The sequence below is a fragment of the Panulirus ornatus genome, chromosome 52 (genome assembly GCF_036320965.1).
Source record: "Panulirus ornatus isolate Po-2019 chromosome 52, ASM3632096v1, whole genome shotgun sequence".
NCBI lineage: Eukaryota > Metazoa > Arthropoda > Malacostraca > Decapoda > Palinuridae > Panulirus > Panulirus ornatus.
Genome location: NC_092275.1, coordinates 13,620,007 through 13,692,095, shown reverse-complemented (window position 1 = coordinate 13,692,095; position 72,089 = coordinate 13,620,007). Strand labels below are relative to the sequence as shown.

General features: G+C 40.9%; 2 protein-coding genes across 5 annotated transcripts in view; both read left to right on the top strand.

Moving 5' to 3' along the window:
- LOC139765085 (ubiquitin carboxyl-terminal hydrolase 24-like) overlaps positions 1-19,926 on the top strand; it is a 255,707-nt gene extending 235,781 nt beyond the window's left edge. For 2 of the 3 annotated variants that reach the window (XM_071692245.1, XM_071692246.1), the window contains 5 exons: positions 55-241; positions 3,386-3,606; positions 8,593-8,658; positions 12,590-12,680; positions 13,510-14,019. In XM_071692245.1, the coding sequence (XP_071548346.1) occupies positions 55-241; positions 3,386-3,606; positions 8,593-8,658; positions 12,590-12,680; positions 13,510-13,721 (777 nt within the window). In that variant the 3' untranslated portion in view covers positions 13,722-14,019. Of the gene's footprint in view, positions 1-54; positions 242-3,385; positions 3,607-8,592; positions 8,659-12,589; positions 12,681-13,509; positions 14,133-18,790 lie in introns of those variants that run through there. The other variant, XM_071692247.1, reaches the window with a different exon arrangement.
- An 8,899-nt stretch (positions 19,927-28,825) lies between these two features.
- LOC139765087 (uncharacterized) lies at positions 28,826-61,714 on the top strand. 2 transcript variants are annotated; one of them, XR_011716570.1, is made up of 6 exons: positions 28,826-29,602; positions 34,143-34,226; positions 37,947-38,078; positions 55,616-57,243; positions 59,316-61,367; positions 61,455-61,714. XR_011716570.1 is itself a non-coding variant. In XM_071692248.1 (5 exons), the coding sequence occupies exons 1-5, from the start codon at positions 29,563-29,565 to the stop codon at positions 60,852-60,854; spliced, it is 3,423 nt and encodes a 1,140-aa protein (XP_071548349.1). In that variant the 5' UTR covers positions 28,826-29,562; the 3' UTR covers positions 60,855-61,714. The 2 variants fall into 2 exon arrangements, 1 of the variants encoding a protein (XP_071548349.1); XM_071692248.1 differs by having other exon boundaries at positions 59,316-61,714.
- Positions 61,715-72,089: the final 10,375 nt, after the last annotated feature.

Sequence of the window (72,089 nt, the reverse complement as noted above, 5' to 3'; positions counted from 1 at the left end):
ACACTTTTTCCAGCTTGGAGAAATCCTGCATCTCACAGATTTTTTTTTTTCTAGGGCCAAGTCCAGTGTCAGCAGATCCTTGTCTTGGGTGGTTTCTCAAGCCTCCTCAGCTTCCTTCTTGGCCCGTCAGACTCAGACAAGCGGCGATGGTCATCCATGCACACCCAAGAGTTTGGTCCTCTTCACTCAGTAATTGCAACAATAATTACAGCATATGACATGGTTGCCCACCAGACCACAGGTAACAAATATGGTCTTGATAAATATTCAAAACAGATTGATGTCACTAGGTATCTACTCTGCTTTTAAAACTTTCTGTTCAAGTGGAAGCATATAGTCACTCCATACATTTGCATCTCTTTTAATTTTGATAACATTTTCACATATAATCCCATAACTTTGTCCTTCCAGTCTAATAAATTCTGATATTAGTTCATTCATAGACACCTCAGAATTATTTTGGTTTTGTTTTCTATTGTAGTAAATAACTGGGCATGAGAAGAAAGATCATGAGAGGCAAGTGTTTTGGGAGCAGCTGAATGAGTGTGTTTTGATGCACGAGACCGGGTTATAGTGATGGGTGATTTAAATGCAAAGGTGAGTAATGTGGCAATTGAGGGAATGATTGGTATACATGGGGTGCTCAGTGTTGTAAATGGAAATGGTGAAGAGCTTGTAGATTTATGTGCTGAAAAAGGACTGGTGATTGGGAATACCTGGTTTAAAAAGCAAGATATACATAAGTATACGTATGTAAGTAGGAGAGATGGCCAGAGAGCGTTATTGGATTACGTGTTAATTGACAGGCGCGTGAAAGAGAGACTTTTGGATGTTAATGTGCTGAGAGGTGCAACTGGAGGGATGTCTGATCATTATCTTGTGGAGGCTAAGGTGAAGATTTGTATGGGTTTTCAGAAAAGAAGAGTGAATGTTGGGGTGAAGAGGGTGGTGAGAGTAAATGAGCTTGGGAAGGAGACTTGTGTGAGGAAGTACCAGGAGAGACTGAGAACAGAATGGAAAAAGGTGAGAACAATGGAAGTAAGGGGAGTGGGGGAGGAATGGGATGTATTTAGGGAATCAGTGATGGATTGCGCAAAAGATGCTTGTGGCATAAGAAGAGTGGGAGTTGGGTTGATTAGAAAGGGTAGTGAGTGGTGGGATGAAGAAGTAAGAGTATTAGTGAAAGAGAAGAGAGAGGCATTTGGACGATTTTTGCAGGGAAAAAATGCAATTGAGTGGGAGATGTATAAAAGAAGAGACAGGAGGTCAAGAGAAAGGTGCAAGAGGTAAAAAAGAGGGCAAATGAGAGTTGGGGTGAGAGAGCATCATTAAATTTTAGGGAGAATAAAAAGATGTTCTGGAAGGAGGTAAATAAAGTGCGTAAGACAAGGGAGCAAATGGGAACTTCAGTGAAGGGCGCAAATGGCGAGGTGATAACAAGTAGTGGTGATGTGAGAAGGAGATGGAGTGAGTATTTTGAAGGTTTGTTGAATGTGTTTGATGATAGAGTGGCAGATATAGGGTGTTTTGGTCGAGGTGGTGTGCAAAGTGAGAGGGTTAGGGAAAATGATTTGGTAAACAGAGAAGAGGTAGTAAAAGCTTTGCGGAAGATGAAAGCCGGCAAGGCAGCAGATTTGGATGGTATTGCAGTGGAATTTATTAAAAAAGGGGGTGACTGTATTATTGACTGGTTGGTAAGGTTAAATTTAATGTATGTATGACTCATGGTGAGGTGCCTGAGGATTGGCGGAATGCGTGCATAGTGCCATTGTACAAAGGCAAAGGGGATAAGAGTGAGTGCTCAAATTAAAGAGGTATAAGTTTGTTGAGTATTCCTGGTAAATTATATGGGAGGGTATTGATTGAGAGGGTGAAGGCATGTACAGAGCATGAGATTGGGGAAGAGCAGTGTGGTTTCAGAAGTGGTAGAGGATGTGTGGATCAGGTGTTTGCTTTGAAGAATGTATGTGAGAAATACTTAGAAAAGCAAATGGATTTGTATGTAGCATTTATGGATCTGGAGAAGGCATATGATAGAGTTGATAGAGATGCTCTGTGGAAGGTATTAAGAATATATGGTGTGGGAGGCAAGTTGTTAGAAGCAGTGAAAAGTTTTTATCGAGGATGTAAGGCATGTGTACCTGTAGGAAGAGAGGAAAGTGATTGGTTCTCAGTGAATGTAGGTTTGCAGCAGGGGTGTGTGATGTCTCCATGGTTGTTTAATTTGTTTATGGATGGGGTTGTTAGGGAGGTGAATGCAAGAGTTTTGGAAAGAGGGGCAATTATGAAGTCTGTTGGGGATGATAGAGCTTGGGAAGTGAGTCAGTTGTTGTTCGCTGATGATACAGCGCTGGTGGCTGATTCATGTGAGTAACTGCAGAAGCTGGTGACTGAGTTTGGTAAAGTGTGTGAAAGAAGAAAGTTAAGAGTAAATGTGAATAAGAGCAAGGTTATTAAGTACAGTAGGGTTGAGGGTCAAGTCAATTGGGAGGTAAGTTTGAATGGAGAAAAACTGGAGGAAGTAAAGTGTTTTAGATATCTGGGAGTGGATCTGGCAGCGGATGGAACCATGCAAGCGGAAGTGGATCATAGGGTGGGGGAGGGGGCGAAAATTCTGGGAGCCTTGAAGAATGTGGAAGTCGAGAACATTATCTCAGAAAGCAAAAATGGGTATGTTTGAAGGAATAGTGGTTCCAACAATGTTGTATGGTTGCGAGGCGTGGGCTATGGGTAGAGTTGTGCGCAGGAGGATGGATGTGCTGGAAATGAGATATTTGAGGACAATGTGTGGTGTGAGGTGGTTTGATCGAGTAAGTAACGTAAGGGTAAGAGAGATGTGTAGAAATAAAAAGAGCGTGGTTGAGAGAGCAGAAGAGGGTGTTTTGAAATGGTTTGAGCACATGGAGAGAATGAGTGAGGAAAGATTGACCAAGAGGATATATGTGTCGGAGGTGGAGGGAACGAGGAGAAGTGGGAGACCAAATTGGAGGTGGAAAGATGGAGTGAAAAAGATTTTGTGTGATCGGGGCCTGAACATGCAGGAGGGTGAAAGGAGGGCAAGGAATAGAGTGAATTGGATCGATGTGGTATACCGGGGTTGATGTGCTGTCAGTGGATTGAATCAGGGCATGTGAAGCATCTGGGGTAACCCATGGAAAGCTGTGTAGGTATGTATATTTGCATGTGTGGACGTATGTATATACATGTGTATGGGGGTGGGTTGGGCCATTTCTTTCGTCTGTTTCCTTGCGCTACCTCGCAAACGCGGGAGACAGCGACAAAGCAAAAAAAAAAAAAAAAACTTAGTATTGTATATTTTTGAACTGTATTTAAGGTATCACTTTTCTTTATGTGTAAAACCAAGTTTTGTGACTTATTTGAACAGTTGCTGTACCAGGGAACAAGGCTGAAGGTGAACCTTTGAAATTGGTGATGCCAGCTGAGGTTGCACAAGTACTGTATGGTAGTGAGCAATCTCGTTGGCTTAAAGAGGCTGTTATGGCATACAAAGAAGTAACGGGTAACATCACACAGCTGACACAAGCACTGAAATTAGCCACAACTGAAAACTCCATATTCACTAGTGCACTATTAACTGCCGTGTTGGTAAGTAAACATTTGCATTAGCAAGTGATTTGGTCTTCATGATACTGAATCAACAGGATTAATCTTAGTATATCTGCAGGAATTCCCAGATTGATTAGGATTTTTTTCTATTGATAACATTGCAGTGAAACATTAAAAAGAGCTTAAAATTTTAGTTTAATGAAATATTCATTTTCATCTCTGAAAATTTTGTTTACACTATAATAATGCATTGTGGCAAAAAGATATCAGAGTGGTTTAGCAAACTAACAACCATTTCATTCTGATTTGAGGATCATTTCACTGAGACATCTTAAGCATGCTTTCCCAGGTGTGTTTAAAGAATAAAAACAAGATTAACAGTTTATATTATTACTATTTATTATAAGTACCTCTTGCTTCAGTTGGATACTTCTTGTGGTGTTGTTTCCATGATGTTGCACTCAGTATCAAAGTAACTGCCACCCATCAAGTCACATTCACTTCTTTCACTTTATTCTGTGATTTGACAGAGCCTATCAGTGAGTGCTTCATACCGACAGTATAGCCTGTCAACGATGCTACATACCAACAATATATCATTTTGTAAGGTTCATGGATGAAGCTGGCAAATTTAAGTGTTTCAGTTATATTTGAATGTATTGGTGAAAAGGTGACATGTGGTTCATTATAAATATTGTGGAATCAATTGTCTGTGGCTTATGAATTTGATATTGCAGATGGGTCATAATATTGCAGAAATTTGGTATCAAGAATGTTCGTGATAATTCGTTTCATATGTTATGACATTAGTTATTAAAAGGGGTTTTGGAGCAACTGACCAAAGGTTTAAAAAATGATACTTAAAACTTTATGTAAACAATGGAAATGATTTACCAAATAGTTCTTAAAGTGCTTTTTAAACAGAAGATATAATACAACACATACAGAGAATAATAGACAGCTGTCTACCCTCCTCTTCATGGACAGACTTATCAACATCTCTTCACTGGGCTTTGCCTCATCTTCTGATGCTGCCTCGACCTCTGCCTCCATAGTACATTTGGGTTGGGATATAGAACTAGATAGATAACAAATATGTTCTTGCAACATTAAATTGCCCTATATTTTTCAGGTTAATAAGGTATTAGGGACCATAGGCCATAAAAGGAAAAAACACAATATCTACTCAACACTGTATGTGACTAATGGAAATAATGTACCAAACAATCCTGAAAATGTTATTCAAACAATGAAGATGATATACAGTACATTCAGAAAATGATAGATATGTTTTGGTCGAGGTGGTGTGCAAAGTGAGAGGGTTAGGGAAAATGATTTGGTAAACAGAGAAGAGGTAGTGAAAGCTTTGCGGAAGATGAAAGCCGGCAAGGCAGCAGGTTTGGATGGTATTGCAGTGGAATTTATTAAAAAAGGGGGTGACTGTATTGTTGACTGGTTGGTAAGGTTATTTAATGTATGTATGACTCATGGTGAGGTGCCTGAGGATTGGCGGAATGCGTGCATAGTGCCATTGTACAAAGGCAAAGGGGATGATAAGAGTGAGTGTTCAAATTACAGAGGTATAAGTTTGTTGAGTATTCCTGGTAAATTATATGGGAGGGTATTGATTGAGAGGGTGAAGGCATGTACAGAGCATCAGATTGGGGAAGAGCAGTGTGGTTTCAGAAGTGGTAGAGGATGTGTGGATCAGGTGTTTGCTTTGAAGAATGTATGTGAGAAATACTTAGAAAAGCAAATGGATTTGTATGTAGCATTTATGGATCTGGAGAAGGCATATGATAGAGTTGATAGAGATGCTCTGTGGAAGGTATTAAGAATATATGGTGTGGGAGGCAAGTTGTTAGAAGCAGTGAAAAGTTTTTATCGAGGATGTAAGGCATGTGTGCGTGTAGGAAGAGAGGAAAGTGATTGGTTCTCAGTGAATGTAGGTTTGCGGCAGGGGTGTGTGATGTCTCCATGGTTGTTTAATTTGTTTATCGATGGGGTTGTTAGGGAGGTAAATGCAAGAGTTTTGGAAAGAGGGGCAAGTATGAAGTCTGTTGGGGATGAGAGAGCTTGGGAAGTGAGTCAGTTGTTGTTCGCTGATGATACAGCGCTGGTGGCTGATTCATGTGAGAAACTGCAGAAGCTGGTGACTGAGTTGGGAAAAGTGTGTGGAAGAAGAAAGTTAAGAGTAAATGTGAATAAGAGCAAGGTTATTAGGTACAGTAGGGTTGAGGGTCAAGTCAATTGGGAGGTGAGTTTGAATGGAGAAAAACTGGAGGAAGTGAAGTGTTTTAGATATCTGGGAGTGGATCTGGCAGCGGATGGAACCATGGAAGCGGAAGTGGATCATAGGGTGGGGGAGGGGGCGAAAATCCTGGGGGCCTTGAAAAATGTGTGGAAGTCGAGAACATTATCTCGGAAAGCAAAAATGGGTATGTTTGAAGGAATAGTGGTTCCAACAATGTTGTATGGTTGCGAGGCGTGGGCTATGGATAGAGTTGTGCGCAGGAGGATGGATGTGCTGGAAATGAGATGTTTGAGGACAATGTGTGGTGTGAGGTGGTTTGATCGAGTGAGTAACGTAAGGGTAAGAGAGATGTGTGGAAATAAAAAGAGCGTGGTTGAGAGAGCAGAAGAGGGTGTTTTGAAGTGGTTTGGGCACATGGAGAGGATGAGTGAGGAAAGATTGACCAAGAGGATATATGTGTCGGAGGTGGAGGGAACAAGGAGAAGAGGGAGACCAAATTGGAGGTGGAAAGATGGAGTGAAAAAGATTTTGTGTGATCGGGGCCTGAACATGCAGGAGGGTGAAAGGAGGGCAAGGAATAGAGTGAATTGGAGCGATGTGGTATACCGGGGTTGACGTGCTGTCAGTGGATTGAAGCAAGGCATGTGAAGCGTCTGGGGTAAACCATGGAAAGCTGTGTAGGTATGTATATTTGCGTGTGTGGAAGTATGTATATACATGTGTATGGGGGGGGGTTGGGCAATTTCTTTCGTCTGTTTCCTTGCGCTACCTCGCAAACGCGGGAGACAGCGACAAAGTATAATAAAAAAAAAAAATATATATGTACCTGTGTGTTTGTTTTGTTAGGTCTACATTTCTTCAGGACTGTGGGAAAGGCTATGTAAGGTTAGTTTTTTCTCCTGTATTCTTTTTGAACCTTACCATAGTTTCCTGCCCCAGGAGTCCCTTTCATCCATATGAGGCTCCTACAGCATTCAGGAACTGGCCATGTCCACCGTTTGGGGTCATAGGTTGTAAAGTATTGTGATGTGTGTGCATCTTTGTGCAAAAAGTGCAGGGCAGTTAAGTAGCCAGTGTTCAGTGTCTTCTTTAAGGTAGTTGCATCATGGAATATGTTGAAATGATGTTTGTAGTATTGTAGTGAAGGGTGAGGTTGAGAGTGAAAGCAGGAGAGTGTGATTCATATCTATATGGGAAGTGTAGTTTCTGATAGTTGTATGTCCATAGGGTTGGAGTTTGAGATTGAGTTGGGAAATGAGTTGATTAGTGTTTGCTGGCATATTTCATTGTCTATTTGTTTTGTTTGTGTTCCGTTTGTTGGGACTTTGGTGATCTGTGGACATATTAAAGAGAACTGTTTAAAGACAATATATATTTGTGTTGTAAAGTGTTAGTGGTGGATTGGATTGGATTATGAAATTTAGGCTTATAAGCCAAGTACTGGAGCATCTAAGGCTATTCAACATCCTTACTACAGATTAGAATATTTTATTAGAAATTCCTGTCCCAGTTTTGATAGACCAAGAAGGGAAGAACGAAAAGTATTGGAGAAGAAAAATAGCCTATGTGTGTTCATCTGAGAGCTCAAGCTTGACCTTTTCAGCATGGTTAGACTTACAACTTACCAGGGAAAAGTAAAGACCCACTGCCATAGCTCAAGCCGTCATTGCTCCACACAAACCCCACTACTATGTTAAGTTCCATGTAGATTGGGGGATGTTAGTGGTGGAGAGAATGTTTCTGTTTGTGGGTTGACCATGCAACCCATGTGTAACTGAAAAGAAAAATCAACCCACTTTGTTTATTTATATTACTTTTTCTTTCTTTCATACTATTCACCATTTCCCGCAATAGCGAGGTAGCGTTAAGAACAGAGGACTGGGCCTTTGGGGGAATATCCTCACCTGGCCTCCTTCTCTGTTCCCTCTTTTGGAAAATTAAAAAAAAAACGAGAGGGGAGGATTTCCAGCCCCCCGCTCCCTTCCCTTTTAGTCGCCTTCTACGACATGCAGGGAATACGTGGGAAGTATTCTTTCTCCCCTATCCCCAGGGATAATTTATATTACTAATAGTAAAATATATCACAGCAGCATTTTTGTATTTATCCTTAGTTTTTCCTGGTTAGGGTAGATAGGTAATGAGTAGTAGAGAGGGAAAACATTTAGAGTAGAGCTAGAATTTAAAGAAAAGCTAGAGTAAAGAATGAAAGGTTAGTTGCTTTGAATAAATCAAGTAAAGGATATATGGATGAGTTTTCTCAGGTGATAGAGCTATAAAGAATGTATGGCAGATGATAGACTGATCAAGATGATATATGGTAGTTTAGGTGAAGGGATAAAAAGAAAACATTGAATGTAAAAGAGATGGATAGATACAGATAGTGAACTGATTAGGTCTTGAGGTATTTCATTTGAGGATTCAGTGAGAATGATATTTGAGTATGTTCAATAATGTCATTTTGTGTAGAGATGTGAATTGAAACTGGGTTATACCAGATGAATCAGCCTAGTATCCAAAAGCATAGCAATGATATTGTAGCTGTTAGATTAGTGTGAAAGCCCAAATTACACTTTTAACATATGGGGCATGGGTTAAGAATGTGTGTAAGTGAGCTGAGAGGCAATACACCTTTTATCCATCCCTTGGTGATGGGAACAGTGTTAAGGGTAATAGACAGATAAGTGAATAAGATTCTTGACAGCATACAGTTGAAGATATTTAGGTAAATTCTTTAGATTAGAAAATAAATTGAATTTTGATTCTCATTTCAGACTGAGTATGGTAAACCACCTTCAAATATGCTGAAAAATCTTTCTCATCTGATCTTGGAGTTACTGGTAAGTTGAATATGTAAATTTACATGTTTTTAACTTTAGATATGTTGTTTGTATGGAATTCCCACATAGCATTTTTTGCAGAGTCCAAGCATACAGTCTTGATTCTCATATCATTGAAACTCAGTTCTTGTGTATTCTGTATATTATTTATTTTGCTTTGTCGCTGTCTCCCGCGTTTGCGAGGTAGCACAAGGAAACAGACGAAAGAAATGGCCCAACCCACCCCCATACACAATGTATATACATACACGTCCACGCGCGCAAATATACATACCTATACATCTCAATGTACACGTATATATACACACACAGACACATACATATATACCCATGCACACAATTCACACTGTCTGCCTTTATTCATTCCCATCGCCACCTCGCCACACATGGAATACCATCCCCCTCCCCCCTCATGTGTGTGAGGTAGCACTAGGAAAAGACAACAAAGGCCCCATTCGTTCACACTCAGTCTCTAGCTGTCATGCAATAATGCCCGAAACCACAGCTCCCTTTCCACATCCAGGCCCCACACAACTTTCCATGGTTTACCCCAGACACTTCACATGCCCTGATTCAATCCACTGACAGCACGTCAACCCCGGTATACCACATCGATCCAATTCACTCTATTCCTTGCCCGCCTTTCACCCTCCTGCATGTTCAGGCCCCGATCACACAAAATCTTTTTCACTCCATCTTTCCACCTCCAATTTGGTCTCCCACTTCTCCTCGTTCCCTCCACCTCCAACACATATATCCTCTTGGTCAATCTTTCCTCACTCATTCTCTCCATGTGCCCAAACCATTTCAAAACACCCTCTTCTGCTCTCTCAACCACGCTCTTTTTATTTCCACACATCTCTCTTACCCTTACATTACTTACTCGATCAAACCACCTCACACCACACATTGTCCTCAAACATCTCATTTCCAGCACGTCCACCCTCCTGCGCAAAACTCTATCCATAGCCCACGCCTTGCAACCATACAACATTGTTGGAACCACTATTCCTTCAAACATACCCATTTTTGCTTTCCGAGATAATGTTCTCGACTTCCACACATTCTTCAAGGCTCCCAGGATTTTCGCCCCCTCCCCCACCCTATGATTCACTTCCGCTTGCATGGTTCCATCCGCTGCCAGATCCACTCCCAGATAGCTAAAACACTTTACTTCCTCCAGTATTTCTCCATTCAAACTTACCTCCCAATTGACTTGACCCTCAACCCTACTGTACCTAATAACCTTGCTCTTATTCACATTTACTCTTAACTTTCTTCTTTCACACACTTTACCAAACTCAGTCACCAGCCTCTGCTGTTTCTCACATGAATCAGCCACCAGCGCTGTATCATCAGCGAACAACAACTGACTCACTTCCCAAGCTCTCTCATCCACAACAGACTTCATACTTGCCCCTCTTTCCAAAACTCTTGCATTCACCTCCCTAACAATCCCATCCATAAACAAATTAAACAACCATGGAGACATCACACACCCCTGCCGCAAACCTACATTCACTGAGAACCAATCACTTTCCTCTCTTCCTACACATACACATGCCTTACATCCTCGATAAAAACTTTTCACTGCTTCTAACAACTTGCCTCCCACACCATCTTAGTACCTTCCACAGAGCATCTCTATCAACTCTTATCATATGCCTTCTCCAGATCCATAAATGCTACATACAAATCCATTTGCTTTTCTAAGTATTTCTCACATACATTCTTCAAAGCAAACACCTGATCCTTACATTCTCTACCACTTCTGAAACCACACTGCTCTTCCCCAATCTTATGCTCTGTACATGCCTTCACCCTCTCAATCAGTACCCTCCCATACAATTTACCAGGAATACTCAACAAACTTATACCTCTGTAATTTGAGCACTCACTTTTATCCCCTTTGCCTTTGTACAATGGCACTATGCAAGCATTCTGCCTATCCTCAGGCACCTCACCATGAATCATACATACATTAAATAACCTTACCAACCAGTCAACAATACAGTCACCCCCTTTTTCAATAAATTCCACTGCAATACCATCCAAACCTGCTGCTTTGCCAGCTTTCATCTTCCGCAAAGCTTTTACTACCTCTCCTCTGTTTACCAAATCATTTTCCCCAACCCTCTCACTTTGCACACCACCTCGACCAAAACACCCTATATCTGCCACTCTTATCATCAAACACATTCAACAAACCTTCAAAATACTCACTCCATCTCCTCCTCACATCACCACTACTTGTTATCACCTCCCCATTAGCCCCCTTTGCTGAAGTTCCCCTTTGTTCCCTTGTCTTATGCACTTTATTTACCTCCTTCCAAAACATCTTTTTATTCTCCCTAGAATTTAATGATGCTCTCTCACCCCAACTCTCATTTGCCCTCTTTTTCACCTCTCGCACCTTTCTCTTGACCTTCTGCCTGTTTCTTTTTTACATCTACCAGTCATTTGCATTATTTCCCTGCAAAAATTGTCCAAATGCCTCTCTCTTCTCTTTCACTAATAATCTTACTTCTTCATCCCACCACTCACTACCCTTTCTAATCTGCCCACCTCCCACGCTTCTCATGCCACAAGCATCTTTTGCACTAGCCATCACTGCTTCCCTAAATACATCCCATTCCTCCCCCACTCCCCTTACGTCCTTTGTTCTCACCTTTTTCCATTCTGTACTCAATCTTGTCAAAAGCTTAGGATGTGCCAAGGGTAGCTGCATAGGATTCTTTAAAATCTTTTACAGTTGACGACCAGACATTATTAAGACAGGAAAGAATATCACCAGTGGATCTAGCCTTATGGAAGCCATGCTGGTGATCAGAGAGAAGATTAAGATTCAGGATGTTTAAGGATATAGGAGTTGAGGAGGGATTCGAAGACTGGAATTTGAGATGTCAAAGCAACAGGATGATAGTTAGAGGGTTAGGATGGTCACCCTTCTTAGGGATGGGATGTACTTCCAAAAAGGAAAAGTTCTGGTTTTTAAACAGAAACAGAATGGACGAGCAAGCACAGGTGCAAGTTCAGAGGCATACTTTTTGAGTAGATGGGGCTAGATATCATCAGAACCATAAGCCTTGCTTGTATTCAGAGAAAGAAGCACTTTTCAGACAGTTTGAAAAGAGATTACAGGAGGGGCATAGAGTTAGTCAGAGGAGCATCAAGAGGTCATCCAAGGTAGAGTTAGCAGAAACACAGGAATGAAAGAGACAAGTGTAGTGCTGTCAGGCAGGAAAGTGAAGGAAAGTCATAGATTTGCAGGGGTCATGGGAGGGGCTATTGTTGGACTACCTGAGCCCTCCCTCTTGCTGGCAGCAGAGTGAGGCAAGAAAGAACTTCTTGGATTTCACTAATGTGGATGCTGACAAGAAACTTTCAGCTAGAATACCTTATTAGCTTCAGCAGAAGGGTCAGTTATGTCCAGACCATTTCAGCACACCCACTTCATCTCTCAACCACACTCCTCCCACCACCGCACTTGTCTATGTTATGAATTATCACATAAGTTCCCAGTACTTTTTTTATCATTTAGAATTTTCTGTCATGTCTACAGCATACCTGTGATTTGAGTGCCTTGCTGAATGCATTTAGGCTATGACTATATTGTTTTCATTTATGATGTTATTCCAGCTTCTCTTGTCAAGAGTAATGCAAAGATCATTGAAATTTTCAGATGTAAAATCTTGTATTTTTCCTTGACTTGTGTGAAACATCTTTAAAATTTAAGCATTATAGAAAGCTACCTCAGATGTAAATGATGTCTTCAAGTTATTTTTTGTAACTCGATTCAGTAATTCCTATTTTGTAGAAATGATTAGTGGTGTTTTCACCTGTTGTATGTGTCACATAGTTATTTGCATTGTGTAGGTGTAAGAATGTTTAGCCTAGTGTTTTATCACTGATTTGAACTTTTCTGCTTCAGATGGTGGATGACTCCCTCCAATCTAATCGCACTACTGCTGTCCTTGAAGGCTTTTCAAGTTCAGAAGGGGAAAATGTCATGGGTCTTCTAGGTATGCATTGCTTATAGTAAGAGTATATGATGCTTAGTAAAGTTTTGACATGTTTCTTGTTTTTGAGTGTTGTGTTCAGTATATTCGTATCAGACACAGTAAAGATTGAATGATAACTGCATGTAGTATGTATTATTTACTCATTGAATATATATGCAGTTCCTTTGCAAGATAGAAACTTAAGAACACACTTCTTTTTTCTTTCTTTTTTTTGGGCTGAGACAGCAGAGGCAGCTAAGGCCCTAATCAAGGCTATCCCATTAAGTGAGGAAAGATTGACAAAGATGATATATGTGTCAGAGGTGGAAGGAACAAGGAGAAACATGAGACCAAACTGGAGGTGGAAGGATGGAGTGAAAAAGATTTTGTGCAATCAGGGCCTGAACATACAGGAGGGTGAAAGGCGTGCAAGGAATAAAGTGAATTGGAATGATGTGGTATAACGGGGTCGATGTACTGTCAGTGGACTGAACTGGGGCATGTGAAGTGTATGGGATAAACTATGGAAAGGTCTGTGGGGCCTGGATGTGGATAGGGAGATTTGGTTTTAATGCATTACACATGACATCTAGAGACAGTGTGAACAAATGTGGCCTTTTTTGTCGTTTCCTGCTCTACCTTGCTGGGGGAGGGGGGGGGGGGGTTATTTCATGTGTGGCAGGGTAGCAACAGGAATGGATGAAGGCATGCAAGTATGAATATGTACATGTGTATGCATGTATATGTCTGTCTTTAGCGATGAATGTACAGAGATCTGAGGTTATATATGTAAATTTTTTCTCTCATTGGGATGGATACTGATATATGCATTATTCCTTGTTTATGATAGACATGATAGGTACAAGCAAGGACTACGACAGTAGACGTGCATACCAGTGTATTAAGCTGGTAGTAACACTCTCAGCTCGCTGTTCGTTGGCTCGCGATCACTTAACGCGTACCCAAACTCGCTGGCAGTGGGCTGTAGAGTGGCTTCGTGAAAGAATGGATGACCATTCACTAACAATGGGGGGGAATGTTATTTCATGTGTGGCAGGGTAGCAACAGGAATGGATGAAGGCATGCAAGTATGAATATGTACATGTGTATGCATGTATATGTCTGTCTTTAGTGATGAATGTACAGAGATCTGAGGTTATATATGTAAATTTTTTCTCTCATTGGGATGGATACTGATATATGCATTATTCCTTGTTTATGATAGACATGATAGGTACAAGCAAGGACTACGACAGTAGACGTGCATACCAGTGTATTAAGCTGGTAGTAACACTCTCAGCTCGCTGTTCGTTGGCTCGCGATCACTTAACGCGTACCCAAACTCGCTGGCAGTGGGCTGTAGAGTGGCTTCGTGAAAGAATGGATGACCATTCACTAACAATTTTAGCTGCTGCTGGCTTGAGTAATGAGGATTCTAATACAAAGAATTTCCAGCGAACTACAAGTGCTCAGGTAAGTAAAGTATTTATTTCTGATTAGTTTGATACTGTTTATGTGACAAATATTTCGTTATTTTCAGTATTACAAGAATGGAAACGAATTGGTCATAGAATACCAGTTTGTATCAGTAGTTTAAGGAGATACTGAGATACATTAGATGATACGATTGATAAAATGGAAAGTGGTTATGGAGAAAATGGAGATGACACCATGGGAAGACCAGATAAATTTCTCCAAGTACTCTGAATGTTCTTAAACATCATGAAGGGGGAGACCAAATTTGAGGTGGAAGGATAGAGTGAAAAAAGATTTTGAGTGATCGGGGCCTGAACATGCAGGAGGGTGAGAGGCATGCAAGGAATAGAGTGAATTGGAACAATGTGGTGTACTGGGGTCGACGTGCTATCAGTGGACTAAACCAGGGCATGTGGAACATCTGGGATAAACCATGGAAACGTCTATAAGGCCTGGATGTGGATAGGGAGTTGTGGTTTTGGTGCGTTATTCATGACAGCTAGAGACTGAGTGTGAACGAATGTGGCCTTTTTTTTGTCTGTTTTCCTGGTGCTGCCTCGCTGAAGCAGGGGTAGCAACGCTGTTTCATGTGGGGCAGGGTAGTACCAGGAATGGATGAAGGCAAGCAAGTACAAATATGTACAAGTGTATATATGAATAATGTCAACCTTGGTATACCACATCGTTCCATTTCACTCTTATTCCTTGCCTGCCTCTCACCCTCCTGCATGTTCAGGCCCCAATCGTGCAAAATCTTTTTCACTCCATCCCTCCACCTCCAATTTGGTCTTCTGCTTCTCCTTGTTCCCTCCACCTCTGACACATATATCCTCTTTGTCAATCTTTTCTCACTCATTCTCTTCATATGTCCAAACCATTTCAACACACCCTCTTCTGCTCTCTCAACCACATTCATTTTGTTTTTACACATATCTCTTACCTTTTCATTACTTACTCGATCAAATCACATCACATTACATATTGTCCTCAAACATTTCATTTCCAACACATCCACCCTCCTTCGTACAACCCTGTCTATAGTCCATGCCTCTTAACCATATAACATTGTTGGAACTACTATTCCTTCAAATATACCCATTTTTGCTCTCCAAGATAACGTTCTCTCCTTCCACACATTCTTCATCACTCCCAGAATCTTCACCCCCTCCCCCACCATGTGATTCACTTCCACTTCCAAGGTTCCGTTCGCTGCTAAATCCACTCCCAGATATCTAAAACACTTCACTTCCTCCAATTTTCCTTCATTCAAAATTACTTCCTAATTAACTAGGCCCTCAACCCTACTGAACCTAATAAGCTTCAATTATTCACATTTACTCTCAACTTTCTCCTTTCACACACTTTTCCAAACTCAGTCACCAACTTCTGCTGTTTCTCACTCAAATCAACCACCAGAGCTGTATCATCATGAACAACAACTGACTCACTTACCAGGCCCTCTCATCCCCATCAGACTGCATACTTGCCCCCTCACCAAAACTCTTGCATTTACCTCGCTAACCACCCCATCCATAAACAAATTAAACAACTATGGTGACATCATACACCCCTGCCGCAGACCGACCTTCACTGGGAACCAATCACTCCTCCCTACTCGTACACATGCTTTACATCCTTGGTAAAAACTTTTCTCTGCTTCTAGCAACTTACCTCCCACACCATATACTCTTAAGACTTTCCACAAAGCATCTCTATCAGCCCTATGATATGCCTTCTCCAGATCCATAGATGCTGCATACAAATCCATCTGTTTTTCTATGAATTTCTCATACACATTCTTCAAAGTAAACATCTGATCCACACATCCTCTACCACTTCTGAAGCCACTCTGCTCTCCCCCAATCTGATGCTTTGTACATGCATTCACCCTCAGTCAGTATCCATAATTTCCCAGGAATACTCAACAAACCTATGCCTCTGTTGTTTGAACATTCACCTTATTCCCCTTTGCCTTTGTACAATGGCACTATGCATGCATTTTGCCAATCATCAGGCACTTCACCATGGTCCATACATACATTGAATATCCTTACCAACCAATCAGCAACACAGTCACCCCCTTTTTTGATAAATTCCACTGCAATGCCATCCAAACCCACCGCCTTGCCAGATTTCATCTGCAAAGCTTTCACCTCTTCTCTCTTGACCAAACCATATTCCCTGACCCTTTCACTTTGCACACCACCTCGATCAAAACTCCCTGTATCTAACCACTCTGTCATGAAACACATTCAACAAACCTTCAAAACATTCACTCCATCTTCTCATTTCATCACTGTTATTCCTTCCCCACTTGCCCCCTTCACTGATGTTCCCATTTGCTCTCTTCTCTTACACGCATAATTTACCTCCTTCCTAAACATCCTATTATTTTCTCAGCTCTCATTTGCCCCCTTTTTCAACCCTTGCACTTTTCTCTTGACATCCTGCTGCTTTCTTTTATACATTTCCCAGTCATTTGCACTACTTCCTTGCAAGTATCATCTAAATGCCTCTCTTTTCTCTTTCACTAATAACTTCTTCATCCAACCACTCACTACCCTTTCTAATCTGCCCACCTCATGCCAAATGCATCTTTTGTGCAAGCTATCACTAATTCCTTAAATACATCCCATTCCTCACCCATTCCACTCACATCATTTGCTCTCACCTTTTGCCATTCTACACTCAATCTCTCCTGGTACTTCCTCACACAAGTCTCCTTTCCTAGCTCACTTACTATCATCACTCTCCTTTCCCCAACATTTTCTCTTCTTTTTTGAAAACCTCTACACATCTTCACCTTTGCCTCCACAAGGTAGTGATCAGACATCCCTCCAGCTGCCCCTCTCAGCGTCAGTTAACACATAATCCAATAATGCCCTTTGACCATCTCTCCTACTCGCATACATAAACTTATATATATCTCTCTGTTTAAACTAGGTATTCCCAATCACCAGTCTTTTTTCAGCACACAAATCCACAAGCTCCTCACCATTTCCTTTTACAACACTGAATACCCCATGTACACCAGTTGTACCCTCAACTGCCACATTACTCACTTTTGCATTTAAATCACCCATCACTAAAACTCGTGCATCACAGCTACTGACACACTCACTCAGCTGCTCCCAAAACACTTGCCTCTCATGATCTTTCTTCTCATGACCAGGTGCATAAGCACCAATAATCACCCATCTCTCTTCATCCACTTTCAGTTTTACCGACATCAATCTAGAATTTACTTTTTAACACTCCATCACATACTCCCACAACTTCTGCTTCAGGAGTAGTGCTACTCCTTCTTTAGCTCTTGTCCTCTCACCAGCCCCTGACTTTACTCCCAAGACTTTCCAAATCACTCTTCCCCATTACCCTTGAGCTTCATTTCACTCAGAGCCAGAACATCCAGGTTTCTTTCTTCAAACATACTACCTATCTCTCCTTTCTTCTCCTCTTTGTTACATCCACACACATTCAGACACCCCAATCTGAGTCTTCAAGGAGGATGAACACTCCCTGCTTGACTCCTTCATCTGTTTCACCATTTACTGCATTTACTGCATCAGTAAAATTCTTCTCGTGGCCCTCTTCTTTGCTCCATCCTTTGGAAAAGTAAAACTGAAGGGGAGGATGGTTATATAGGTGGTAATGGTCAGACATTGACAGGTGTGCTGGAAGTGAGTGGTAGTACCAATTGCATGAATAAGTATTAGTGGTGTTGATAGATGACCCCAAAACCTTCCTTCTGTCTGCCTGTCTTCCTTCAAGGAGGAAAATGTGTAGAAACAAAATAATTCGCAAATGTGGCAGTGCCTTTCACATTTAAATTTTTGCCTTTGAAAGTAAAAGGAAGCCTTTTTTTACTTCATGAGAAATACACATGGCAGGTCTGAGTGAATTCCCTAACAAATGATTTTTCTGACTGGAAACAAAATTTTTTATAGTTTTACATGAATGTGAACCTTAAGCATCAAAATCATTAGGTAGCTTTCTTGAAACATATCAGGCCAAACCATAATACAGTCCATCCAGTGGAACTAATGTTAATGTACTGAAAAGAAATCATCTAAAAGTTTGACAATGATGTTAACCTTTTGACCTCATAATCTGTAAGAACCTTTCTTGTTGTAAGGAAAATACTCACACTAAGTGCTGATGAAGTACATCTTATTGAATAATGGAACAGAAACAAAATCATCTCCAAAGTCAACACAAAGTGCACCAGCAACCTTGATCTTTGACCCTGAGACCAGAATCATTAAGTTATTAAGGCAAGCTAAAACACTTATTAGTACCCATCATAGTGTAAACTTACATGACTACATTAAACACTGGCTTTAACAAATGTAAAGCTTAGATGTGGACATTTATACTCCATATGCAAGTATGTATGCAGACACGGATGCAAATGGTACTCCAGTAGTTCTTATGAGTTTCATAAAAGCACACTAAGTGTAAGTGTAAAGTATGCAGCTAAATGATATTTACACATTCACTTGAATGCTTTTTTTTTTTTAGTTTATTGTTAGATTGCAAGATGTAGTTCATTGTCACCATTTCCATGTATCATTTAATTTACAGCTGATGTTGGCAGAATTAGGTTAAAGGAAGTCATTATAGATATTCATCTTTACCAACTGGTTTCCTTTCAGTTAACATTGGAGGAAGCCACTGCCCTACTCAGTGAAATGGAATCAGCAGAGATGGAAATTGAATGTGATCCAACTGAACTTGGAGAAATCAAGGAAAGTGTTTCTGAACGTGATACGTCTCCGTCCCAAGACTTGGATGCTATTGACCCTTAAAACATTAATCAAGACCAAAGGCTGAATAGTTTTTCTTACCAAATGTGAGACACCAATGGCAACTTGATGTGCTCTCCCAGTTTACGGCAGCTCAAAGAGACACATCTTCCTTCTAGTCCTCATAGAATGAAATGAAACAATATAAGTGCAAGTGACTAATTATTATGAGAAGTTGTGATGTTTCAAGTATAGGACATAGTTATTGTAATACTGTCCTTTGTTAATTACTCCAATCTCTGTACATGAGAATCTTCTCTTCTTGAGGAAAACCATTTGTGATTCAGGGATCGCTTGTCAATATTTCCTCGTTGAAGCATGATAAGGAAGGCTGGGAGTCCCCATTTGTTAAACCTTGAATGTTAGTTGCTTATACTGTTTTAATGAAACATTTAAATTTTCAGTGTTAAATATTTTTATAAAAGACCTTAAAATTCATTTTAATGTTATATGATTTTCTTAGTTCAGCTCTGTTATTTTGAGAAGTATAATATTTATTTGTTTGTGATATTAATTCTTAGGTGCACACATCATTCTGAAAAAGGGCAATAACCAGTCCTTTTCACTGTGACCATACCAAAAGTGCCATACTATAAATTTTATCCAAACTAGTACTTCTCATAAGAGTACAAAACTGTTGAATACTGCTTCAAATCAAGAATTTTATCATGTTTATAAAATTCAAGTTTTCTGAGAAATGTATTTTTCACAAATATTGAATCTTTTGGTTCCAGTTGACACACAACCATAGAAATGGTTCAGTGTGCATTACAGGTAATGTATTCCTCCCCTCGCACATTTTATGGAAATTTCAGTAATAGTAGTTTTTAGTAAAGATGGTAATTAAAGAAGGTGAATAAAGAGTAGTGTAAAAAATTTATGTTTTGTTACTGGTGATAGATTTTTTCTAACATTTATTTCCATTACATGGAGTGTAATGAAAAAGTCTTTTCTCATAACAAAGATTGAAATAAAGATTCAATATATTTATTTATTTTCTTATACTTGATCACTGTTTCCCACATCAGTGAGGTTGTGCCAGGAAACAGACAAAGAATGATCCATTCACCCATATGCACAAATATATACATAAATGTCCATACTCGCATATTTATATATATTTATTATAATTTGTCACTGTCTCCCGCGTTACTGAGGTAGTGAAAGGAAACAGACAAAAGAATGGCCCAACACACCCACATGTATATACATACACGTCACACACACACATATACACACCTATACATTTCAACGTATACATATATATACATACACAGACATATATATATATATATATATATATATATATATATTTTTTTTTTTTTTTTATACGATTCGCCATTTCCCGCGTTTGCGAGGTAGCGTTAAGAACAGAGGACTGGGCCTTAGACGGAAAATCCTCACCTGGCCCCCTTCTCTGTTCCCTCTTTTGGAAAAAAAAAAAAAAAAAAATATATATATATATATATATATATATATATATATATATATATATATATATATATATATATATATATATATACACATGTACACAATTCATAGTTGCTGCCTTTAATCATTCCCATAGCCACCCTGCCACACATGAAATGACACCCCCCTCCCTGTGCACGCACGCAAGGTAGCGCTAGGAAAAGACAACAAAGGCTACTTTCGTTCACACTCAGTCTCTAGCTGTCATGGAAAATGCACCAAAACCACAGCTCCCTTTCCACATCCAGGCCCCACAAAACTATGGTTTACCCCGGACGCTTCACATGCCCTGGTTCAATCCATTGACAGCAAGTCGACCACAGTGTAACACATTGTTCCAATTCACTCTATTCCTTGCACGCCTTTCACCCTCTTTTATGTTCAGGCCCAGATCGCTCAAAATCTTTTTCACTCCATCCTTCCATCTCCAATTTGGTCTCCCACTTCTCCTCGTTCCCTCCACCTCTGACACATATATACTCTTGGTCAATCTTTCCTCACTCATTGTCTCCATGTTACCAAACCATTTCAATACACCCTCTTCTGCTCTCTCAACCACACTCTTTTTATTACCACACATCTCTCTTACCCTCTCATTACTTACTCGATCAAACCACCTCACACCACATATTGTCCTTAAACATCTCATTTCCAACACATCCACCCTCCTCCGCACAACCTTATCAATAGCCCACGCCTTGCAACCACATAACATTGTTGGAACCACTATTCCTTCAAACATACCCATTTTTGCTTTCCGAGATAATGTTCTCACCTTCCACGCATTCTTCAACACTCCCAGAACCTTCGCCCCCTCCCCCACCCTGTGACTCACTTCTGCTTCCATGCTTCCATCCAGTGCCAAATCCACTCCCAGATATCTAAAACACTTCACTTCCTCCAGTTTTTCTCCATTCAAACTTATCTCCCAATTGACTTGTCCCTCAACCCTACTGTACCTTATAACCTTGCTCTTATTCACATTTACTCTCAGCTTTCTTCTTTCACACACTTTACCAAACCCAGTCACCAGCTTCTGCAGTTTCTTACCCAAATCAGCCACCAGCACTGTATCATCAGCGAACAACAACTGACTCACTTCCCAAGCCCTCTCACCCTCTCTCCAAAACTCTTGCATTCATCTCCCTAACAACCCCATCCATAAACAACTTAAACAGCCATGGAGACATCACATACACATATATATATCTTTCTTTCAAACTGTTCGCCATTTCCCGCATTAGCGAGGTAGCGTTAAGAACAGAGGACTGGGCCTTTGAGGGAATACCCTCACCTGGCCCAATTCTCTGTTCCTTCTTTTGGAAAATTAAAAAAAAAAACGAGAGGGGAGGATTTCCAGCCCCCCGCTCCCTCCCCTTTTAGTCGCCTTTTACGACACGCAGGGAATACGTGGGAAGTATTCTTTGTCCCCTATCCCCAGGGAAAACATATATATATATATATATATATATATATATATATATATATATATATATATATATATATATATTATTTTTTTATTATACTTTGTCGCTGTCTCCCGCGTTTGCGAGATAGCGCAAGGAAACAGACGAAAGAAATGGCCCAACCCCCCCCATACACATGTATATACATACGTCCACACACGCAAATATACATACCTACACAGCTTTCCATGGTTTACCCCAGACGCTTCACATGCCTTGATTCAATCCACTGACAGCACGTCAACCCCGGTATACCACATCGCTCCAATTCACTCTATTCCTTGCCCTCCTTTCACTCTCCTGCATGTTCAGGCCCCGATCACACAAAATCTTTTTCACTCTATCTTTCCACCTCCAATTTGGTCTCCCACTTCTCCTCGTTCCCTCCACCTCCGACACATATATCCTCTTGGTCAATCTTTCCTCACTCATTCTCTCCATGTGCCCAAACCACTTCAAAACACCCTCTTCTGCTCTCTCAACCACGCTCTTTTTATTTCCACACATCTCTCTTACCCTTACGTTACTTACTCGATCAAACCACCTCACACCACACATTGTCCTCAAACATCTCATTTCCAGCACATCCATCCTCCTGCGCACAACTCTATCCATAGCCCACGCCTCGCAACCATACAACATTGTTGGAACCACTATTCCTTCAAACATACCCATTTTTGCTTTCCGAGATAATGTTCTCGACTTCCACACATTCTTCAAGGCTCCCAGGATTTTCGCCCCCTCCCCCACCCTATAATCCACTTCCGCTTCCATGGTTCCATCTGCTGCCAGATCCACTCCCAGATATCTAAAACACTTTACTTCCTCCAGTTTTTCTCCATTCAAACTTACCTCCCAATTGACTTGACCCTCAACCCTACTGTACCTAATAACCTTGCTCTTATTCACATTTACTCTTAACTTTCTTCTTTCACACACTTTACCAAACTCAGTCACCAGCTTCTGCAGTTTCTCACATGAATCAGCCACCAGCGCTGTATCATCAGCAAACAACAACTGACTCACTTCCCAAGCTCTCTCATCCCCAACAGACTTCATACTTGCCCCTCTTTCCAAAACTCTTGCATTCACCTCCCTAACAACCCCATCCATAAACAAATTAAACAACCATGGAGACATCACACACCCCTGCTGCAAACCTACATTCACTGAGAACCAATCACTTTCCTCTCTTCCTAAACGTACACATGCCTTACATCCTCGATAAAAACACACATACACAGACATATACATGTATACACATGTACGTACATATTCATACTTGCTTGCTCTCATCCATTCCTGGTGCTACACTGCCCCACAGGGAACAGCATCACAACCTCCTGCTTCAGCGAGGTAGTGACAGGAAAACAGATAAACAAGGCCACATTCGTTTACACTCAGTCTCTAGCTGTAATGTGTAATGCACGAAAACCACAGCTTCCTATCTATATCCAGGCCCCACAGACCTTTCCTTGGTTTATCCCAGACGTTCCATATTCCCTGGTTCAGTTCAGTTGAGAATGATGAAACTTTTGTGTCATCTTATCTTTATGTATGCTTTCTGCTTTTACCACACTATTCCAATATCTTCCACAATCACAAAGTCTCAAAAGGACCCAAATGGTATATTGCTGTTTGAATGCCTGTGTATTCCTTTGTATCAAAAATAGTGTCACAAACTGATTGTTATCGTAAACATTTTCAAGCTGATGATAGCACTTATTTCAACATAATTGTTTTATAATTCTGAAGTTGTTTTGATATTTATAATTTTGTGTGTACAGTCAGTACAGAGAAATATATATTGTATACAAACAAATTCATGTGAAAATAAATGATGTAAGGCCAAAACATTCATGAATTGATGATTATTATAAACATGTCCACACAGGCAGAAGCACTTAATCAGAAAATAACTGCTTCATGATAGTGAAGTTGTTTTCATATTGACTATGTGTTGTTTCCAGATTTAATTTTATAGAGTACTCATGAACAAATGCATTAAAAAAATGTGAAAGATCTGAAAGGTGGGGGGGCGGGGTGGCGACAGGAATGGATGAAGGCAGCGCAGCAAGTATGAATATGTACATGTGTATGTATGTATATGTCTGTGTATGTATATATTAAAATGTATATGTGCGTGTATGGGTGTTTATGTATATACATGTGTATATGAGGGGTTGGGCCATTCATTGTCTGTTTCCTCACACTACCTCGCTGACATGGGAAACCGCGATTAAGTAAAACAAAAATATATTTCTACAGTAGTGGTAGCATTCATCTCAACATGTTTGTAAAAAAAATTTGAAACACCAAAATCAGCTTTACAACTTGATTATCATCATAAATATTTACATGCAGAGATGAGCAGGTGTTGATGGATGATGTATCTCATGGCAGTTGCATGGTTTGTGTGTGACATATAACTCCAACTCTTTAATCATCCTTACTCATTAATTACATTTTTGTTTTTTCTTGATATTTTTTTTTTTTTATTATACTTTGTCGCTGTCTCCCGCGTTTGTGAGGTAGCGCAAGGAAACAGACGAAAGAAATGGCCCAACCCCCCCCATACACATGTATATACAGACGTCCACACACGCAAATATACATACCTACACAGCTTTCCATGGTTTACCCCAGACGTTTCACATGCCTTGTTTCAATCCACTGACAGCACGTCAACCCCGGTATACCACATCGCTCCAATTCACTCTATTCCTTGCCCTCCTTTCACCCTCCTGCATGTTCAGGCCCCGATCACACAAAATCTTTTTCACTCCATCTTTCCACCTCCAATTAGGTCTCCCTCTTCTCCTCATTCCCTCCACCTCCGACACATATATCCTCTTGGTCAATCTTTCCTCACTCATTCTCTCCATGTGCCCAAACCACTTCAAAACACCCTCTTCTGCTCTCTCAACCACGCTCTTTTTATTTCCACACATCTCTCTTACCCTTACATTACTCACTCGATCAAACCACCTCACACCACACATTGTCCTCAAACATCTCATTTCCAGCACATCCATCCTCCTGCGCACAACTCTATCCATAGCCCACGCCTCGCAACCATACAACATTGTTGGAACCACTATTCCTTCAAACATACCCATTTTTGCTTTCTGAGATAATGTTCTCGACTTCCACACATTCTTCAAGGCCCCCAGAATTTTCGCCCCCTCCCCCACCCTATGATCCACTTCTGCTTCCATGGTTCCATCCGCTGCCAGATCCACTCCCAGATATCTAAAACACTTCACTTCCTCCAGTTTTTCTCCATTCAAACTCACCTCCCAATTGACTTGACGTGAATGGTGGGATGAAGAAGTAAGAGTATTGGTGAAAGAGAAGAGAGAGGCATTTGGACGATTTTTGCAGGGAAAAAATGCAATTGAGTGGGAGATGTATAAAAGAAAGAGACAGGAGGTCAAGAGAAAGGTGCAAGGGGTGAAAAAAAGGGCAAATGAGAGTTGGGGTGAGAGAGTATCATTAAATTTTAGGGAGAATAAAAAGATGTTCTGGAAGGAGGTAAATAAAGTGTGTAAGACAAGGGAGCAAATGGGAACTTCAGTGAAGGGCGCAAATGGGGAGGTGATAACAAGTAGTGGTGATGTGAGAAGGAGATGGAGTGAGTATTTTGAAGGTTTGTTGAATGTGTTTGATGATGGAGTGGCAGATGTGGGGTGTTTTGGTCGAGGTGGTGTGCAAAGTGAGAGGGTTAGGGAAAATGATTTGGTAAACAGAGAAGAGGTAGTGAAAGCTTTGCGGAAGATGAAAGCCGGCAAGGCAGCAGGTTTGGATGGTATTGCAGTGGAATTTATTAAAAAAGGGGGTGACTGTATTGTTGACTGGTTGGTAAGGTTATTTAATGTATGTATGACTCATGGTGAGGTGCCTGAGGATTGGCGGAATGCGTGCATAGTGCCATTGTACAAAGGCAAAGGGGATAAGAGTGAGTGCTCAAATTACAGAGGTATAAGTTTGTTGAGTATTCCTGGTAAATTATATGGGAGGGTATTGATTGAGAGGGTGAAGGCATGTACAGAGCATCAGATTGGGGAAGAGCAGTGTGGTTTCAGAAGTGGTAGAGGATGTGTGGATCAGGTGTTTGCTTTGAAGAATGTGTGTGAGAAATACTTAGAAAAGCAAATGGATTTGTATGTAGCATTTATGGATCTGGAGAAGGCATATGATAGAGTTGATAGAGATGCTCTGTGGAAGGTATTAATAATATATGGTGTGGGAGGAAAGTTGTTAGAAGCAGTGAAAAGTTTTTATCGAGGATGTAAGGCATGTGTACGTGTAGGAAGAGAGGAAAGTGATTGGTTCTCAGTGAATGTAGGTTTGCGGCAGGGGTGTGTGATGTCTCCATGGTTGTTTAATTTGTTTATGGATGGGGTTGTTAGGGAGGTAAATGCAAGAGTTTTGGAAAGAGGGGCAAGTATGAAGTCTGTTGGGGATGAGAGAGCTTGGGAAGTGAGTCAGTTGTTGTTCGCTGATGATACAGCGCTGGTGGCTGATTCATGTGAGAAACTGCAGAAGCTGGTGACTGAGTTTGGTAAAGTGTGTGGAAGAAGAAAGTTAAGAGTAAATGTGAATAAGAGCAAGGTTATTAGGTACAGTAGGGTTTTTCTTGATACACTCATATTAATGGTATAAATTTTCTAGAGAACTGAAAATTAGTTTGATGTACCAGATCATAAATCTAACTTCTATTGTGACAGCAAATGGGTTAAGCCACCTTTTCTCGTAAGTAAACTTTTTTTACATTTAGGTCTTAAATACTCTGTTTGTTGTTTAGTGTTCACTTTTGATCATTTTGTCTTTAATATGTTTTTCATTTACAGTTAACTCAAACTTTGTTATCTTCACATCTAATTAACACTTTCAAAGTGATCACCTTGGACTTTCCAAATAAAAATCTATGTCTTTCCCAACAACTATGACCTGGTTCATTTTAAAAGACAGGTTTTTCACATCCTCCAAAATTTGTAAATACTTTCCCTTCTCTTTTTACCTTTCATAATCCTCTGTATAATCTGTATATTTCAATCAAGGCCCAGCCTTGATGTGGATTTTTGTCTTGACTGGGTCCTTTGCAATGAAAAAAAAATTAATTATATGAATTGACCCTAAACATCTCCCACATTTTCATTGTTTCTGAAAATGTTTATGTTTCATGATAATTTACATGTTTTAGTTTGTAATTAATGCCTATCTCTGCCCATCCTTAGGACTATCAGTATAACTGATTGATGATAAGTGTTTGATAGCTTGTTTCACCCCCAGTGCTCTTTGCACAGTAATTAATAATGAATGTGACTAATAGTATATTAAATGACTCTCCATGGGCCACACCAAATGTATAGAATCGTCTAGTGCTAGCCAGAATAGAAGTTCCACAGCGAAACATTACTTTGACGTCCTGCGAGTCATGCCAGACCCATGTAGAATCATCTGGTGCCAGCCAGTATAAGTCCCAGGGTGGAGTTTTACTGTGATGCCCCATGAACCACGCCAAACCTGAATAGAATTGTCTGGCGCCAACCAAAATGAGTGCAAAAGTGGAGCTTCATTTTGACGCCCTGTTGGCCACGCTAAACTCAGATAGATTCATCATACGCCAGCCAGAATAAAAGCCCCAAAGAGGAGCTTTACTTTGATGCCCTTGGGCCATGCCAAAAACGAAAAGAATCGTCTGGTGCCAACCAAAATAAGTGCCAAAGTGCAGATTCACTGTGATATCCCATGGGCCATGCCAAGCTTGAATAGAATCATCTGGGGCCAACCAGATTAAAAGTCCGACAGTGGAGCTTCACTTTGATGCCCCATGGGCCATGCCAAACCCAAATAGAATCGTTTGGCATCAGCCACAATAAAAGTTCCAAAGGAGAGCTTTACTTTCACACCCTGTGGGCCATGCCAAACCCGAATACAATCGTCTGGTGCGAGCCAGAATAAAAGTCCCAAAGGGAACGTTTAATTTGACACCCTATGGGCCATGCCCAACTGAATAGAATCGTCTGGCACCAGCCAGAATGAAATCCCAAAGTGGAGCTTTACTTTAACATACCGTACTATGCCAAAACCAAATAGAATCGTCTGGTGCAAGCGAGAATGTCCCAAAGTGGAGCTATACTTTGACCCCCCCCCCCCCCCCCCCCCTGGGCTACGCCAAACTAATAGAATCATCTGGTGCCAGCCAGAATAAGTCTCAAAGTGAAGCTTTCCTTTGACACCCCATGGCCCAGAATGAAAGTTCCAAAGTGAAGCTTTGCTTTGATGCAACGTAGGCCACGCCAAACCCGAACATAATTGTGTGGCGCCGGGTTTAATAAATGTCCCGAAGTGAAGCTTTACTGGACGCCCAGTGGGCCATGCCAAACACAGACAGATTGGCTTGGCCCACGTTGTATCTATTTTGACTGGCGCCAGACGATTCTTTTCGGGATTGGGGCGTAAAAATAAAGTTTCACTTTGGGAATTTTATTCTGGCTGACGACAGACTATTCCAATCAGGTTTGGGGATAGGGGATTAAGAGTACTTCCCACGTATTCCCTGCGTGTCGTAGAAGGCGACTAAAAGGGGAGGGAGCGGGGGGCTGGAAATCCTCCCCTCTCGGTTTTTTTTAATTTTCCAAAAGAAGGAACAGAGAATTGGGCCAGGTGAGGGTATTCCCTCAAAGGCCCAGTCCTCTGTTCTTAACGCTACCTCGCTAATGCGGGAAATGGCGAATAGTATGAAAAAAAAAAAAAAAAAAAAAAAAAAAATATATATATATATATATATATATATATATATATATATATATATATATATATATATATATGCTTCAGTAGCCCAAGGCTACATACTGGTGAGGAACTCTTTGGAAATGGAAACATTGTCAAGGGAAAGTAAATGAGTTTCTTGGAAAGGTGATAGGAAAAAACGCTCCATACTACAGACCAGTGATCACTGATAAGCACGCTCTGTAAAGTACTGAATTGAAAGCAAGTCAGTGCAGCGCCTAAATGGCAATATATTTAGACCAATCCTCTTATACACCACTTCACACGCTGTTTCTTCAGTGGGCCTCAATGGAGATAGTATGGAGAACATACAGTTTATCTTGTTGCATTAGCAGGCTTTTTTTGTATATTTAATTTAACTTATATTATTGCAAATGATGGGCGCACAGCTTTCCGGAAAAAGAAAAGCCATATCAGTATCTACAGTGATCACTATGTTCTGGTCAACATATCTTTACACTTCGTAAGTGAATGATTACTTACCATCAAAATTCCATATATGCACACTCCTTCTTTGCTTTGGCATTGTTTAACTACTGAAAAAAAAATCCATTACAAGCCATAAATGCTAAATATTCTCATTTTTAAAGTGAAATACTCCCAATTGAGAATATTATTTTATTTCATATGAAGGTTATAGGTGACAGTGTGTGTGGACCAGTTCATTTGTCGCCCTTCAAGTTCATATGTTTCAATCGAGTGGTTCGAATAACGAAGTCAAATGATTCGCTCGAAAAACTCGAAATTTGATTCGAACTAATGTTTTGAGTGGTGTTGAGGTGAGGGACGGATCAGCTGATATCTGTTATGACAACTAATTTGAATCTCATGTATATTCGTAAAATTCAAAATAATATCTAGGGAAATGTATATTGTATAGCCACAGAAATGGCCGAGGAATGCCTTGACGAGTTCGTAAATGGAAATGGTAAGTGAACAATCCTCGTTAGATTAAAAATGACATTGTAAACACGTTTGTAAATGTTTTGTAATTATATGTTCAACAATTGTTACTGATTGATATTTTCAGAAGCATTGCATTAACAAAGGTAATCATATAACTTGATTGATCTACCTTAGTAACCGATTTTTTCAAATTTTTGAGATGATTTTGTCTGGTAGTTTTGATGCTGAAAATGAAGTTGTTATGGAAGAGTGATTTGCTTGTATAAGGGCCTGCTTAAGTTATTTCGGCCTCTGTTGTTTGCATCAATGTATTTTATAAAGTGGTTATTGCCAAGGAAATCGTGATTGAGATTTTCTTCCAGTGAATGGCACATTTAGTGAAGTTAAAACTTCAACTAATCTAGATTTGTTTATGAAAGAATGTCCATCATACTGTTTATCGTTATTACTGACTAATGATGTATGATACACCCCAAATTTTCCACTGCCTCTTTTTTTCTGTAATGGTTATTTTGTCAAGAAAAAGAAAAATACATCAATTGCATGGGGTCCAGAGTTATTGTGATATTGCTTTCCACGTAAAATCTCAGTTTAGGTACATGTCTCTAATACGTTTAGATGGTCAGTTATTTTGTCATACAATGGTAATGTAGCATTTAGAGAACATTATAGCTGTTGCAGAGCATGCTTTGTAGCATTACATTTTATTGGAATATTGTATAAAGATAGTAGCAAAGTTTATGTATATTGGGGAAAATGTAGGGTTAATTTATTTGAATGTAAACATGCTTTTAAAATCAAGGGAATGTATGAAAACCTCTCTTAAATTACCAGCTGTCAAAATTTATAGTAATGTTTCATATTTTAGTGAAAATATATGTCAACCATGTTTGAGCTTTGCAAATGAAGCAAAAGGATTAGATACAAACGACAGACTTAATGGCTATACATTCCTCAGCAGATGAAAATTATATTATATTTTTACTATACATTTTGTTTACAAGATGAGGTTTAGTTTGATTTTGATTTAAAGATATTTTGACTCATTAAGCAGCCTCATTCTATTGCCAACGTATGTAACCCTTACAGCTGTTGCATTTTATGGTTTTAGCTAGTAAGATATAGTACTCCAAATCATGGTTTACAACTGTTATTGTATTCTTTAAACATCTCATTTGCATTGCAGGACAATATCTCTCAGCATCCATAGGTAATAGTGATGTGCAGTTATACTAGACTTTTACTGTTTTCCCTTGTGCTGTTATATCCCTAGAATTATTTGAATGTTTGTCTACCTTAAGGCTATGCTAAGATAGGATAAAATGCATTGAGGTAGGCTAGGTCTGGATACAGAGCCCATACCAATTTGGGGTTTGATAAGGTTGATGGGTTTAACTGGTTTCACCCAGCATTTTCCTTGCACTTCAGGATGGCTGTGGGAATGATCTCTCCAGTGATCACTAGACTTGTTGAAATTATGATCTTTCATTTTTGTAATTGATCTTGCATTTGTATATATGTCATACTATTTATAGATACTTTTCTAATGGAAGCGTTGATGAATGTAGTAATAAAATGGCAATAAAGGAAATACACCATCATGCTCATATTATTTGACACAATAGTGCCACGTTGAAAAAATAATCACCACTTTCATATCTTTATTAATATTATAATAGTGGAGGGCTATGATGATCACTGAAAATGTGGGGTTAATCACCATAAAAGTCGGTGAAACACTTCCAGAAATCAACATAACCCATGAAAACCTTGCTTAGATTAACGTTAAGCTTAAGATTTACTGTATTTATAGTTATACAAGCAGAGCTTATGCACAGCTATTACATATAATGAGTTTTAGCATTGTTAATTAATTGAGAAACATGCTCTCTCTAATTAGTGAAGTTTTGCCTGTACTCCTTTAGTGTGTGGAGGATTTTTTTTTAGCCTCTTGGTATGTAGGAAATAGCAAAGCTCTTATTCTTATTTCCTGTGTAGCAGGGTAGTGACTGGAATGGATAAAGGCAAGCAAGTATGAATATGTACATGTGTATATGTATATGGATGTGTATGTATATGTATGCATATTCTTATATGTATATGTCTGTGTATTTGTACTTATATGTATGCATATGCATATGTCAGTGGATTGAATCAAGGCATGTGAAGCGTCCGGGGTAAACCAAGGAAAGCTGTGTAGGTATGTATATTTGCGTGTGTGGACGTGTGTATGTACATGTGTATGGGGGGGGGTTGGGCCATTTCTTTCGTCTGTTTCCTTGCGCTACCTCGCACACGCGGGAGACAGCGACAAAGTATTAAAAAAAAAAAAAAAAAAAAAAAATGTATGCATATTTTGATTTGTATATATATGTATATGTGCGTGTATGGGTGTTTATATATCTATGCGTATATGAGTGGATGGGCCATTCTTCGTCTGTTTCGTGGCGCTACCTCGCTGACATGGGAAACAGTGACAAAGTACAATATTTTTTTTTTCTTTTTTTTTTTTATACTTTGTCGCAGTCTCCCGCGTTTGCGAGGTAGCGCAAGGAAACAAACGAAAGAAATGCCCCCCCCCCCCATACACATGTATATACATACGTCCACACACGCAAATATACATACCTACACAGCTTTCCATGGTTTACCCCAGACGCTTCACATGCCCTGATTCAATCCACTGACAGCACGTCAACCCCGATATACCACATCGATCCAATTCACTCTATTCCTTGCCCTCCTTTCACCCTCCTGCATGTTCAGGCCCCGATCACACAAAATCTTTTTCACTCCATCTTTCCACCTCGAATTTGGTCTCCCTCTTCTCCTTGCTCCCTCCACCTCCGACACATATATCCTCTTGGTCAATCTTTCCTCACTCATCCTCTCCATGTGCCCAAACCACTTCAAAACACCCTCTTCTGCTCTCTCAACCACGCTCTTTTTATTTCCACACATCTCTCTTACCCTTACGTTACTCACTCGATCAAACCACCTCACACCACACATTGTCCTCAAACATCTCATTTCCAGCACATCCATCCTCCTGCGCACACCTCTATCCATAGCCCACGCCTCGCAACCATACAACATTGTTGGAACCACTATTCCTTCAAACATACCCATTTTTGCTTTCCGAGATAATGTTCTCGACTTCCACACATTCTTCAAGGCCCCCAGAATTTTCGCCCCCTCCCCCACCCTATGATCCACTTCCGCTTCCATGGTTCCATCCGCTGCCAGATCCACTCCCAGATATCTAAAACACTTCACTTCCTCCAGTTTTTCTCCATTCAAACTCACCTCCCAATTGACTTGACCCTCAACCCTACTGTACCTAATAACCTTGCTCTTATTCACATTTACTCTTAACTTTCTTCTTCCACACACTTTACCAAACTCAGTCACCAGCTTCTGCAGTTTCTCACATGAATCAGCCACCAGCGCTGTATCATCAGCGAACAACAACTGACTCACTTCCCAAGCTCTCTCATCCCCAACAGACTTCATACTTGCTCCTCTTTCCAAAACTCTTGCATTTACCTCCCTAACAACCCCATCCATAAACAAATTAAACAACCATGGAGACATCACACACCCCTGCCGCAAACCTACATTCACTGAGAACCAATCACTTTCCTCTCTTCCTACACGTACACATGCCTTACATCCTCGATAAAAACTTTTCACTGCTTCTAACAACTTTCCTCCCACACCATATATTCTTAATACCTTCCACAGAGCATCTCTATCAACTCTATCATATGCCTTCTCCAGATCCATAAATGCTACAGACAAATCCATTTGCTTTTCTAAGTATTTCTCACATACATTCTTCAAAGCAAACACCTGATCCACACATCCTCTACCACTGCTGAAACCACACTGCTCTTCCCCAATCTGATGCTCTGTACATGCCTTCACCCTCTCAATCAATACCCTCCCATATAATTTACCAGGAATACTCAACAAACTTATACCTCTGTAATTTGAGCACTCACTCTTATCCCCTTTGCCTTTGTACAATGGCACTATGCACGCATTCCGCCAATCCTCAGGCACCTCACCATGAGTCATACATACATTAAATAACCTTACCAACCAGTCAACAATACAGTCACCCCCTTTTTTATTTATTTGCCATTTCCCGCATTTGCGAGGTAGCGTTAGGAACAGAGGACTGAGCCTTTGAGAGAATATCCTCACTTGGCCCCCTTCTCTCTTCCTTATTTTGGAAAATTAAAAACGAGATGGGAGGATTTCCAGCCCCCCGCTCCCTTCCCTTTCAGTCGCCTTCTATGACACGCAGGGAATTCGTAAGGATATATATATATATATATATATGTGTGTGTGTGTTTGTGTAAATTTTTCTCTTCCTCCAAAAGCGGCTATTTTTTCCTCCTCTTTCTTTACTTTTCAGATTTTTTTTTGCCAATTTTATGTTTCATGGAATGCCTGGAAAGGCAATGAGGTTTTGGAAGATAGAAATCCAAATTGTCTATTGGGTATGTTTTGCTGTATATCATATGTACCTGTAGTTCATTGGTTTATATTTTCAGTTATAAAGTTCGAGAAAAGTGGCTTAGAGGACACTTCTGTGAAATCAGAGGACAAAGAATTGGCACTGTCTCCTAATGTTCCTGGTGAGTTAAAGCAGTTACTGCCATATGTCACAGTGTAGTCCACACACGCAAATATACATTGCTCTATCCCCTGCCTGCCTCATACCCCCTACATGTTCAGGCCCTAAATGCTCAGAGCATCTTTCACTCCATCCTTTTAACTCCTCCTTGGTGTCTCCCTATTTCTTGTCTTTCAACAACTGACATGTATACCCTCTTTAGTCTTCCTCTTCAGCTCACCCTCTTTGCCTCTTTATACATACTCCACTTTTCATCATACTTCTTTCTTAACTAATAGATTTTTAATTGGTCGCCCCTCCGTACACCTCATATTGAGTTAAGTTTCACCAGCGAACAGTAACTAACTCTTTTACCAAGCCTCACCCCATCCCAGATAAACTGCAGATCAGTTCCTGTCTCTAAAACCCATGCATTCATTTCCCTAACCATTCCATTCCTAAACAGAATAAACAGCCTTGGTGACATCACACATCCCTGCTGTAGATCCACTTTCACATGGAACCACTCACTCTTATCACTTCCCACTCATACATATGCCTTACTTTCTTGGTAAAACTCCTCACTGCTTTCCTTTCTACACCATATATTCATAACACCATCTACAAAGCATCTTTGTCAGCCCTATCCTTTGCTATCTCCAGATCCATAAATGTCAAATAAAGATCCTTCTGTTTCTTTAAGTAATTCTCATAGATTTTTAAAGGCTTTCTATTTCTACTAGGGAGTTTGTGGGTAATCATATCGTGTTTTGGGTTGGAAGGATGCTGTTGCATATGATTTAGTGCCAAACAATTTGAGATGGGTCTGTCCTGGGAGGATCTTTGTTTCATTGTGAAGGTGTTGAGTGTTTGTAGTTGCTAGGCACCCTGTGACTGTTCTGAATGCACTATTTTATGTGGTTTTTCAGCTTTGCTATATTTGTTTTGAAGGTGGTGGGGGACCAGGCAGGTGAAGCATAATTCAAAATGTAATGAATTAATTGTTTTTATAAGATGTTCTGGGATTCTTTTTGTCCAAATCTAGTGCCAGTTAGTATTCTAGGGCATTTGGTTAGTGTGCTGATTTTGTGTTTATGTTATTGGTGCAGGGATCGAATGTTGTGTGGTTTTTATGTGATGCTTAGAATGGTTGGTGATGTTCAGAGTGAGAATGTCTTCTGTTCAAGGTGACTGAAGGGTGTGAGCTGCATTTGTATCTTTTTTAGGCTAAAAGAGTAATTGAAGACCTCTTTGGAGATGCCAACAAATTCTTTTCTGGGTGAGCCATTGTTTCAGTTGTGTAATATAGTGTTGCCTGTTTGATGTTTCTGTTGTGGTGTTAGGAATTGTTCATCTGCATATGAAAAGACCTTCATAGTAAGGTTTACCTGAGGTAATGGGAGATCATGTAGAAAGAGATTGAAGAGTGTGGGAGAAAGAACTGCTTCTTAGGGAACTCCATTGTAGAGTTTTACTGATTCAGAGGTGAAGCCATTGTGAGTGACTCTGGCATGGCTACCAGCAGTGAAATCAACCATTTGCTTTTTGTCTTTATTGTCAAGGTTTGTGTCAAGTAGTTTTTGTGTGAGGATGTCATGCATGGGACAGTGTCAAATACTTTTTGGATGTTTATTGTTGCTAGTACTGTGCGAAAGGGAGGTTTTGGTTGGTTGAATCCATCCAGGAAATGTTGCACGAGCTCAGTGTTTAGTTTGGCAGTAGTGTTTGGGTCTGAAGCCATGCTGGGTGAGTGAGAGTAGAATGTTTTGTCTAATTCTCCTTTGGATTATTTTAGACAGAGTTTAGAGATTGAGTATATAATGTGGTAGGAGGAGGGGGAGCTGGATGGTTTGGAGGGTTTTATGATTGGTATTATATTGACAAGTTTCCAGATGTTAGGGATTTTGTTGTGTGGCGAGGAGTAAATGAAGAAATTTGTTAAGTGCATGGATTGCAAGTGGGCTAGAGTGTTTCATGTGAATGTTCGATATGTTGTCAGGACCTGTAGCGAAGCATATTACCAGGGTATTGGTAGGATTAGTGACAGCTGTGTGGTGAGACACCACTTTGTTGGCTGTAGAGTTTTACTCCTCTACCTCATGTAGATGTCTTTTCTTTTTGCCTAACACACACATGGACTGCTGGCATTCAGTCCACAAACACAATTTCTCCTTTTTACACATAACACTTGATAATTCTTTACTCTCACAACTCTGATTGTAACTCTAAATTTTCATTTGGTGAGTGCTATGTGCTAGCCCTGCCTTTTGGCAAAATGGTGGGAGCATTAGATAGAAGTAGTAGAGAGGAACATTAGGCAGAAGCATTAAGTAGAAGTAGTGGGTAGGAACATTGGATGGGAGCTTTAGGGAAAAGTAGTAAGTTGAAGCATTAGGCAGGAGCATTACGTAAACACATTCGGTAGAAGTAAAAAATATAGGAACATTAGATAGAAGCCTCTGGAAACACTGCTAGAATTGCCCTCTGCTACTGTCCTTAGGAACATTAGATAGAAGCCTCTGGAAACACTGCACTAGAATTGCCCTCTGCTAGTGTTCTGTCAAGTGTAAGGCACTAAAGGCTAAGAATTGACACTGGAGTTCAGTTGTGGAGACTTTTCCCATGGGTACCCCCTTGAGGATTTCTTGGAGGGAATGGATGTCAGAGATGTGGATAGATAGATAGGTTTATGTTATTGATAATTGCTTCTTGACCCCATTATTGAAAGGGTTGCAATTTTCCTACATGACACCCTTTTCTGGGAGCTCCAAGGCTTTGCTACTTCCTGTAGCTTGGAAGATATGGACTCCTTTGGAGTGTGAAGGTCTTTGATGTGACTGTGCTCCCACTTGTCAACAGACAATGATATGGCCTTTCTAAAGGTGACTTTTTACTTGCAGTATACCATAGGCAGGCAGAGTTATTAGGAGGTTGATAAATGATAATGTGAGAAAAATAAGAGAACGTGTGGGACCATCAGTGAAGGGAGCAAATAGGGAAGTAGTAAAAGGCAGAGATGAGGTTAAGGGAAGATGAAGTGAGTATTTTGAAGGATGTTAAATATGCTCAGTGACAGGGTGGCAGATATGGAGTATTTTGTATGGGGAAGTTTGCAAAGTGAGAGAGTCATAACAAGTGGTTTAGTGAGAAGAGGCAGGGAAAGCCTTGCAAAAGATGAAATGTGGCAAAGCAGCTAGAGTGAATTGAATTGCAGTTGAATTTTTCAAGGAAGGGGTGATTGTGTTGTTTAATAGTTATATAGAATTTTCATTCCTGAGGATTGACCAAATGCTTGTATAGTGCCTCTGTAAAAGGCAAGGGGTACAAAAGGAAATGTTTGAATAAAAGAGGTATAAGTATCTTGAGAGCACCAGGTAAGTTGTATGTGAGACTGGTGATGGAGAGAAAGGTGACATGCACAAATCATCAGACCAGGAAGGAACAGTGTACAGGTCCAGATGTAACAGTACATATTTTGTGCTATTTCTTTTAATCCTGCATTAGATTATTATTACTACTGATATTGACTGGTATTATTTTTTAATCTAGTATTCCAATATTTCTATATGTCTCTTTAAGTATATGAGAAAACGGATTACTTTGCACCTAGATCATTAAGTGTTTGAAGTCTTAAGATCATTAACAAAATTAGAGTGTTAAGGTTACTTGGAACTGAAATTTAAAGACTTTTACAGTATTCATTAGAATTGTCTCACATTATTACCACCCCTGAACATTACAGGTGAGCACAGTGAAGCTAATTCTGTTACAGAGAAGGAACATATCTCTGTGAGTAATGCTGCCAGTCCAGAAAAACTGCCAATGTTAGAAGTCACCATAAAGCATGCAGGACTTTTTCATTCTCAGAATAATGGTGAGTACATTAACATAACATATTAAGAAAAAAGGGATTTATGAATTTGAAAAAGTAATGCCATATTTGTTATTTTTTTATGTCCAGCTATTATATCCAGGGGCATATAGTTTATGCATTCAGTGTGTGTATGCACATGTAAGTACAGGCATCAATCTCACATTACCATGAACTACAGCAATGTGCCTATGACCTGCTTGTCGGTAATAGGCAATATAAACCTCATGAATAGGAAACAGATGACTAATTACCCAATACTTGCTATTCATGAACCAAGAACAAAAGATTTTGATTTTCTGCTCTTCTCACATATTGGCCTGGCCATCTAAGAGTTAAGGCCTTCATATCAGATGGTACCATGTCCACTTACAAGCAACAGATCAGATCTCTTCTGTGCATCAATTTAGACATTGAAATGCAGAATGCTACTGCCATAAAGTGATGAGATTGTTTTTGTGAGGAGATTATGATCAGCTCATTGTCTATTAGAATCATCTAGGGGATGCTTCAGAGTATCCTAGAAAGAAATAGTTACAGTTTTTGTGTCTTGTGAACTTTTTAGCTTCATGAGCACTCAAGATTCCCAGATTTTACAATCTTCAGAAGCTTTATAAGTGTCACAGGTGGTTGATGTTTCACACACTTGACAAGCTTCAAATAATTTACAAGTTTCTGAAGTTCTTCAACTCCTTTAAGCTCCAAGCTTAACTCTTCAGATGTTTATCTTATTTCCAGGGCTATTTCTCCCAAAAGATTCATTTTGCCATTAAAGAAATAAGATTGGTCATATGATTTTCCCCTAGATTTTCTGTGTGATAAGTTAATCTGTATCTGGTACTGAAATTAGCTGAAACCACTGTTGTGCTATAAAATATGGTATTAATTGAAATAATTGTGAAAAATTTTCATAAATACATTCTAAAAGAATACTTGGTTCACTTCATTTTAGTGAGGCCAAAAGATATTTAGAAGCATATTCCATACATTTTCAATACCATGTCCTCGTTATTTATTTTATATTTATTTATTATACTTTGTCGCTGTCTCCTGCATTAGCAAGGTAGCGCAAGGAAACAGACGAAAGAATGGCCCAACCCACCCACTCGTTATATTCCCATAAATATGTACACATCCTCTGTCAAGTGTTAAGGGACTCAACCTGCTTAAGGTTACAACATGGGTGAGGCTGTTTTATTGGTAGTTTATCTTAACAAACTTTTCACTCCAAAGGAGTCAACATTTCCTTGCTACTAGAAGTAGTGGAGCCTTGGGTTACAGGAGCCTTCATAAAGACCCTGAATGACACCAGAACTGAGAGGTTATTGTAGATTAATAACATAAGTATCATTTTTCATATCAGGATAAAAATATGATGTGACCATCTTGATGGCATTTGGATTGATTGCAGGTAAATCAATATGCTTAGTACAGTAGTACCATTTTTTTGCAACAAACACATTAGATACAATATGTACAAATTATCTTGTCAACAATGCCCCATTCCTCGAGCAAGCTTCTTTCTAAGTTGTGACTGTATCAGAAAAACTAGTATAATATTGTACATTATCAGTATGCTACTACTGTACTTTGTAACATAAAAAGAAAACATATTACTAAAAAGAATTCAAAAAAGAAATTGAAACTTAGAGTAGAAACAAAGAATGGCAGTGTGGGTGGCATGGGTATCTGATGTCACTCTCAGGTTTCTCCTTGTGTGCATGAATACCAGTACATTTTGTGTGGCATTCATTTCAAATGCTTTTAGGGCATCAATAGAGGGCATATTTTTTCCATTGCAGAGGGTGGAAAGAATCAAACACCACATTTGATATTACTGGAAATTCATATGTCCATAAGGTTGATGAGCCTCACACAGTACACACTTATGGCAAAACTATCTAGGATTTGTTGTGAGAGGTTTGTATGCAATGTAGAGGAGTGATGTACCAGTACTGATTAGGAATTATCTTTCCTTATTACTCTTCACTTTTTTTCTTTCTTTCAAACTATTCGCCATTTCCCGCGTTAGCAAGGTAGCGTTAGGAACAGAGGACTGGGCCTTTTTTGGAATATCCTCACCTGGCCCCCTCTGTTCCTTCTTTTGGAAAATTAAAAAAAAAAACGAGAGGGGAGGATTTCTAGCCCCCCACTCCCTCCCCTTTTAGTCGCCTTCTACAACACGCAGGGAATACGTGGGAAGTATTCTTAATCCCCTATCACTTTTATGTGCCTAAAATTCTTAAGTTGCTTTTATGTATTTAGTGTGGGTGTCTATATATATATATATATATATATAAAGAAAAGGTCAGTATCATGTTCTGTCTATATATATGTATATCTCTGATGCCCATTCCCTTTAGGAACTCCCATCAAGGGGCAGCCATGGCAAAAGAGTATCTTGACTTATCCTTGTCCTTACATGCCTCCCTTGCATACACCATTCCACGCATTCTTCCCCCATTTCTCTCCCTCCAGTGCTTTACTACTCCACTTCCCCTTGTCATAGGTGGTCTTCTCACACCATCCCCTGTAATTGTACTGTTATACACTCCTTGTAAACTCCTCGTCGTGCATTTTTTCCACATGCCCAAACCAAAGTATTATGTTTTACCCACTCTTCAACTCCACGATTCATTCTCTTTGCATTCCCTGCTTTACAGAATCTCTCATATACTCTCTTATTACTTTCTTGTTCCAGTATGTTAAGATTTGTTTTTATATACCAGGAACTAAGGAAATTTGTTCTTTGACAGCAGTATGCTTCACTTCATGTGGACAAGCTTACAGTCTGTTTGTGGGTGCTGTCTTGATAATTGTTGTCAGTTTCAGAAAATTGGTTGTGAAGTAAGAAAGGTTTTAACTTGAACAAAATATGAATTGTGGAAATGTATGATGGCCAACCCATTTAACCCTGTGCCTGTTTGTTTACCCTTTTATTGGTTAATAGTATGCTGATGTGAAGAGCTGGATGGTATGTTACATAATTGGGTGTTAGAATTTAAGTTGTAGTTGGCTTAGGTAATGTTTGACTGGATAAGTGAATCAAAGTGAACTTAGCATTTAATGGGTTTTCAGAAAAGGAATAAACACACTATAGGGTAGTTAAATTACCTTTCATATGAAGTTTATGAGAAAACAAATCATGGGCTTATGTTTGTACTGTCTTTATTTACAATTACAAAAAGAAGCCAACCATATTCCAAAACCATTATGAAGAGTTTTTTCTGTGTCTTTTACTGTTGTCTTTTCCTGTCTATATGCTTCTACCTCTATATTTCCAATAGCCAAGGCACCCATTATTTTTTTCATTCCAAGAAGTGATGGAACTATCCCTTATTTGTAATCAAAGTAGAAGGGTAATCCTAATGCAGATTTTTTAGTATAGTATTGCTGTTCATATTTATTTTTATTTATTATACTTTGTCACTGTCTTCCGTGTTAGTGAGGTAGCAAGAGGAAACAGGCGAAAGAATGGCCCAATCCACCCACATACACATGTATATACATACACGTCCACACACGCACATATACATATCTATACATCTCAACGTATTTATATGTATACACACAGACATATACATATATACACATGTACATAATTCATACTTGCTGCCTTTATTCATTCCCGTTGCCACCCCGCCACACATGAAATGACAACCCCCTCCCCCCACATGTAGCGAAGTAGCGCTAGAAAAAGACAACAAAGGCCACATTCATTCACACTCAGTCTCTAGCTGTCATGTATAATGCACCGAAACCACAGCTCCCTTTCCACATCCAGGCCCCACAGAACTTTCCATGGTTTACCCCAGACGCTTCACATGCCTTGGTTCAATCTATTGACAGCACGTCGACCCCAGTATACCACATCATTCCAATTCACTCTAGTCCTTGCACGCCTTTCACCCTCCTGCATGTTCAGGCCCCGATCACTCAAAATCTTTTTCACACCATCTTTCCACCTCCAATTTGGTCTCCCACTTCTCATTCCCTCCACCTTTGACACATATATCCTCTTTGTCAATCTTTCCTCTCCTTCTCTCCATGTAACCAAACCATTTAAAAACACCCTCTTCTGCTCTCTCAACCACACTCTTTTTATTACCACACATCTCTCTTACCCTATTATTACTTACTCAATCAAACCACCTCACACCACATATTGTCCTCAAACATCTCATTTCCAACACATGCACCCTTCTCCGCACAACTCTATCTATAGCCCATGCCTCGCAACCATATAACATATAACATTGAAGGAATAGTGGTTCCAACAATGTTATATTTTTGTGAGGCGTGGGATATATATATATATATATATATATATATATATATATATATATATATATATATATATATATATATATATATATATATATATATGTATATATATATATATATATATATATATATATATATATATATATATATATATATATATATGACTCATGGTGAGGTGCCTGAGGATTGGCGGAATGCGTGCATAGTGCCATTGTACAAAGGCAAAGGGGATAAGAGTGAGTGCTCAAATTACAGAGGTATAAGTTTGTTGAGTATTCCTGGTAAATTATATGGGAGGGTATTGATTGAGAGGGTGAAGGCATGTACAGAGCATCAGATTGGGGAAGAGCAGTGTGGTTTCAGAAGTGGTAGAGGATGTGTGGATCAGGTGTTTGCTTTGAAGAATGTATGTGAGAAATACTTAGAAAAGCAAATGGATTTGTACGTAGCATTTATGGATCTGGAGAAGGCATATGATAGAGTTGATAGAGATGCTCTGTGGAAGGTATTAAGAATATATGGTGTGGGAGGAAAGTTGTTAGAAGCAGTGAAAAGTTTTTATCGAGGATGTAAGGCATGTGTACGTGTAGGAAGAGAGGAAAGTGATTGGTTCTCAGTGAATGTAGGTTTGCGGCAGGGGTGTGTGATGTCTCCATGGTTGTTTAATTTGTTTATGGATGGGGTTGTTAGGGAGGTAAATGCAAGAGTTTTGGAAAGAGGGGCAAGTATGAAGTCTGTTGGGGATGAGAGAGCTTGGGAAGTGAGTCAGTTGTTGTTCGCTGATGATACAGCGCTGGTGGCTGATTCATGTGAGAAACTGCAGAAGCTGGTGACTGAGTTTGGAAAAGTGTGTGGAAGAAGAAAGTTAAGAGTAAATGTGAATAAGAGCAAGGTTATTAGGTACAGTAGGGTTGAGGGTCAAGTCAATTGGGAGGTGAGTTTGAATGGAGAAAAACTGGAGGAAGTGAAGTGTTTTAGATATCTGGGAGTGGATCTGGCAGCGGATGGAACCATGGAAGCGGAGGTGGATCATAGGGTGGGGGAGGGGGTGAAAATCCTGGGGGCCTTGAAGAATGTGTGGAAGTCGAGAACATTATCTCGGAAAGCAAAAATGGGTATGTTTGAAGGAATAGTGGTTCCAACAATGTTGTATGGTTGTGAGGCGTGGGCTATGGATAGAGTTGTGCGCAGGAGGATGGATGTGCTGGAAATGAGATGTTTGAGGACAATGTGTGGTGTGAGGTGGTTTGATCGAGTGAGCAATGTAAGGGTAAGAGAGATGTGTTAAAATAAAAAGAGCGTGGTTGAGAGAGCAGAAGAGGGTGTTTTGAAGTGGTTTGGGCATATGGAGAGGATGAGTGAGGAAAGATTGACCAAGAGGATATATGTGTCGGAGGTGGAGGGAACAAGGAGAAGAGGGAGACCAAATTGGAGGTGGAAAGATGGAGTGAAAAAGATTTTGTGTGATCGGGGCCTGAACATGCAGGAGGGTGAAAGGAGGGCAAGGAATAGAGTGAATTGGAGCGATGTGGTATACCGGGGTTGACGTGCTGTCAGTGGATTGAATCAAGGCATGTGAAGCGTCTGGGGTAAACCATGGAAAGCTGTGTAGGTATGGATATTTGCGTGTGTGGGCGTATGTATATACATGTGTATGGGGGGGGGTTGGGCCATTTCTTTCGTCTGTTTCCTTGCGCTACCTCGCAAATGCGGGAGACAGCGACAAAGTATAATAAAATAAATAAATAAAATATATATATGTATATATATGTATGTGTGTGTGTGTGTATGTGTGCGTGTGTGTGTGTATGTGTATATATATATGTATATTATCCCTGGGGATAGGGGTGAAAGAATACTTCCCACGCATTCCTCGCGTGTCGTAGAAAGCGACTAGAGGGGACAGGAGCGGGGGGCCAGAAATCCTCCTCTCCTTGTATTTTTTTAACTTTCTAAAATGGGAAACAGAAGAAGGAGTCACGCGGGGAGTGCTCATCCTCCTCGAAGGCTCAGATTGGGGTGCCTAAATGTGTGTGGATGTAACCAAGATGTGAAAAAAGGAGAGATAGGTAGTATGTTTGAGGAAAGGAACCTGGATGTTTTGGCTCTGAGTGAAACGAAGCTCAAGGGTAAAGGGGAAGAGTGGTTTGGGAATGTCTTGGGAGTAAAGTCAGGGGTTAGTGAGAGGACAAGAGCAAGGGAAGGAGTAGCAGTACTCCTGAAACAGGAGTTGTGGAAGTATGTGATAGAATGTAAGAAAGTAAATTCTCGATTAATATGGGTAAAACTGAAAGTTGATGGAGAGAGATGGGTGATTATTGGTGCATATGCACCTGGGCATGAGAAGAAAGATCATGAGAGGCAAGTGTTTTGGGAGCAGCTGAATGAGTGTGTTAGTGGTTTTGATGCACGAGACCGGGTTATAGTGTTGGGTGATTTGAATGCAAAGGTGAGTAATGTGGCAGTTGAGGGAATAATTGGTATACATGGGGTGTTCAGTGTTGTAAATGGAAATGGTGAAGAGCTTGTAGATTTATGTGCTGAAAAAGGACTGATGATTGGGAATACCTGATTTAAAAAGTGAGATATACATAAGTATACTTATGTAAGTAGGAGAGATGGCCAGAGAGCATTATTGGATTACGTGTTAATTGACAGGCACGCGAAAGAGAGACTTTTGGATGTTAATGTGCTGAGAGGTGCAACTGGAGGGATGTCTGATCATTATCTTGTGGAGGCTAAGGTGAAGATTTGTATGGGTTTCCAGAAAAGAAGAGTGAATGTTGGGGTGAAGAGGGTGGTGAGAGTAAGTGAGCTTGGGAAGGAGACTTGTGTGAGGAAGTACCAGGAGAGACTGAGTACAGAATGGAAAAAGGTGAGAACAATGGAAGTAGGGGGAGTGGGGGAGGAATGGGATGTATTTAGGGAATCAGTGATGGATTGCGCAAAAGATGCTTGTGGCATGAGAAGAGTGGGAGGTGGGTTGATTAGAAAGGGTAGTGAGTGGTGGGATGAAGAAGTAAGAGTATTAGTTAAAGAGAAGAGAGAGGCATTTGGACGATTTTTGCAGGGAAAAAATGAAATTGAGTGGGAGACGTATAAAAGAAAGAGACAGGAGGTCAAGAGAAAGGTGCAAGAGGTGAAAAAAAGGGCAAATGAGAGTTGGGGTGAGAGAGTATCATTAAATTTTAGGGAGAATAAAAAGATGTTCTGGAAGGAGGTAAATAAAGTGCGTAAGACAAGGGAGCAAATGGGAACTTCAGTGAAGGGCGCAAATGGGGAGGTGATAACAAGTAGTGGTGATGTGAGAAGGAGATGGAGTGAGTATCTTGAAGGTTTGTTGAATGTGTTTGATGATAGAGTGGCAGATATAGGGTGTTTTGGTCGAGGTGGTGTGCAAAGTGTGAGGGTTAGGGAAAATGATTTGGTAAACAGAGAAGAGGTAGTAAAAGCTTTGCGGAAGATGAAAGCCGGCAAAGCAGCAGGTTTGGATGGTATTGCAGTGGAATTTATTAAAAAAGGGGGTGACTGTATTGTTGACTGGTTGGTAAGGTTATTTAATGTATGTATGACTCATGGTGAGGTGCCTGAGGATTGGCGGAATGCGTGCATAGTGCCATTGTACAAAGGCAAAGGGGATAAGAATGAGTGCTCAAATTACAGAGGTATAAGTTTGTTGAGTATTCCTGGCAAATTGTATGGGAGGGGATTGATTGAGAGGGTGAAGGCATGTACAGAGCATCAGATTGGGGAAGAGCAGTGTGGTTTCAGAAGTGGTAGAGGATGTGTGGATCAGGTGTTTGCTTTGAAGAATGTATGTGAGAAATACTTAGAAAAGCAAATGGATTTGTATGTAGCATTTATGGATCTGGAGAAGGCATATGATAGAGTTGATAGAGATGCTCTGTGGAAGGTATTAAGAATATATGGTGTGGGAGGCAAGTTGTTAGAAGCAGTGAAAAGTTTTTATCGAGGATGTAAGGCATGTGTACGTGTAGGAAGAGAGGAAAGTGATTGGTTCTCAGTGAATGTAGGTTTGTGGCAGGGGTGTGTGATGTCTCCATGGTTGTTTAATTTGTTTATCGATGGGGTTGTTAGGGAGGTGAATGCAAGAGTTTTGGAAAGAGGGGCAAGTATGAAGTCTGTTGGGGATGAGAGAGCTTGGGAAGTGAGTCAGTTGTTGTTCGCTGATGATACAGCACTGGTGGCTGATTCATGTGAGAAACTGCAGAAGCTGGTGACTGAGTTTGGTAAAGTGTGTGAAAGAAGAAAGTTGAGAGTAAATGTGAATAAGAGCAAGGTTATTAGGTACAGTAGGGTTGAGGGTCAAGTCAATTGGGAGGTGAGTTTGAATGGAGAAAAACTGGAGGAAGTGAAGTGTTTTAGATATCTGGGAGTGGATCTGGCAGCGGATGGAACCATGGAAGCGGAAGTGGATCATAGGGTGGGGGAGGGGGCGAAAATTCTGGGAGCCTTGAAGAATGTGTGGAAGTCGAGAACATTATCTCAGAAAGCAAAAATGGGTATGTTTGAAGGAATAGTGGTTACAACAATGTTGTATGGTTGCGAGGCGTGGGCTATGGATAGAGTGGTGCGCAGGAGGATGGATGTGCTGGAAATGAGATGTTTGAGGACAATGTGTGGTGTGAGGTGGTTTGATCGAGTAAGTAACGTAAGGGTAAGAGAGATGTGTGGAAATAAAAAGAGCGTGGTTGAGAGAGCAGAAGAGGGTGTTTTGAAATGGTTTGGGCACATGGAGAGAATGAGTGAGGAAAGATTGACCAAGAGGATATATGTGTCGGAGGTGGAGGGAACGAGGAGAAGAGGGAGACCAAATTGGAGGTGGAAAGATGGAGTGAAGAAGATTTTGTGTGATCGGGGCCTGAACATGCAGGAGGGTGAAAGGAGGGCAAGGAATAGAGTGAATTGGAGCGATGTGGTATACCGGGGTTGACGTGCTGTCAGTGGATTGAATCAGGGCATGTGAAGCGTCTGGAGTAAACCATGGAAAGCTGTGTAGGTATGTATATTTGCGTGTGTGGACGTATGTATATACATGTGTATGGGGGTGGATTGGGCCATTTCTTTCGTCTGTTTCCTTGCGCTACCTTGCAAACACGGGAGACAGCGACAAAGCAAAAAAATATATATATATATATATATATATATATATATATATATATATATCCCTGGGGATAGAGGAGAAAGAATACTTCCCACGTATTCCCTGCGCGTCGTAGAAGGCGACTAAAAGGGGAGGGAGCGGGTGGCTGGAAATCCTCCCCTCTCTTTTTTTTTTTTTTTTTTTTTTTCAAAAAGAAGGAACAGAGAAGGGGCCAGATGAAGATATTCCCTGAAAGGCCCAGTCCTCTGTTCTTAACGCTCCCTCGCTAACGCGGGAAATGGCGAATAGTATGAAAAAAATATCGAGTATGTAAGGCATGTGTATGTGTAGGAAGAGAGGAAAGTGATTGGTTCTCAGTGAATGTAGGTTTGTGGCAGGGGTGTGTGATGTCTCCATGGTTGTTTAATTTGTTTATGGATGGGGTTGTTAGGGAGGTGAATGCAAGAGTTTTGGAAAGAGGGGCAAGTATGCAGTCTGTTATGGATGGGAGGGCTTGGGAAGTGAGTCAGTTGTTGTTTGCTGATGATACAGCGCTGGTAGCTGATTCATGTGAGAAACTGCAGAAGCTGGTGACTGAGTTTGGTAAAGTGTGTGAGAGAAGAAAGTTGAGAGTAAATGTGAATAAGAGCAAGGTTATTAGGTACAGTAGGGTTGAGGGTCAAGTGAATTGGGAGGTAAGTTTGAATGGAGAAAAACTGGAGGAAGTAAAGTGTTTTAGATATCTGGGGGTGGATTTGGCAGCGGATGGAACCATGGAAGCAGAAGTGAATCATAAGGGTGGGGGAGGGGGCGAAAATTCTGGGAGCCTTGAAGAATGTGTGGAAGTCAAGAACATTATCTCGGAAAGCAAAAATGGGTATGTTTGAAGGAATAGTGGTTCCAACAATGTTGTATGGTTGCGAGGCGTGGACTATGGATAAAGTTGTGCGCAGGAGGATGGATGTGCTGGAAATGAGATGTTTGAGGACAATGTGTGGTGTGAGGTGGTTTGATCGAGTAAGTAACGTAAGGGTAAGAGAGATGTGTGGAAATAAAAAGAGCGTGGTTGAGAGAGCAGAAGAGGGTGTTTTGAAATGGTTTGGTCACATGGAGAGAATGAGTGAGGAAAGATTGACCAAGAGGATATATGTGTCGGAGGTGGAGGGAACGAGAAGTGGGAGACCAAATTGGAGGTGGAAAGATGGAGTGAAAAAGATTTTGAGTGATCGGGGCCTGAACATGCAGGAGGGTGAAAGGCGGGCAAGGAATGGAGTGAATTGGATCGATGTGGTATACCGGGGTTGACGTTCTGTCAGTGGATTGAATCAGGGCATGTGAAGTGTCTGGGGTAAACCATGGAAAGTTCTGTGGGGCCTAGATGTGGAAAGGGAGCTGTGGTTTCGGGCATTATTGCATGACAGCTAGAGACTGAGTGTGAACGAATGGGGCCTTTGTTGTCTTTTCCTAGCACTACCTCGCACACATGAGGGAGGAGGGGGATGGTATTCCATGTGTGGCGAGGTGGCGATGGGAATGAATAAAGGCAGACAGTGTGAATTGTGTGCATGGGTATATATGTATGTGTCTGTGTGTGTATATATATGTGTACATTGAGATGTATAGGTATGTATATTTGCGTGTGTGGATGTGTCTGTATATACATGTGTATGGGGGTGGGTTGGGCCATTTCTTTTGTCTGTTTCCTTGCCCTACCTCGCAAACGCGGGAGACAGCGACAAAGCAAAGTAAATAAATAAATAAAATAAAATATATATATATATATATATATATATATATATATATATATATATATATTTTTTTTTTTTTTTTTTTTTTTTTATACTTTGTCGCTGTCTCCCGCGTTTGCGAGGTAGCGCAAGGAAACAGACGAAAGAAATGGCCCAATCCCCCCCCCATACACATGTACATACACACGTCCACACACGCAAATATACATACCTACACAGCTTTCCATGGTTTACCCCAGACGCTTCACATGCCTTGATTCAATCCACTGACAGCACGTCAACCCCTGTATACCACATCGCTCCAATTCACTCTATTCCTTGCCCTCCTTTCACCCTCCTGCATGTTCAGGCCCCAATCACACAAAATCTTTTTCACTCCATCTTTCCACCTCCAATTTGGTCTCCCTCTTCTCCTCGTTCCCTCCACCTCCGACACATATATCCTCTTGGTCAATCTTTCCTCACTCATTCTCTCCATGTGCCCAAACCATTTCAAAACACCCTCTTCTGCTCTCTCAACCATGCTCTTTTTATTTCCACACATCTCTCTTACCCTTACGTTACTTACTCGATCAAACCACCTCACACCACACATTGTCCTCAAACATCTCATTTCCAGCACGTCCATCCTCCTGCGCACCACTCTATCCATAGCCCACGCCTCGCAACCATACAACATTGTTGGAACCACTATTCCTTCAAACATACCCATTTTTGCTTTCCGAGATAATGTTCTCGACTTCCACACATTTTCAAGGCTCCCAAAATTTTCGCCCCCTCCCCCACCCTATGATCCACTTCCGCTTCCATGGTTCCATCCGCTGACAGATCCACTCCCAGATATCTAAAACACTTCACTTCCTCCAGTTTTTCTCCATTCAAACTCACCTCCCAATTGACTTGACCCTCAACCCTACTGTACCTAATAACCTTGCTCTTATTCACATTTACTCTTAACTTTCTTCTTCCACACACTTTACCAAACTCAGTCACCAGCTTCTGCAGTTTCTCACATGAATCAGCCACCAGCGCTGTATCATCAGCGAACAACAACTGACTCACTTCCCAAGCTCTCTCATCCCCAACAGACTTCATACTTGCCCCTCTTTCCAGGACTCTTGCATTTACCTCCCTAACAACCCCATCCATAAACAAATTAAACAACCATGGAGACATCACACACCCCTGCCGCAAACCTACATTCACTGAGAACCAATCACTTTCCTCTCTTCCTACACGTACACATGCCTTACATCCTCGATAAAAACTTTTCACTGCTTCTAACAACTTGCCTCCCACACCATATATTCTTAATACCTTCCACAGAGCATCTCTATCAACTCTATCATATGCCTTCTCCAGATCCATAAATGCTACATACAAATCCATTTGCTTTTCTAAGTATTTCTCACATACATTCTTCAAAGCAAACACCTGATCCACACATCCTCTACCACTTCTGAAACCGCACTGCTCTTCCCCAATCTGATGCTCTGTACATGCCTTCACCCTCTCAATCAATACCCTCCCATATAATTTACCATGAATACTCAACAAACTTATACCTCTGTAATTTGAGCACTCACTCTTATCCCCTTTGCCTTTGTACAATGGCACTATGCACGCATTCCGCCAATCCTCAGGCACCTCACCATGAGTCATACATACATTAAATAACCTTACCAACCAGTCAACAATACAGTCACCCCCTTTTTTAATAAATTCCACTGCAATACCATCCAAACCTGCTGCCTTGCCGGCTTTCATCTTCCGCAAAGCTTTTACTACCTCTTCTCTGTTTACCAAATCATTTTCCCCAACCCTCTCACTTTGCACACCACCTCGACCAAAACACCCTATATCTGCCACTCTGTCATCAGACACATTCAACAAACCTTCAAAATACTCATTCCATCTCCTTCTCACATCACCACTACTTGTTATCACCTCCCCATTTACGCCCTTCACTGAAGTTCCCATTTGCTCCCTTGTCTTACGCACCCTATTTACCTCCTTCCAGAACATCTTTTTATTCTCCCTAAAATTTACTGATAGTCTCTCACCCCAACTCTCATTTGCCCTTTTTTTCACCTCTTGCACCTTTCTCTTGACCTCCTGTCTCTTTCTTTTATACTTCTCCCACTCAATTGCATTTTTTCCCTGCAAAAATCATCCAAATGCCTCTCTCTTCTCTTTCACTAATACTCTTACTTCTTCATCCCACCACTCACTACCCTTTCTAAACAGCCCACCTCCCACTCTTCTCATGCCACAAGCATCTTTTGCGCAATCCATCACTGATTCCCTAAATACATCCCATTCCTCCCCCACTCCCCTTACTTCCATTGTTCTCACCTTTTTCCATTCTGTACACAGTCTCTCCTGGTACTTCCCCACACAGGTCTCCTTCCCAAGCTCACTTACTCTCACCACCTTCTTCACCCCAACATTCACTCCTCTTTTCTGAAAACCCATACTAATCTTCACCTTAGCCTCCACAAGATAATGATCAGACATCCCTCCAGTTGCACCTCTCAGCACATTAACATCCAAAAGTCTCTCTTTCGCACGCCTGTCAATTAACACGTAATCCAATAACGCTCTCTGGCCATCTCTCCTACTTACATAAGTATACTTATGTATATCTCGCTTTTTAAACCAGGTATTCCCAATCATCAGTCCTTTTTCAGCACATAAATCTACAAGCTCTTCACCATTTCCATTTACAACACTGAACACCCCATGCATACCAATTATTCCCTCAACTGCCACATTACTCACCTTTGCATTCAAATCACCCATCACTATAACCCGGTCTCGTGCATCAAAACCGCTAACACACTCATTCAGCTGCTCCCAAAACACTTGCCTCTCATGATCTTTCTTCTCATGCCCAGGTGCATATGCACCAATAATCACCCACCTCTCTCCATATATATATATATATATATATATTTTTTTTTTTTTTTTTTTTATACTTTGTCGCCGTTTCCCGCGTTTGCGAGGTAGCGCAAGGAAACAGACGAAAGAAATGGCCCAACCCCCCCCCCCATACACATGTACATACACACGTCCACACACGCAAATATACATACCTACACAGCTTTCCATGGTTTACCCCAGACGCTTCACATGCCTTGCTTCAATCCACTGACAGCACGTCAACCCCTGTATACCACATGACTCCAATTCACTCTATTTCTTGCCCTCCTTTCACCCTCCTGCATGTTCAGGCCCCGATCACACAAAATCTTTTTCACTCCATCTTTCCACCTCCAATTTGGTCTCCCTCTTCTCCTTGTTCCCTCCACCTCCGACACATATATCCTCTTGGTCAATCTCTCCTCACTCATTCTCTCCATGTGCCCAAACCATTTCAAAACACCCTCTTCTGCTCTCTCAACCACGCTCTTTTTATTTCCACACATCTCTCTTACCCTTACGTTACTTACTCGATCAAACCACCTCACACCACACATTGTCCTCAAACATCTCATTTCCAGCACATCCATCCTCCTGCGCACATCTCTATCCATAGCCCACGCCTCGCAACCATACAACATTGTTGGAACCACTATTCCCTCAAACATACCCATTTTTGCTTTCCGAGATAGTGTTCTCGACTTCCACACATTTTTCAAGGCTCCCAAAATTTTCGCCCCCTCCCCCACCCTATGATCCACTTCCGCTTCCATGGTTCCATCCGCTGACAGATCCACTCCCAGATATCTAAAACACTTCACTTCCTCCAGTTTTTCTCCATTCAAACTCACCTCCCAATTGACTTGACCCTCACCCCTACTGTACCTAATAACCTTGCTCTTATTCACATTTACTCTCAACTTTCTTCTTCCACACACTTTACCAAACTCAGTCACCAGCTTCTGCAGTTTCTCACATGAATCAGCCACCAGCGCTGTATCATCAGCGAACAACAACTGACTCACTTCCCAAGCTCTCTCATCCCCAACAGACTTCATACTTGCCCCTCTTTCCAGGACTCTTGCATTTACCTCCCTTACAACCCCATCCATAAACAAATTAAACAACCATGGAGACATCACACACCCCTGCCGCAAACCTACATTCACTGAGAACCAATCACTTTCCTCTCTTCCTACACGTACACATGCCTTACATCCTCGATAAAAACTTTTCACTGCTTCTAACAACTTGCCTCCCACACCATATATTCTTAATACCTTCCACAGAGCATCTCTATCAACTCTATCATATGCCTTCTCCAGATCCATAAATGCTACATACAAATCCATTTGCTTTTCTAAGTATTTCTCACATACATTCTTCAAAGCAAACACCTGATCCACACATCCTCTACCACTTCTGAAACCGCACTGCTCTTCCCCAATCTGATGCTCTGTACATGCCTTCACCCTCTCAGTCAATACCCTCCCATATAATTTACCAGGAATACTCAACAAACTTATACCTCTGTAATTTGAGCACTCACTCTTATCCCCTTTGCCTTTGTACAATGGCACTATGCACGCATTCCGCCAATCCTCAGGCACCTCACCATGAGTCATACATACATTAAATAACCTTACCAACCAGTCAACAATACAGTCACCCCCTTTCTTAATAAATTCCACTGCAATACCATCCAAACCTGCTGCCTTGCCGGCTTTCATCTTCCGCAAAGCTTTTACTACCTCTTCTCTGTTTACCAAATCATTTTCCCTAACCCTCTCACTTTGCACACCACCTCGACCAAAACACCCTATATCTGCCACTCTGTCATCAGACACATTCAACAAACCTTCAAAATACTCATTCCATCTCCTTCTCACATCACCGCTACTTGTTATCACCTCCCCATTTACGCCCTTCACTGAAGTTCCCATTTGCTCCCTTGTCTTACGCACCCTATTTACCTCCTTCCAGAACATCTTTTTATTTTCCCTAAAATTTACTGATAGTCTCTCACCCCAACTCTCATTTGCCCTTTTTTTCACCTCTTGCACCTTTCTCTTGACCTCCTGTCTCTTTCTTTTATACTTCTCCCACTCAATTGCATTTTTTCCCTGCAAAAATCGTCCAAATGCCTCTCTCTTCTCTTTCACTAATACTCTTACTTCTTCATCCCACCATTCACTACCCTTTCTAAACAGCCCACCTCCCACTCTTCTCATGCCACAAGCATCTTTTGCGCAATCCATCACTGATTCCCTAAATACATCCCATTCCTCCCCCACTCCCCTTACTTCCATTGTTCTCACCTTTTTCCATTCTGTACACAGTCTCTCCTGGTACTTCCCCACACAGGTCTCCTTCCCAAGCTCACTTACTCTCACCACCTTCTTCACCCCAACATTCACTCCTCTTTTCTGAAAACCCATACTAATCTTCACCTTAGCCTCCACAAGATAATGATCAGACATCCCTCCAGTTGCACCTCTCAGCACATTAACATCCAAAAGTCTCTCTTTTGCACGCCTGTCAATTAACACGTAATCCAATAACGCTCTCTGGCCATCTCTCCTACTTACATAAGTATACTTATGTATATCTCGCTTTTTAAACCAGGTATTCCCAATCATCAGTCCTTTTTCAGCACATAAATCTACAAGCTCTTCACCATTTCCATTTACAACACTGAACACCCCATGCATACCAATTATTCCCTCAACTGCCACATTACTCACCTTTGCATTCAAATCACCCATCACTATAACCCGGTCTCGTGCATCAAAACCGCTAACACACTCATTTAGCTGCTCCCAAAACACTTGCCTCTCATGATCTTTCTTCTCATGCCCAGGTGCATATGCACCAATAATCACCCACCTCTCTCCATCAACTTTCAATTTTACCCATATTAATCGAGAATTTACTTTCTTACATTCTATCACATACTCCCACAACTCCTGTTTCAGGAGTATTGCTACTCCTTCCCTTGCTCTTGTCCTCTCACTAACCCCTGACTTCACTCCCCAGACATTTCCAAACCACTCTTCCCCTTTACCCTTGAGCTTCGTTTCACTCAGAGCCAAAACATCCAGGTTCCTTTCCTCAAACATACTACCTATCTCTCCTTTTTTCACATCTTGGTTACATCCACACACATTTAGGCACCCCACTCTGAGCCTTCGAGGAGGATGATCACTCCCCGCGTGACTCCTTCTTCTGTTTCCCATTTTAGATATATATATATATATATATATATATATATATATATATATATATATATATATATATATATATATATATATATATATATGCAGTTCCTGGCTGAATTGCTTGAAGAAATTATGCAAGCACCATTTTTTTTTTGAGTGCAACAAAAACAGTATGAACTGAATATTAAATCTGAATATAATATTGGGATATTGTCAGCAGAATTTTTATTAATAGTATTTACATTTTTTTGTAATTTTAAACAGAGGACTCAAGAGTGGCTGTGTATAAATCTCCTTCATTGCAAGAGGAAATTGTGCTCTGTGAAGAAGAAAAGCATAGCATGTTACATGAAGAGCACGGTGAAATGATTTTAGTGGATGATGGAAACAGTATTGTGAGCTTGCAGAAATCTGTGGTTGATGAATACCGGAGAAAAACTCGGTACTTTGGACCTCTTAAAGCAGTGGTTGAAAAAGTGAAAGTGGATCATGAAGGCCAGGAGAGAGAGGTATTGAAAACCAAGTTAATGCAAGTAAAATTTGTCTCAAAGGATGCATCAGGACAAGACCTGAAAGGGGAGGATCTGTTGCAAGCAATGGCCAGAATACCAGGTCTTATACCACCATGTGATTCTCCATTTACCAATGTGGAAAGTGGGATTAAAGTTATGGGAGAAAGTAAATATAGTAATGAGGGTAAGATGGTATCAATCAGGTTTGGTGATAATGACAGTATTAGCATTGAAAAGAAAGCCATAGAACAGTACAGGAAACTTTCTCAGGTAACAGAACCACTTGGAGCTCAGAGGGAGAGGACATTTAAAACTGAAGGCAACAAAAGGATCCCTGTTACTGTCATACGCTTGTTTCCAAAGAAGAGTAACACACTTCCTGCATCACCTGTCCATGTGAAAGTTGAAACTTCTCATGAGGAAAAAGTACCAAGATTAAAAAGAGGAAGACCACGAGGACGAGGAAGAGGAGTAACAAGAGGAAGGAGGAGACAACAACCCAAATTTCTTGATGATTATACTGCTTTGCCAAGAGGTTTAAAACCCAGAATAAAGCAAGAACCAGAGTCTGATCATGTAGAGGATATGCACATCAGTGAATCTGAAGATGGTGGGATCAGCAACTTTGGTTATGAGACTGGTTTGATTGTTCAGATGAGCCCAAATAATAATGCTTCTGAGACAGATATTGATGATTTGGACAGTTGTGTTGATATGAACGGAGATGCTATGCCACTGCAGCTTCGGTCAGCTCCTTTAGATATAAATACTAGACTCACTTCTCATGAAATATGGAAATATCTTACTGAGTATGCATCTGAAGATATAAATGTTCAGGGGTTTATAACACAATTTAATAATGAAAGTTGGCTAGAGGTTAAGAGAATTTCAGATTTTTTTCATGTAGATGGTGAAGTTATGACAGATATATCATTTAAAGCTGTCTACAGAAATGACTCTTCTCCTGTCTTGTACTTCTTGCGAGGATTTAGTCGATTAATACGGACAGGGGAGCTTGCCACAGCTAATGATGTCAACCACCTTTTTCGGTGCTTGTCTTGTGACCGAAAGTTGTGCCTTGGTTTAAAGCCATCTCCCTACCAACCAAGTGTAGAAACCAATGATCAAGTAAGACTGTATTTCAAACGCAAGGGTTGTTTTGTATCAACCCCTTTTGAAAGTTTTTTCTCTCAAGCATGTAGAGGAATAGTGATCATTAGAGGTAATCCAAGTCCCACCACCTTCACCCGAGGCTCAAAAAGTGTGCAGGGCATACATGCTCTGTGTACCACATGTGCAGTACTAGGCAAGAACATGAACCAGCTGATTAAAGCCTCCAAAAATGGTACGACTTCAAAAATTGATGTCATAAATGATAAGGTGAGTTACCTTGTACAACAAACATATGAATGCTTATGTGGACACACACACACATACACACACATGGGCCTCCATAATATAGCATTATTGACTATAAATCAGCACAAGCCAACCTGGGGTCACACCCACATGGGTTAGAATCCTGGACTTAGCAGTCATCCTACAACCAACCCAGGTATTCCCACATGGGTTAGAATCCTGGACTTAGCAGTCATCCTACAACCATCCCAAGTATTCATGCTTACTTAAGGCTGGTCAGTAAATGGGTACCTGGTTTATGCTGGGGTATGTGTATGAGTGTGTATGTGCATAGATAAGAGTAGAGACTTCATACACATATTACAAGGTTACGAGACAGGGGCAACACAGATATAAAACTCTTTCTTCATAACATACAGAGAGTAATAATCACAGATAGTAATCACCCACACACACATACACACACACACACACACACACACACACACAAAGTGTAAAACCTGCTTCCCATTCAGTACAAATAAGTAATTACATACACACTTACATGCACATACATATACACACACACCCACACATACACACACACACACAGTGAACAGTTCTTTGAGTGATGTAGCGATAGAGCAACCAGAGGACATAGCATGAAATCAAGCGAGCAACTTGTTAAGAATGATGTGAAGTACTTTTGTGGTATAGACTGGTGGATGAATGGAATAAAATGAATGAGGAAATGGTGAATGCAGACAGCATACATAAGTTTATATTCAAGGGGGTCCCATAAGTGTAAAACTCCCTCTATATGCAGTACAAATAGGTAATTACACACATATATGCATGAAGCAGCCGACCAGGGAAGACCTCTAGGCAGTTCTCCCTATTTCATTTAAAGGTTTTGGAGGGTCTACAGGTCATGAATCCTTGGATGTTCAAGTAATGGAGAGGAGAAGAATGTGAATGGGCCCCTAAATGATATGCCTGGCTTGTTTTTATTTTCCTTCTGTGAGGTGCTGCCATCAGTTGGGGATAATTTGCACTGCACCCAGATGAGGTTCATTACAGACTACTTATGGTTATTATTGTTAATGTTTTGGTGAGAATGAGTGCCTTGTGTGCTAAAGAAGTAGGGGAAATATTGAGCAAATATGGCTCAGATTATGATATCACATAGGACAGTAATGATGATTATTCAGATGCCTATCATTGCTATTCATTGAGCAAAACTGATGATTATAGTATATGGTGATGAAAGAGTGTTTTGATTCCTGTATTGCTGCAACTTCACTGAGCTTGAATGAATGTGGCCTTTTCTTGTCTGTTTTCCTGCTGCTACCTCGCTGAAGCAGGGGGTAGTGATGCCATTCCTGTGAGGCAGGGTAGCACCAGGAATGGGATGAAGGCAAGCATGAATATGTACATATGTATATATGTCTGTGTATGTCCAAGCATTGTGACTTGTAAGTAAATGGCATATATATGAATAGATATCCATGTATTGTGAGGTTTGGTGTCCTATCATCAATCGTATATCTACAAAAATGTGTACCTTGAGTTTATGCATCTCATGGTTTGGGTGTAGCATGAACAGTTAGTAAAAATGCAGAGAAAATTAAAAACTGTGGCTCATTCAAGCTCATTAAATACTCAGAAGATGACAAGAGTGAGACATATCTTGATAGAGGAGATGGAAAAAATAGCAATGTGGTTGGAAGGTCAGAAACAGATGCTGTTAGCTAACATGTGACCTGTGCAAAGACTCCATCCATAAATGACATTAAAAAAATTGATGAGTACATTTTTTTGTGCAGCATAAGTGAAAAGGGTGATTTTGGGATGTGTGAGGAATGCACCCCTGTTTTTCCCATGTACTGTTGGGCTTGCTTTGTGCACATTCACCATATGTACATTTTCTCAGGAACACTTCTGCTGTACAAGGTGGGAGAAAGGTGTGTATGTATAGATTAGTAATAATCATTGGTACTAGATAGCAGAGCATGATGAAGTGGCTTGGGTTTAATGTAGTCAGTAATGTACTTATGTGGATGGGTGTAATGACAAGTTTTTTATTTATTCTTTTCCCTCTTTTTTTGTTTCAGGTAGTTGAAGATAAGTACAACAAACAGCTATTCAGGCAGCCTATCAAGAATAGTGGAGCTCCTCTGAGCAGCAGTGCTGTACGGCAGATCTTTACCCAGAATGTTGCAGAAGTACTCTCTACCAAGGTTCCAGTCAGCTACCCAGATGACCATGATGACACTGACCTAGATGAGGAGCTCCCATTTAGAGGTAAACGAAAAAAGTCCAGAAAGAGAACCAGTGAGGAAGGAGAAGAAGAAGAGGACATAAGACCAAACATTGGTGTTTCTGAGGAAGAATTTTTACAAATGATTGATCTACGACCCCCAAATCCTGGAATTTTAGCAAGGTCCTTGGTAAAGAGATGCAATGTGTGCCAGTTTCGTGCTCCTACAATGTTAGCTCTCTTTTCACACATGCAGGGACATATGGGTACACTGAGAGAAAAGTGTGGCGATTGCCATGTACAGCTGTCTAGTAAAGAAGCACTTGAAGCTCACAGAAAACAAATGCATACTCAGCGTTCTCCCATGTGTACTATTTGTCAATTAGACTTCACAACAAAAGATCAGCTGTTTGATCATATGAATAAACATCGTAGTCACCATCCATTTGAGTGTCCATTTTGTGATCATAAGTTAACTAATATGGATGCATATAAAAAGCATGTGAGGTTGACACACAAAATTAAGTCTGTAAGAGAATTAAAGTTCGCTTGCAGAACATGCAATATTCACTTTTACACACGGGATCATTTACTCTTGCACCGTGTTAATCAGAATCATGAGGATATTGATCCCTTTGTTTGTAAAGCTTGTGGATCAGCCAGCATAACAGCAAATGAATTTCGTAGTCATGTTTTGGAACATACAGAAGAAGAGAGAGAGACGGCAAATATAGCAATATGCTCACAGTGTTACAAAGTTTTCTTTTCTGCCTTTAAACTAAAATTCCACCTAGAAACTAAACATAATCAGGGGAAGAAAGAACCAGAACCAATTCCAGTTGAACCAAATGTGAATGAACCACCAAAGAAGAAAAAAAACAAGGGTCCATACCTACGCTATTTGCGTGCTAATGAAAAATATGAATGTCATAAATGTAGACGAAGATTCAAAACACATGAAACGCTGGAAAATCATGTAAAATTTTCACACGGGGAAAAGAAAGTGACAAAGGCAGACTGTGAGTGTACACTTTGTGGCCGAAAGTTCAATGCACTCCGACGGCTGGCCAATCACATGAAAATCCACTCAGGTAATAGGCCTGTTTTTCAGTGTGAGGAGTGTGGTCAGATCTATGGCAAGAAGACTCAGGTGTTGGAACACATTCGTACTGACCATGCTGAGCAGGTTCAGCGTCACCAGCAACAACATGAACTTTTACAATCTAGTCAACCATCAGACTCCTTAGTGGACATCCAGGAGCAGCCACAACAACCTGTTATTGAGGGAGCAGCCTCAGCTTCTTGGAGCCCAATTAAGAGTCCTTTTAAAGTTCCTACTGTAGAGCAAACTCAGGAGGCAGTTTACAGTCTTCTGCAGCTAACAGACTTCTAATTCAGCAGTTTTGACAGCTAGATTTACTGTAATCATACAATGTTATTGAAATGCTGTATCACCTTTGCCATGCTGAAAGAATGTGTGGCATTTTACAACCTACACCATTTGTTAATGTTTTCATTTCTTAACTTTAAAATTTAAGAAATCTTTTGTTGTCTTACATCTTGATGACTTCAAGTGACATTTCTTACATGCTGATTCAGTCCTGTTTCCTTTTTTTGGACTTATTATTTGTCTTTTTAGAAAAAAGCTGTTCTGTTTCAGTAACTTTATCCCAAGGTTTAGTTAAAACATTTTTATTAGATTACTTAAATTTGGTCCAAAGTTGTATTATCATTCCATCATTCATTTTAGTTCTAACTGACCAAAGTACAGAGGAACTTCAGGTGATATTGTCTTGCAGGTGTATATCACTATTATCAGAATATTTTGAAGCTACAGCTCAGCAAGAGACTCAGACATTTTATGCCAGTGTTTCACCAGATATTAGCTCCTGTCAAAAAGACAAAGGTAAAGATTTTAATTTTGTCATTGAAAGTTTGATTGAATGATTGCCACAATCCAAGCCCATGTATCATGAACATGATTTTTTTTCAGCTGTCACCAGACTACATCTGCATTTGGTTATACTGCCAGTGGAAATTCATGTTCAGCAAGACTATTATCATTAGTGAACAGAAAGGAGTGCTGTCTCGTTTAGGAACTTCATGCTTCAAAGGAGTCCATTATTGTCCAGCTCATTTTTGGAGTGCAGCCCTGAAGCTGCAGGGTGCCCAAAAAAGGGGTTTTGGGTTGCATAATGATATTAATGATAATTGATTTTTTATTGTTTGACCAATAAATTATAGTTATTTTTATTGTTTTGTCATTCACTTTTTTGGTACAGATAGTGAGAGATGAACAGCACCATCTGTATTCAGGATTGTGATCCACATCCAAATCATCAAATGAATTAAGATAATTCAGATAATGATTATTATTATCTGTTCATTTTCCTTAGATTAGGTTGAAAACATTTACTACAAGATATAGACAAATATAGTGTTATTGTTCACAAGAAATCAGCCAAGTAATCAAAATATCTTTGTACTGCATTTCAGCAACAGAAGAATTTCAAAACTAAAGCCACATGAACTTTCCAAGGTCTGCACATGTAGCCATTAGGTTATTGTCTCACCAGCCTGTTTCAGTTTCGCACATTCTACCATTCTTCATATTATTTCACATTACAGATGTTACACCAGCATACGTATGCCCATATGCATTGTTTTTTTATAAATTTATATTTATTATGGGTATGTTTGAAGGAATAGTGGTTCCAACAATGTTGTATGGTTGCGAGGCGTGGGCTATGGATAGAGTGGTGCGCAGGAGGATGGATGTGCTGGAAATGAGATGTTTGAGGACAATGTGTGGTGTGAGGTGGTTTGATTGAGTAAGTAACGTAAGGGTAAGAGAGATGTGTGGAAATAAAAAGAGCGTGGTTGAGAGAGCAGAAGAGGGTGTTTTGAAATGGTTTGGGCACATGGAGAGAATGAGTGAAGAAAGATTGACCGAGAGGATATATGTGTCGGAGGTGGAGGGAACGAGGAGAAGAGGGAGACCAAATTGGAGGTGGAAAGATGGAGTGAAAAAGATTTTGTGTGATCGGGGCCTGAACATGCAGGAGGGTGAAAGGAGGGCAAGGAATAGAGTGAATTGGAGCGATGTGGTATACCGGGGTTGACGTGCTGTCAGTGGATTGAATCAGGGCATGTGAAGCGTCTGGGGTAAACCATGGAAAGCTGTGTAGGTATGTATATTTGCGTGTGTGGACGTATGTATATACATGTGTATGGGGGTGGGTTGGGCCATTTCTTTCGTCTGTTTCCTTGCGCTACCTCGCAAACACGGGAGACAGCGACAAAAAAAAAAAAAAAAATTATTATACATTATTGCCATTTCCTGCTTCAGCGAGGTACTGCCAGAAAACAGACGAAGAAAGACCATCTACACTCATACATATTATATATACATATATGCAAATGGATTTATTTGTATGTAGCATTTATGGATCTGGAGAAGGCATATGATAGAGTTGATAGAGATGCTCTGTGGAAGGTATTAAGAATATATGGTGTGGGAGGCAAGTTGTTAGAAGCAGTGAAAAGTTTTTATCGAGGATGTAAGGCATGTGTACGTGTAGGAAGAGAGGAAAGTGATTGGTTCTCAGTGAATTTAGGTTTGTGGCAGGGGTGTGTGATGTCTCCGTGGTTGTTTAATTTCTTTATGGATGGGGTTGTTAGGGAGGTGAATGCAAGAGTTTTGGAAAGAGGGGCAAGTATGAAGTCTGTTGGGGATGAGAGAGCTTGGGAAGTGAGTCAGTTGTTGTTCGTTGATGATACAGTGCTGGTGGCTGATTCATGTGAGAAACTGCAGAAGCTGGTGACTGAGTTTGGTAAAGTGTGTGAAAGAAGAAAGTTAAGAGTAAATGTGAATAAGAGCAAGGTTATTAGGTACAGTAGGGTTGAAGGTCAAGTCAATTGGGAAGTAAGTTTGAATGGAGAAAAACTGCAGGAAGTAAAGTGTTTTAGGTATCTGGGAGTGGATCTGGCAGTGGATGGAACCATGGAAGCGGAAGTGGATCATAGGGTGGGGGAGGGGGCGAAAATTCTGGGAGCCTTGAAGAATGTGTGGAAGTCGAGAACATCATCTCGGAAAGCAAAAATGGGTATGTTTGAAGGAATAGTGGTTCCAACAATGTTGTATGGTTGCGAGGCGTGGGCTATGGATAGAGTTGTGCGCAGGAGGACGGATGTGCTGGAAATGAGATGTTTGAGGACAATGTGTGGTGTGAGGTGGTTTGATCGAGTAAGTAACGTAAGGGTAAGAGAGATGTGTGGAAATAAAAAGAGCGTGGTTGAGAGAGCAGAAGAGGGTGTTTTGAAATGGTTTGGGCACATGGAGAGAATGAGTGAGGAAAGATTGACCAAGAGGATATATGTGTCGGAGGTGGAGGGAACAAGGAGAAGTGGGAGACCAAATTGGAGGTGGAAAGATGGAGTGAAAAAGATTTTGTGTGATCGGGGCCTGAACATGCAGGAGGGTGAAAGGAGGGCAAGGAATAGAGTGAATTGGATCGATGTGGTATACCGGGGTTGACGTGCTGTCAGTGGATTGAATCAGGGCATGTGAAGCATCTGGAGTAAACCATGGAAAGCTGTGTAGGTATGTATATTTGCGTGTGTGGACGTATGTATATACATGTGTATGGTGGTGGGTTGGGCCATTTCTTTCGTCTGTTTCCTTGCGCTACCTCGCAAACGCGGGAGACAGCGACAAAGCAAAAAAAAAAAAAAAAAAATCACATACATGTACGCTTACATACTTATACATATCAACATATACATATGTACATAATCGTAATTGCTTCCCTTCATCCATTCCCAGCACCACCCTGCCCTACAGAAAACAGCATCGCCACCCCCCTATGTCAGTGAGGTAGTGCCAGGAAAACAGACAAAAAAGGCCACACTCATTCACACTCAGACTCTAGCTGTCATGTATAATGCACCGAAACCACAGCTCCCTTTCCACATCCAGGCCCCACAAAACTTTCCATGGCTTACCCCAGATGCTTCACATGCCGTGGTTCAAGCCATTGACAGCACGTTGACCCTGGTATACCACATCGTTCCAATTCACTCTATTCCTTGTACACCTTTCACCTTCCTGCATGTTCAAGCCCTGATCGCTCAAAGTCTTTTTCACTCCATCCTTCCACCTTCAATTTGGTCTCCCATTTCTCCTCGTTTCCTCCACCTCTGACACATATTCGCTTTGTCAGTCTTTCCGCACTCATTCTCTCCATGTGACCAAACCATTTCAATAAACTCTCTTTTGCTCTCTCAACCACAATCTTTTTATTACCATACATCTCTCTTACCCACCCTTTCATTACTTATTCGATCAAACCACCTCATACCACATATTGTCCTCAAACATCTCATTTCCACCACATCCACCCTCCTCCGCACAACCCTATCTATATCCCTCATTGTTGGAACCACTCTTCCTTCAAACATACCCATTTTTGCTTTCTGAGATAATATTCTCGCCCTCCACACATTCTTCAACGCTCCCAGAACCTTCAGCCCCTCCCCACCCTGTGACTCAACAAACTTATACCTCTGTAATTTGTAATTTGAAAACTTACCTTTACCCCTTTGCCTTTTTACACTGGCACTATGCATGCATTCTGCCAATTCTCAGGCACTTCACCATGATCCATACATACAATGCCTATCTTCACCAACCAGTCAACAACACAGTCACCCCCTTTTTTAATAAATTCCACTGCAGTACCATCCAGACCTGCCACCTTGCCGGCTTTCATCTTCCACAAAGCTTTCACTACCTCTTCTCTGTTTACCAAACCATTTTCCCTGACCCTCTCACTTCACACACCACCTCGACCAAGACACCCTATATCTGCCACTCAGTCATCTAACACATTCAACAAACCTTGAAAATACCACTCTATCGCCTGCTCACATCACCACTACTTGTTATTACCTCCCCATTAGCTCCCTTCGCCGATGTTCCCATTTGTTCTCTTGTCTTACGCACTTTATTTACCTCCTTCCAAAACATCTCTGGTAAAGTGAGTGAAAGAAGAAAGTTGAGAGTAAATGTGAATAAGAGAAAGTTTATTAGGTACAGTAGGGTTGAGGGTCAAGTAAATTGGGAGGTAAGTTTGAATGGAGGAAAATTGGAGGAAGTGAAGTGATTTAGATATCTGGAAGTGGATTTGGCAGCGGATGGAACCATGGAAGCAGAAGTGAATCATAGGGTGGGGGAGGGGGCGAAAATTCTGGGAGCCTTGAAGAATGTGTGGAATTCGAGAACATTATCTCGGAAAGCAAAAATGGGTATGTTTGAAGGAATAGTGGTTCCAACAATGTTGTATGGTTGTGAGGTGTGGGCTATGGATGGAGTTGTGCATAGGAGGGTGGATGTGCTGGAAATGAGATGTTTGAGGACAATATGTGGTGTGAGGACGTTTGATCAAGTAAGTAATGTAAGGGTAAGAGAGATGTGTGGTAATAAAAAGAGTGTGGTTGAGAGAGCAGAAGAGGGTGTTTTGAAATGATTTGGTCACATGGAGAGAATCAGTGAGGAAAGATTGACCAAGAGGATATATGTGTCAGAGGTGGAGGGAACGAGGAGAAGTGGGAGACCAAATTGGAGGTGGAAAGATGGAGTGAAAAAGATTTTGAGTGATCGGGGCCTGAACATGCAGGAGGGTGAAAGGCAGGGCAAGGAATAGAGTGAATTGGATCGATGTGGTATACCAGGGTCAACGTGCTGTCAATGGATTGAATCAGGGCACGTGAAACGTCTGGGGTAAACCATGGAAAGTTCTGTGGGGCCTGGATGTGGAAAGGGAGCTGTGGTTTCGGGCATTATTGCATGACAGCTAGAGACTGAGTGTGAATGAATGGGGCCTTTGTTGTCTTTTCCTAGCGCTACCTCACACACATCAGGGGGGAGGGGGATGTTATTCCATGTGTGGCGAGGTGGCGATGGGAATGAATAAAGGCAGACAGTGTGAATTGTGTGCATGTGTATATATGTATGTGTGTGTGTGTGTATATATATATATGTACATTGAGATGTATGGGTATGTATATTTGCGTGTGTGGACGTGTATGTATATACATGTGTATGGGGGTGGGTTGGGCCATTTCTTTCGTCTGTTTCCTTGCGCTACCTCGCAAACGCAGGAGACGGCGACAAAGCAAAATAAGAAAATTTAAAAAAATTTTATATATATATATATATATATATATATATATATATATATATATATATATATATATATATAAGAATACTTCCCACGTATTCCCTGCGTGTCATAGAAGGCGACTAAAAGGGAAGGGAGCGGGGGGGGCTGGAAATCCTCCCCTCTCGTTTTTAGTTTTCCTAATGAAGGAACAGAGGAGGGGCCAAGTGAGGATATTCCCTCAAAGGTTCAGTCACTGTTCTTAACGCTACCTTGCTAACACGGGAAATGGCGAATAGTATGAAAAAAAAATATATATATATATATATATCTATATATAAAGGGGAAGAGTGGTTTGGGAATGTCTTGGAAGTAAAGTCAGGGGTTAGTGAGAGGACAAGAGCAAGGGAAGGAGTAGCAGTACTCCTGAAACAGGAGTTGTGGGAGTATGTGATACAATGTAAGAAAGTAAATTCTCGATTAATATGGGTAAAATTGAAAGTTGATGGAGAGAGATGGGTGATGATTGGTGCATATGCACCTGGGCATGAGAAGAAAGATCATGAGAGGCAAGTGTTTTGGGAGCAGCTGAATGAGTGTGTTAGTGGTTTTGATGCACGAGACCGGGTTATAGTGATGGGTGATTTGAATGCAAAGGTGAGTAATGTGGCAGTTGAGGGAATAATTGGTATACATGGGGTGTTCAGTGTTGTAAATGGAAATGGCGAAGAGCTTGTAGATTTATGTGCCAAAAAATGACTGGTGATTTGGAATACCTGGTTTAAAAAGCGAGATATGCACAAGTATTCGTATGTAAGTAGGAGAGATGGCCAGAGAGCATTACTGGATTACGTGTTAATTGACAGGCGCGCAAAAGAGAGACTTTTGGATGTTAATGTGCTGAGGGGTGCAACTGGAGGGATGTCTGATCATTATCTTGTGGAGGCTAAGGTGAAGATTTGTATGGGTTTTCAGAAAAGAAGAGTGAATGTTGGGGTGAAGAGGGTGGTGAGAGTAAGTGAGCTTGGGAAGGAGACTTGTGTGAGGAAGTACCAGGAGAGACTGAGTACAGAATGGAAAAAGGTGAGAACAATGGAAGTAAGGGGAGTGGGGGAGGAATGGGATGTATTTAGGGAATCAGTGATGGATTGCGCAAAAGATGCTTGTGGCATGAGAAGAGTGGGAGGTGGGTTGATTAGAAAGTGTAGTGAGTGGTGGGATGAAGAAGTAAGATTATTAGTGAAAGAGAAGAGAGAGGCATTTGGACGATTTTTGCAGGGAAAAAATGCAATTGAGTGGGAGATGTATAAAAGAAAGAGACAGGAGGTCAAGAGAAAGGTGCAAGAGGTGAAAAAGAGGGCAAATGAGAGTTGGGGTGAGAGAGTATCATTAAATTTTAGGGAGAATAAAAAGATGTTCTGGAAGGAGGTAAATAAAGTGCGTAAGACAAGGGAGCAAATGGGAACTTCAGTGAAGGGTGCAAATGGGGAGGTGATAACAAGTAGAGGTGATGTGAGAAGGAGATGGAGTGAGTATTTTGAAGGTTTGTTGAATGTGTTTGATGATAGAGTGGCAGATATAGGGTGTTTTGGTTGAGGTGGTGTGCAAAGTGAGAGGGTTAGGGAAAATGATTTGGTAAACAGAGAAGAGGTAGTAAAAGCTTTGTGGAAGATGAAAGCCGGCAAGGCAGCAGGTTTGGATGGTATTACAGTGGAATTTATTAAAAAAGGGGGTGACTGTATTATTGACTGGTTGGTAAGGTTATTTAATGTATGTATGACCCATGGTGAGGTGCCTGAGGATTGGCGGAATGCGTGCATAGTGCCATTGTATAAAGGCAAAGGGGATAAGAGTGAGTGCTCAAATTACAGAGGTATAAGTTTGTTGAGTATTCCTGGGAAATTATATGGGAGTGTATTGATTGAGAGGGTGAAGGCATGTACAGAGCATCAGATTGGGGAAGAGCAGTGTGGTTTCAGAAGTGGTAGAGGATGTGTGGATCAGGTGTTTGCTTTGAAGAATGTATGTGAGAAATACTTAAGAAACAAATGGATTTGTATGTAGCATTTATGGATCTGGAGAAGGCATATGATAGAGTTGATAGAGATGCTCTGTGGAAGGTATTAAGAATATATGGTGTGGGAGGCAAGTTGTTAGAAGCAGTGAAAAGTTTTTATCGAGGATGTAAGGCATGTGTACGTGTAGGAAGAGAGGAAAGTGATTGGTTCTCAGTGAATGTAGGTTTGCGGCAGGGGTGTGTGATGTCTCCATGGTTGTTTAATTTGTTTATGGATGGGGTTGTTAGGGAGGTAAATGCAAGAGTTTTGGAAAGAGGGGCAAGTATGAAGTCTGTTGGGGATGAGAGAGCTTGGGAAGTGAGTCAGTTGTTGTTCGCTAATGATACAGCGCTGGTGGCTGATTCATGTGAGAAACTGCAGAAGCTGGTGACTGAGTTTGGTAAAGTGTGTGAAAGAAGAAAGTTAAGAGTAAATGTGAATAAGAGCAAGGTAATTAGGTACAGTAGGGTTGAGGGTCAAGTCAATTGGGAGGTAAGTTTGAATGGAGAAAAACTGGAGGAAGTAAAGTGTTTTAGATATCTGGGAGTGGATCTGGCAGTGGATGGAACCATGGAAGCGGAAGTGGATCATAGGGTGGGGGAGGGGGCGAAAATCCTGGGAGCCTTGAAGAATGTGTGGAAGTCGAGAACATTATCTCGGAAAGCAAAAATGGGTATGTTTGAAGGAATAGTGGTTCCAACAATGTTGTATGGTTGCGAGGCGTGGGCTATGGATAGAGTTGTGCGCAGGAGGATGGATGTACTGATAATGAGATGTTTGAGGACAATATGTGGTGTGAGGTGGTTTGATCGAGTAAGTAACGTAAGGGTAAGAGAGATGTGTGGAAATAAAAAGAGCGTGGTTGAGAGAGCAGAAGAGGGTGTTTTGAAATGGTTTGGGCACATGGAGAGAATGAGTGAGGAAAGATTGACCAAGAGGATATATGTGTCGGAGGTGGAGGGAACGAGAAGAAGTGGGAGACCAAATTGGAGGTGGAAAGATGGAGTGAAAAAGCTTTTGAGTGATCGGGGCCTGAACATGCATGAGGGTGAAAGGAGGGCAAGGAATAGAGTGAATTGGATCAATGTGGTATACCGGGGTTGACGTGCTGTCAATGGATTGAATCAGGGCATGTGAAGCATCTGGGGTAAACCATGGAAAGCTGTGTGTGGACGTATGTATATACATGTGTATGGGGGTGGGTTGGGCCATTTCTTTCATCTGTTTCCTTGCGCTACCTCGCAAACGCGGGAGACAGCGACAAAGCAAAAGAGAGACTTTTGGATGTTAATGTGCTGAGAGGTGCAACTGGAGGGATGTCTGATCATTATCTTGTGGAGGCTAAGGTGAAGATTTGTATGGGGTTTCAGAAAAGAAGAGTGAATGGTGGGGTGAAGAGGGTGGTGAGAGTAAGTGAGCTTGAGAAGGAGACCTGTGCGAGGAAGTACCAGGAGAGACTGAGTACAGAATGGAAATAGGTGAGAACAATGGAAGCAAGGGGAGTGGGGGAGGAATGGGATGTATTTAGGGAATCAGTGATGGATTGCGCAAAAGATGCTTGTGGCATGAGAAGAGTGGGAGGTGGGTTCATTAGAAAGGGTAGTGAGTGGTGGGATGAAGAAGTAAGAGTATTAGTGAAAGAGAAGAGAGAGGCATTTGGACGATTTTTGCAGGGAAAAAATGCAATTGAGTGGGAGATGTATAAAAGAAAGAGACAGGAGGTCAAGAGAAAGGTGCAAGAGGTGAAAAAGAGGGCAAGTGAGAGTTGGGGTGAGAGAGTATCATTAAATTTTAGGGAGAATAAAAAGATGTTCTGGAAGGAGGTAAATAAAGTGCGTAAGACAAGGGAGCAAATGGGAACTTCAGTGAAGGGCGCAAATGGGGAGGTGATAACAAGTAGTGGTGATGTGAGAAGGAGATGGAGTGAGTATTTTGAAGGTTTGTTGAATGTGTTTGATGATAGAGTGGCAGATATAGGGTGTTTTGGTCGAGGTGGTGTGCAAAGTGAGAGGGTTAGGGAAAATGATTTGGTAAACAGAGAGGAGGTAGTGAAAGCTTTGCGGAAGATGAAAGCCGGCAAGGCAGCAGGTTTGGATGGTATTGCAGTGGAATTTATTAAAAAAGGGGGTGACTGTATTGTTGACTGGTTGGTAAGGTTATTTAATGTATGTGTGACTCATGGTGAGGTGCCTGAGGATTGGCGGAATGCGTGCATAGTGCCATTGTACAAAGGCAAAGGGGATAAGAGTGAGTGCTCAAATTACAGAGGTATAAGTTTGTTGAGTATTCCTGGTAAATTATATGGGAGGGTATTGATTGAGAGGGTGAAGGCATGTACAGAGCATCAGATTGGGGAAGAGCAGTGTGGTTTCAGAAGTGGTAGAGGATGTGTGGATCAGGTGTTTGCTTTGAAGAATGTATGTGAGAAATACTTAGAAAAGCAAATGGATTTGTATGTAGCATTTATGGATCTGGAGAAGGCATATGATAGAGTTGATAGAGATGCTCTGTGGAAGGTATTAAGAATATATGGTGTGGGAGGCAAGTTGTTAGAAGCAGTGAAAAGTTTTTATCGAGGATGTAAGGCATGTGTACGTGTAGGAAGAGAGGAAAGTGATTGGTTCTCAGTGAATGTAGGTTTGCGGCAGGGGTGTGTGATGTCTCCATGGTTGTTTAATTTGTTTATGGATGGGGTTGTTAGGGAGGTAAATGCAAGAGTTTTGGAAAGAGGGGCAAGTATGAAGTCTGTTGGGGATGAGAGAGCTTGGGAAGTGAGTCAGTTGTTGTTCGCTGATGATACAGCGCTGGTGGCTGATTCATGTGAGAAACTGCAGAAGCTGGTGACGGAGTTTGGTAAAGTGTGTGGAAGAAGAAAGTTAAGAGTAAATGTGAATAAGAGCAAGGTTATTAGGTACAGTAGGGTTGAGGGTCAAGTCAATTGGGAGGTGAGTTTGAATGGAGAAAAACTGGAGGAAGTGAAGTGTTTTAGATATCTGGGAGTGGATCTGGCAGCGGATGGAACCATGGAAGCGGAAGTGGATCATAGGGTGGGGGAGGGGGTGAAAATTCTGGGGGCCTTGAAGAATGTGTGGAAGTCGAGAACATTATCTCGGAAAGCAAAAATGGGTATGTTTGAAGGAATAGTGGTTCCAACAATGTTGTATGGTTGCGAGGCGTGGGCTATGGATAGAGTTGTGCGCAGGAGGATGGATGTGCTGGAAATGAGATGTTTGAGGACAATGTGTGGTGTGAGGTGGTTTGATCGAGTGAGTAACGTAAGGGTAAGAGAGATGTGTGGAAATAAAAAGAGCGTGGTTGAGAGAGCAGAAGAGGGTGTTTTGAAGTGGTTTGGGCACATGGAGAGGATGAGTGAGGAAAGATTGACCAAGAGGATATATGTGTCGGAGGTGG

Bases quoted from the DNA above. Each gene is read 5' to 3' on its own strand.
- LOC139765087 (XM_071692248.1), top strand. From the start codon at position 29,563: ATGGCCGAGGAATGCCTTGACGAGTTCGTAAATGGAAATG. The intron at 34,227-37,946 runs GTGAGTTAAAGC...TGAACATTACAG, and splicing joins ACTGTCTCCTAATGTTCCTG to GTGAGCACAGTGAAGCTAAT. The intron at 38,079-55,615 runs GTGAGTACATTA...AATTTTAAACAG, and splicing joins TTTTCATTCTCAGAATAATG to AGGACTCAAGAGTGGCTGTG.